Source organism: Camelus bactrianus, chromosome 6, assembly GCF_048773025.1.
Source record: "Camelus bactrianus isolate YW-2024 breed Bactrian camel chromosome 6, ASM4877302v1, whole genome shotgun sequence".
Lineage (NCBI taxonomy): Eukaryota > Metazoa > Chordata > Mammalia > Artiodactyla > Camelidae > Camelus > Camelus bactrianus.
Window position 1 is genome coordinate 1,265,652 of NC_133544.1, and position 68,544 is coordinate 1,334,195.

General features: G+C 60.0%; 1 protein-coding gene and 1 long non-coding RNA gene across 9 annotated transcripts; one reads left to right on the forward strand and one right to left on the reverse strand.

The window, feature by feature from the left end:
• Positions 1-1,863: 1,863 nt before the first annotated feature.
• INF2 (inverted formin 2) lies at positions 1,864-29,846 on the reverse strand. Of its 8 annotated transcripts, XM_074364888.1 has the most exons (24): positions 29,508-29,846; positions 28,944-29,328; positions 17,572-17,971; positions 16,137-16,252; positions 15,903-16,062; positions 15,398-15,431; positions 14,285-14,426; positions 13,517-13,658; positions 12,666-13,319; positions 12,000-12,145; positions 11,859-11,920; positions 11,106-11,208; positions 10,901-10,986; positions 10,366-10,466; positions 9,723-9,793; positions 9,540-9,647; positions 9,128-9,198; positions 8,281-8,401; positions 7,761-7,925; positions 7,529-7,634; positions 7,173-7,334; positions 6,042-6,689; positions 5,553-5,612; positions 1,864-2,888 (listed from the first exon to the last, which is right to left on the reverse strand). In XM_074364888.1, the coding sequence occupies exons 3-23, from the start codon at positions 17,960-17,962 to the stop codon at positions 5,554-5,556; spliced, it is 3,648 nt and encodes a 1,215-aa protein (XP_074220989.1). In that variant the 5' UTR covers positions 17,963-17,971; positions 28,944-29,328; positions 29,508-29,846; the 3' UTR covers positions 1,864-2,888; position 5,553. The 8 variants fall into 8 exon arrangements, 7 of the variants coding, with proteins under 7 accessions (XP_074220989.1, XP_074220990.1, XP_074220986.1 ...); XM_074364889.1 differs by lacking the exon at positions 28,944-29,328; XM_074364885.1 differs by lacking the exons at positions 28,944-29,328; positions 29,508-29,846 and adding an exon at positions 22,315-22,462 and having other exon boundaries at positions 5,553-5,609.
• Positions 29,847-47,454: 17,608 nt separating this feature from the next.
• Positions 47,455-56,635, forward strand: LOC141577861 (uncharacterized). Its single transcript, XR_012507306.1, has 2 exons — positions 47,455-51,007; positions 52,216-56,635. It is a non-coding gene; the product is annotated as an uncharacterized LOC141577861 (long non-coding RNA).
• Positions 56,636-68,544: the final 11,909 nt, after the last annotated feature.

Consider the following 68,544-nt stretch of genomic DNA (forward strand, 5'->3'; position numbering starts at 1 on the left):
ACAGGAGTGCTCTGCGCAGCTGCCCCTCCTCCCACTCTCTTCTCCCTCCCCTGTCCTCCATCCCCCTGGCCTCCTGGCCGGAGCCCTGGCTCCGACCCTGGCTCCAGGTGGGTGGCTTGGCCCTTCTGTGCCCCAGTCCCTCTTCTGTCACACGAGGACACCGTGGGTTACAAGCAGGGGGACCTTTCCTCAATGACGTGATGGACTCAGGGTACAGTGGGCGGCGCCCCCCGCACTTCCCACTCCCCTGGCCACCAGCCTGGAATCGGCCGCAGAGGGGGCAGGAGGGCTGGGTGTGAGGCTCTGAAGCTTCCAGAGGCTGAGGAGGCTGAGGACGGCAGGGGGAGGTGGGGAACGGGGGGCGAACCGTGGGCCTGCAACCAGGGTGGTCTGTCAGACCGCAGGGTGGAGGGTTTCCGGGAGTCAGAGGGTGGGAGGGAATTTGGGGCAAGGGAGGCTGGCCGTGTAGCCGAGGAAGAGGCGGGACTGTAGCAGGAGGGACTGAGAGAGATGGAGATTTCTTGGTTTGCTTGTTTCCAGATGCAAGAGTCAAATCTTTGAATGTTATCAGGAGCCACATAGAGAGATTTGCTGGCGTCACATGCGATTGGGGGCGGGGTGCTTCCACCACTGGGCTGAAGTCCCCGGGCCGGGGCTGCCGGCTCTGAGCCTTTCCTGGGGGAGGCCCAGGGCTCTGGGCCAGCAGGTGTGAAGTGGAGGCTCGGGGGGGGGGGGGGGGGGCCAGGGAGACACCACGGGGGTTCAGTCTCCGCAGGGCCACATGCTGGCCGGGGCACCAGCTCCCGAAGCCCGGGTCTATAAATAGCCAGCAGGCCTGGGGTGGGGTGGGGCTTTTCTATAAACAGACCAGTCGCAGCCCAGCAGCTGCCCCCCCCCCCCCCCCCCCGCTGCTCACACGGCCCAGCCGGAATTAGAACAGCCCCCTGCCTGGCCCTGTTCACAGTGGGCCTGTCACCAAGGTGGGGGCAGTATAAGTTTCAGGGGGCTCACTGTGTGACCTGGGGTGGCCCACAGAGAGCACGCAGGCCTGGCCACCTGGGGTTATTACCCCTCTTTGGGGGCCACACCTCCCCACGGGGACCATGTCATACATGGCGCCCAGGACATGACACTGCCGATGCTCATGCCCTTGAAGCTGAAATGGTGCCCCACACGAATGAAAAGGGGTGCAGCTGCTTTGGAAAACAGTTTGGCAATTTCTTAAAAAGTTGAAAATAAACTTAGGACAGGCAACCGGATAAAGTGTGCTCTGTCCACAGAACGGCATATTACTCAGCAGTAAACAAGAGTGGAGTCCTGCCACACACTACGGTGGGGGGGGGTGAACCTCGAAAACAGGCTAAATGCAACAAGCCAGTCCCCAAAGGCCACGTGTTGTCTGATTCTGTTTATATGAAATGTCCACGAAAAGCAAGTCCAGGGACAGAAGGCAGATTAGTGGCTGCCGGGGGTTGGGGGAGTGGCGGGGGGGGGGCGACTGAGGGACTTCAGGAGAGGATGGAAACATCCTAACACTGGGTCACAATGCCAAGCGCACAACCTTGTAAGTCTGCTGGAAGCGGTCGCTGGACTGTGCATACCCTTCCAGTGGGTTGGTTTTACGGGTGTGAATTGTACCCCCAGAGAGCCGTGCTGACCTCACCGCTGCCCCGGGGTCTGCCCATATTCCAGGTGTTCTGTGACACCCACCCCTCCCCCCACCCCTGCAGCCACCTACCTGCTCACGCAGCCACCCACCCATCCAACTGTCCATCATCCATCAGTCCACCCACCCACATCGTCACAGCTGTTGCATTCACACCACAGTCACCCACAGCTTCTGAACACAACGTGGTCACGTGCTGGGCCAGCTCTGCTCTTTATTGGCCGAAGTCCCTCCAGCCTCCAGGCTCAGCAGCTCACACCTGGAGGGGGGTGTGTGCAGGGGGCACGGACAGGCTGCCCACAGGGTCACTGGGGAGAGGTGGCAGCCTCGCTGGCTGGGTCCTTCCTGTCCCCAGGCCTGGATCCTCGCCCCCCTCAGCCCAGCAGGGCCCCCTCTGGAGGCAGGAGGGGCAGCTGCTGTGCGGGCTGTGCTGTTGAAAGGTGGCCAGGTCCTGGCTGTGGCGGGGGCAGGCTTGGTTGTGGCTGCCAGGGCAGACACCTTCCCACCCTCAGGGCTTCCAGGGACAGGTGCCAACTCTGTGGAGTCCCCTGCCCAGCTGAGTAGAGAGACCCTTGCCTTCCCATTCACGGCCAGACAGCCTGCCTCAATTCAGAGGCCCTGGGGTCCCCTCATCCACCTGTTTAACCCCAGCTTGGCCACCACAGAACAGTAGAAACAATCACATTTCAGTAAAAACAACTCTGCTGCAGCCCAGCTGAGTGGGTGGGGGGCAGAGCTGTGGAGCAAGGGCTCCCCGCCTGCCTGGCTCCCGGGGCTTCACGGGGAGAGGTCCACGAGGGCCTGCCCCCAGAAGAATCTGGGAACCAGGTCACTGGAGAGCGGGGTCCAAGTTCAGGGCTGCCCAGGGACGCAGCCACCTGTCCCTGTTCCCCTGCAAGAGGGTGGGTGGGCACCGTGGTGCATGCGGTGTGGGGTCGGGGTCTGACACCGGCGTTTGGAAAGCAGGCCTTGAGTGGCCAGGGGCGTGCAGGGAGTGTAGCAGGGCGCCGGGTGGATGAGGCCCCGGTGCCCGTGGGGGTCCCAGCCACAACACCTCAAAGGCCTCAGGAGGCGGTAGCACTGGCTGGGTAAGGCACGGAGTTTTTGGTTTCCCAGGGCCTGGTCCTAGCCTGGCCCTGGAGGGGCCTCGCTCAGCAGCAGCACGTCCAGTGGCCCCTGCTGTGTGGGTCCACTCACTTGGCTTTGGGCCTGGGCCTGAGGCCTGCAGGGAGGGAGAGGAAAGGGTGTGGTTAGGTGTGGCCTGGCCAGGCTCCTGCTGTCCCCTCATCACCATTGTCCGAGGTCCACTCTGACCTCAGGCCCCTTCTTTGGAGCAGCAAGGCTCACCCAGGAGGAAGGTGCTGGAAGACCCCCAGCAAGCTAGCTCTGGTCCAGCAGTCCAGACAAGGGCTGTTTCATCACCTCTGATGGGCGGGCGGGGCCCGTCACTCCCTCTCCCGCGGCTCACTACGCTGTCGCCCCCCCCCCCGCCAGTGCCCTCGGTCACCTCCCCTCACGTGGAGCCTCCTGCCTTGCCTTTCTCCAGTTCTGTCCTCAGGGCGCCAGGGCCCCACACCCAAGGATCCTGCCGCCCGCCTGCCCCCTGCACCCTCTGTGCTCTCTGGTCCCGGGGCCCTTGCTGGCTGTCCCCCCAAATGCCCTGTCCCCACAGCCACCCCAGAGTCAGGGATGTCCGGTTTGAGAGGACGACCGCTCGAAAGAGACAGGTCACGAAAACGAGTCAGGAGTCAGGCAGATGTGGACAGTCAGTCAGTCGCAGCAGGGCTCCCGCCCCAGTCCCACTGCGGAGCCGGGAGGAGTGCTCAGGCAGGGCCAAGGGTGCCGGGGCAGGATGGAGGGGGAACAGGGTTGAGCTCAAGGAAGGACCCGAGGGGATGGAGGGGGCAGCTTGAGGCCACTCGTCCCATGGCCACAGGACGTCACAGCGGAGGACGGGGGCAGATCACCTGCACTGGAGACGTCCGTGATTGAAAAAGAGAGCAGGAGGGAAGTTTGTGGAAGGAAATCACCATTTTGCAGCCGCTGTGCAAACTGGCAGCAGTCACCCCGGGGCATCACCCCCAGGCTGCCTACTCAGCACAGAGGGAAAAACGGTTCCTGTGCAGCGGGGGGCGGGGGTCCGGCAAAACCACCACTGGAACCACTCAGTCAGTGTCAGTGCCGCTGACCACAGGACAAGCAGGCCCCCACGTCCCTCTCACAACGCTCTGGGGAGGACTCCAGTCGAGGGTGTAGGATTCCTGCCCCAAGACAGCCTGGACGTTGTGCCTTCCACGATGTCAGTGTCACGCAAGACAAAAGGGGCTGGATGTGCGGCCCTGGGCACGATCTCGTTTCCAGAACACTGAAGCAACCGCTATGGGACACGTGGCCACCCTTGCCCGGCCGGGGCTGCGGGTGAAGACAGTATGGTGTCCCGGGTGGGGCAGAACAGCCCTGACCTTGGGAGACCCCGGGGACAAACCCAGGGAAGAAGTGTCCGGACGGCTGTAACTCAAATCAGGCCACGAAGGTGGGCGAGGGCAATACAGCAGGTGTTAGCAATTTTCCTAGTTTTTGCAAGTTTTTGCCATTCTGGGGTGAACAGCAGGTGCTGTTCATTATGACCTTGAAAATTTCCTATTGAATTACAGTTTTTTCAAGTAAGAAGCTGGGGAGACAGGAAGGGTGGGATCCCTCCTCCTGCCCTCACCACTGGGGGGATGGGCCCGGCTGGGGGTGAGTGTCGGGGCACAGATCTGGCACTGGGCACTCTGACCTTTCACCAGACGGTGGCCACACGTGGTTGCTGTCCCCAAACCCATGGACCACATGTCCCAAATGCTCCCCACACGCAGGGCGAGCAGCTGAGGCTGCAAGGACAAATCCTGGCTCCTGAGGGGTGTGCTGGTGAGGTTCTAAAGGCGAATGTTGGTGTTTCACACCAGAGCCACGCTCAGGAAACAGCCCAGACCCGGGGGTGAAGGCTGCACCCAGTGTGAGGGTACACCACGGCGAGACATGCCCTGGACCCTCTCCTGCCGTGGCCTCTTCCGGCACCAGCCAGACCTCACCTTGGTGCCCTGTGCCCTAGGCCCCAGGCCCCAGGCCCATGGGCTGGAGGTGCGTGGAAGGCAGAGGGCCCCCACTCATGGGTCTGGTGACCGGGCAGGGGTTCCAGGTCCCTGCACTAGTCTGCCTCCACCAGCACAGGCTGGGATGCGGCAAGGATCTAGGCCGTCGATCTGACTGCATCTCTGAGCCTCATCATAGACCCTGACCATCCTGCCTGCTCTCAAGGGACTAGAAGCGCTGCGCATCCAGCGGAAGCGCCTATAGACCCACTCGCTGTCTCCAGGACCTGGCCTCCAGGGAGAGGAGGCCTGCGCACCCCCTGCAGGGGCTGGCAGCCGACTTGTCCCTGGCAGCGGCCCCTGGGATCTTCCTCACTGCCTCCCTGGGGACATGTGTGGCTGGCACCAGCGCCAGAGGAGGGCTGGGGTGCCCTGTGGACAGATGCAAGGGAAGGGGGGCGCCTTGGGGGCTGGGGTGAGCCAGACAGCTTGGGCACGTGGCTTCCGCCCTCAGAGGCCCTGGAACCCTGCTCCCCGAGGGCTCCCGGGTCAGCCCTGTCCACCCCAGCCGCTCGAGGCCGTCTGCCTGGCGGAAGCTCTGAGGCTGCCCGTTGCCACAGCAGAAGAGACAGCTGCTAAGCGAGGCGTAGCCCCCGCGCTTCCCGGGAGAGGAAGGAAGACAAGGGCCAGGAGCGTCCCACCACCAGCAGCTCAGGAGTGGGAGGGAAGCCAGGTTAGCGCCCAGGAGGGGCCGGGCACGGGGCCCGGCCTCGACGTCACGGTTAGTGCGGAGCGCCGGGCTGCGGACCTACCTTACTGGATCACACACAGCCTTTTTGTTTTACTATCATCAGAGTCAGGGGCAACCTCTGCTTTCAAATAAAAGAGACGCACTCAACAGCTTGTCACTCAGCGAACAACCCTGAACTCGGAGCTGGAGCTGGGGCCACAGGGACCCGGAGCCAAAACGCAGCCCCGCCCCAGGGGCTGTCTTGGCCTCCTGCTGGGGGCCGCGGGGGAGGGGGCAGGAGTTAGTGGGTTAGAGGTGCAGCCACCTCGGCGGTGCCCCCCTCAAGCTGCCCCTCCTGTGGGCCAAGCGCCACTGCCTCCCTCCTGCAGGACGGAGATGCCCTGGGAACCACCCACTCTCGGGGCGGGGCGGCGGGGAGGAGCGGGGGCGGGGCAGCCACTGTGGAGAAAAGCCCAGGCTGCGGGATGGAGGCGCTGCTGCTCCCAGCCCTGCTGACTCGCCCGCCCAGGAGCCCACCTGGGAGGAGGAGGGGACAGGAGGCCCCAGTTACCTTCCTGGCTCCTGCAGGGCCGCTTCTTCCTTCGCCTGCCTGTCCCCTTCGAGGTCCGGCCCTGGGCCCGGGGGAGGGTGCCAGACCCTGACGAGTCAGTTACTGCGTCCTCAGAGAAGGACCTGTCCAGGGACGTGTCCAGCGCAGAGTCGGGGGCTGCGTTCTCATCCTCGTCCCCATCCCTGTCCCCGCCGGCGCCTGCGGCAGCGAGGCCAGCACTGTGACTGCGGGGGGCTGCGTCCTCCAGGCCCTGGCCTGCGCTGTCGGCCTCTGCCTGGCGGGCACCCTGAGGGGCTGCGGGCTCCTCGCTGTCTTGGCTGGAACCCATAGCTCCGGCAGGCCTGTTGCTGGAGAAGCTGAGGGGCTTCAGGGCCTGGGCGTCTTCCAGCACCACTGGCCAGGCCCCTGCAGTGGGTGGGGGGCCCGGGGGGTCCTCCGTGGCCAGGAAGTCGCTGGCATCCATGTACCAGGAAGAACGCCTCTCCAGGGGCCCAGGACCACCCTTCTCTGACGGGTCTCCGGTGGGCTGGGGGCTGCTGGGGGCTGCATCTGCGAGGTCCCAGCCCTGGGGCTCCCTAGCTGCTACCGCATCAAGACCAGGCTCAGAGGTGGGGAGACCGGGGCCCCTCACGGGATCACTGGTGGCTGCTGTGAATGGAACGCATGTCAGTGGAGAGCCTTGGTGTCCACAGTCTGCTCAGAGTTGGGCAGCAGGGGACACTGGGCCCCAAGGTGATGACACATGACCCCAGCCCCCAGAGTTCCCAGGAGCAGCCTCCCCGGGAGTGGATGCCCCCCCCAGAGCCTCATGCCGGCCTCTTCCACCTCTTCAGAGCCCCTCTGAGCCCCAGGGCTGTGTGTCAACCAGCCAACTGGCCCAGCTCTCCTGCCTGCCGGGGGGCTGGATGGAAGGCTGTCACAACCGCCGGGGAGACCTTGATTGTAGCACAGACAAGGGAAGTACCGTGTGAGTGAGCTGCCCCAAACCTCAGGGCAGCAGGGGAGATGAGCCAGATCTCCCATGAGGTCAGGGAGGGCTTCCTGGAGGAAGGGAGGTGCCGGGCTGCAGGGCCAGCACAGGGCGGGGATGGCGGTAAGGGAACGTGATGGGGAGGCGGGTGAGGGCCTCACCAGGTGCCTTGCTCCTCAGGGGGCCTGCGGCAGCCGCCTTGCTGGGCCCCTCGGCGTCCCCTCGGCCGCGGGCCGTCTTCCGCAGCTGGAAGCCCTTCCGGATGTCAGCCAGCAGGGCGTCGATGACACACACCTCCTCCTGCTTCACGCCTCCCTTCCTGACTGAGGAGCCGAGAGACCCTCAGAGACATGCTCACGGGATCCCCAGAGCCCACCCGGGGGCCCTTGGGAGGGCGCCGCCTTGGAGGAAGGGGTGGGTGGAGTTGCGAGACTTTCAGAGGGAGGAGGGGCCAAAACCCAGACTCGGCGGCCCCACCGTGGCCTGTCCCTGCCCCCAGCCCCAGCCCTGGCCTCACCAGGCTTCCCGTCCTCGCCCCGCAGCCTCCGGGCCTCCTCCTCAGCCGCCAACTGCTGCTTCCTCCTCTCAGCCTTGGCTGCCTGCTCCTTCCGGTCCTTGTTCTCCTGCCAGGCAGACAGGGCCATGACCCCGGCCCCCCATCTCGCAGGAGCCTGGCAGGAGGGGGCAAGGCCGCCCACCCTGCCCAGGCCAGTGGGGCTGCGGGACCAGCATGTGTCCCTCCAGCCCACCTTCAGAGCCCGGATGAAGAGGTCGCGGAAGGTCTTCATAGTGCTGCACGTGTCCTCCAGGGACAGCTGCTGGGCGTCCTCACACAGGTAGCCGGCCAGCTCCAGCCGCTTCTGCTCGATGGCCTGGAACACCTCCTCCAACTCCCGGGAGGCCGCGACGCTGGCCTGGGGGCATGGGGCAGGCACACGGCGGTGAAGGCCCACGGAGAGCACCGCCCACAGCCATCAGAGACGTCGGGCTGGAGCCCCAGGGAGGGGCCGGGGTGCTCAGAGCCGCGGGAGGACAGCCCCCGACACAGGCCCTGCAGGCGTGGGCTCTGAGCAGGACCCTGGTCCGAGCACTTCAGCCCTGGGATCCAGGGAGACCCTGCACCTGTGGGAACTGCTGTGGGGCCAATAAGAGGGGGCCGCCCTCCTGTGGGGGCCCCTTGCCATGGCTGTCTCGTCCCCCAGCCCACCTGCCCCAGCCCAGCTCACTCTGCTCCCAACACTGGAGGGGGCCCTGCCCCCCAGCGCTTGCCTGCAGCCGCTGCGTGTACTGCTCCTGCACTTCCGGGACAGACGAGGACACCTTCCGTTCCATCTCCAGAAGCTTCTTCAGGTTAGTGCTGGACTCTGAGCGGATGATCTCAAGGTTGATCCTGAAAGGCCCCAGACGGGCCGGTGGGGTCAGGTGACAGCAGACATTCAGCCTTGCTGGGACAGTGGGGCCCCGGACCGCACACCCAAAGGCTCACAGAAGGACATTAGAGCTTTGGGACGGGCTGAGCGGCATGAGGGGGGCGTGCCCACCATAGAAGGTGCAGGGGCTGTCGTGTTAGGACAGTGACCCCAATGGCTCAGTCTGTCCTCCTCGCCCGAGCCCTGCAAGGTTCAGTAGCCCCAGGACCTTCTATGGCGGCATGGAGCCAGGCAGGGCTGTGCTGCGAGTGTGGACCCTGGAGTCGGATGGCTGGGGCTGCCCGCCCAGAGCCGCCCGCTGGGCTATGTGATCCCATGGACGTGGCCCTGGCTTCCCTGGGCCTCAGTCTTCCTGCCTGCACAATGGGGGTGGCATGGCTCTGCTCATGAAGGTTAATCTTGTAAAGAGGCTGTGTGAGACCAACTCCTGGTGGGACTGTGGCTGGGTCTCACCCTGTCCCTTGAGGCCGCAGTTTCCCTCTGTCCCTCATGGGGACAGGGCACGGTGGACACGAGGTCCTGTCCCAAAGCGAAAGTGACTGTCTATCAGGCAGCAGTTCCTGGGGGCCCACGGTTGGGCTGCAGCCATAGGACCCAGCCTAGCCCAGCCACCGCACTGGCTGGGACCAGGGCTCAGGGCAAGCCGTGGGCCGGGCAGGTGGGTGGGTGGGGCAGGAGGCGCCTACCCTGCTGCCTGGGCGGGCGGCTCCAGGTCCTGGGGCAGCTGCAGGAGGTCGGGGTGGCTTTCCTCCACTTCCTGCAACACAGTGTGTCCCTGAGACCCACTAAGGCCACATGCTGCTCCGGGGAATGCCCATGCCCACCCTGCAACCCCCAACCCTCAGCAGCCGAGGTCCACACCCCCTGGAAATCCATCTGGACCTCCACTCTCTTCCCTTGGGCCTGGCTGTGGTTCTGTGACAGTTTCGCCTTTCTTGGGGTCAGAGGGACAGAGACCACTCAGAGCAGGAGGAGGCTGTAGGGAGGGCAGTGATTCGCAGGGGAGCTGGAATAGGGCTCCCAGGAGGGACTGTGGGCAGGGCAGCGGGGGAGTGGGCACCCTCCCGCAGGCCCTGGGGTCCCTGGCCCGCGGGGTACCTCCAGCACGTGGTGCAGCAGCGTCACACGGCTCTGCTGGGACTTGGTCTCTGTGAGCTTCAGCAGCGTGCTGATCTTGAAGCCATCTGCGTCACCGGTGTGGCTGCCCTGTGGGGGTGGGGAGTGAGTCTCTGGCGGGCTGGGTGGCCGGAGAGCACGGGTGGGCAGGTGCGGCCCACTTACGTAGTTGAGGAAGTTCCCGATTTTCAGGATCAGCTGGCAGAAGACGGGCAGCCGGTGGCTGGTGAGCAGGCCTGCGGGAGGGGGTCCTGTCACTGCCTCCCGCAGGCCTCCCTACCTCCACCCCGGGCTCGTCCCAGGGCAGGACAGGGCCGCGGGGCAGGAGGCAGGGGGCAGGGCAGAAGAGCCCTGGACACAAGCACGCTTGGGGGCTCTAGAAGCAGGCTGCCCCGACATCAGTGCCCTCTGAACCTCACAACCCGGGGACAGATGACCCCGACCCCGTTCTATGGGTGAGAAGGCTGACGGGAACCTTCTGGAACCTAAGGCCGCCCTGGCTCTTGGCTCTGGTGCGAGGATGACAGGGGACACCCCTGCGTGTGTCCTCAGCAGGAATGAGCTGCATCCCGGTGGTCAGGCTGATCCGTGTCCCTGCCCCGTGTGTGCGGCAACTCCCTCCCTCGGGCGGAGAAAGCGGTGTGTGCACGTGTGTGCACGTCTGCGCGCTCAGGCATGAGTGCACATGCTCGGTGTGGGCCTCAGAACTGGGTGATGCTGCACAGTGAGGCGGGGGAAGCGGGCACACAGAGGCGCTCCCAGTGGCTGTCGGGAGCCCTCGAGCTCCCCAGCTTTGGGCCCCACTCACTCTTGCAGGCGGCCAGCAGCAGCTGGGCCTTGGGCCGCACCAAGTCCAGCACGACGGCCGTGCCCTCACACAGCAGCATGCACTCGACCCGAAGCTGGTAGCTGGGGCGGCAAGGCAGGAGCTCAGGAGCCAGCCTCCCCGCAGAGCCCTGGGCCGGCAGGGTCCGCTCCGCGCAGAGCTGGGGGGCCCGCAGCCCGGCCCTGTGCAGCATGCACGTTCCCGGGCCCGGCGCTGGACAGGGCCCGGCAGGATGGTGCCGGGGCCCAGGAAGGACGTTTCCAGCGAGCGCTCAGGGGTCAAGGACGAGGACAGGCGCCCCTCCCTCCTAGGACAGGCGGAGCCTTCTGGGGTCACACAGGAAGGTCCACGCAGGCCTGCAGGAGGCCATGAGCCCCTTCCTCTGGAAGAGCCCGCCGCTGGGGGGCTCGCACCAGTGACATCTGGACCGTTCCTCATGGACCCCTGAGGAGGGGCCTGGGCCCAGCTTCCACCCTTGCTTCTCCCTGCCCTTCCCCCTGGGGGGCGGCGAGCTCACCAGGGGATGCCCAGCAGGAGGAGGTAGAACTGGTCGGCATTGGCTAACTGGGCCTGATCCTCCGTGAAGGAGCGCAGGTTTTCAATCTGCGGGGAGGAGGCCCACACGTGGGGTTCCAGCTTCTGGCCCCCACCCAGTGCCTGCTCACTTCCGGGGCCCTCCCATGCCCCCTAGCAGGGCTGGGCTGTCTCTCGTCCCCACTCACCTCATTCTTCTCGGGAAGGAGTTTGAGAAGCTGCCTGAGGACCTCCACGTCAAACTTGGTGGTGTCTCCAGCCCGGATCATAGCGGTGACCTCCTCATTGGAGCTGGAGGAGTGAAAGGATGGGGGGTGGTGGAGGCAGGATCCTGCCAGCCTGGGATGGCCCTTGGCCCATGACACCTCTACTGGCCGCACCAGGGTTTCCTCCCACACCTGAGGCTGCAGGAGCCAGGGCTGCTGGGGCACAGAGAAGGCATGCTACCTGCCTGGGGTCACACAGTAATAAGGCTAGGGGCTGAATAATGCACTCCTCGTCTCTCAGAGCACCTCGGCCTCCCCTTTCCAGGGTGCTGGCTGCTTGGGACACAGGAGGAATGGCTGAGTAGCATGCAGTGAGCTCCCAGGCAGGGCCCAAGGCCCTGCATCCACAGCAGGGAAGGACTTGGGGCTGGGCGGCAGGGCCAGGTCCTCATCCTCGCCCTGGCTTGGCCATCACCTGTCTGTGGCTTTGGGGAATCCCAGCCACTCTCTGGGTCTCATTTTCCCTAGGAAGTCTGGGCTGGTGGTCTCCAGGGCCCCTAGTGGGGGTTGTCTGTGACTGTTACCCCACTGTCTCCAGCCCCGGGGATCGTATATGCACTTCCTAGGGGCGTCCTGAAGATGGCACTGCCGAGCCCAAGACAAAGCCTGGGGCAGAGACTGGGAGTCCGATGGGGCTTGGTGGGAGGGGCTGGCCCAGGGACACCGGCTGCTCACCATTTAAACTGCTTCAGGAAGATGTTGAGGTTCAGGCTTTTCTTGGAGTCCAGAAAAGTGATCTGGAAAACACCACGGGCACCTGAGTACCTGGAGGGTGGGCATGAAGTGCCTGGTCTGAGCCCGGGGCCCCATCCCTACCTCCCGGGGCTCCTTCCTGGCCGGGGCCGCTGCCTGCTCCTTGGGCTTGGCCGTGGGGAAGGAGAAGAGCCGCTCGATGCTGGAGAAGTCGGGCTCTACCACCTCGGCGTCCGAGCTGCTCAGCGACGCCCACATGGAGCTGCACTCTGCGGGGGACGGCCGCCAGTCAGCTCACGCCTGCCCCAGGGGTCTGGGAGTCACAGGGCCCCAGCCTCGGAGGCCTGGCAGGGATGCCCTGCCTGGGGCCCAGCCCAGGACAAGCATATAGCCGGCACTTAATAAGTGCCTGACAAAAAAAAAAAGCCCTCTAGCTGCTGTCATGCCGTGCACGTATAGGGCACAGGTGCCCGCGTCCAGGTCGGCCTCGGCCTTCTCTGAGTGTCGGCACCCCCCACCAGGGCACCCAGCACCCAGGGGCCTAGGCAGTGCAGGGTCTGCGGCATCAGAGACTCACACAGGGCTGCAGGGGAGTGGGTGGGAGGAGAGGGTCCTTAGAGATGACTCTGACTCATTCCTGCCCTCCTGCCCCCAGACCACCCAGCAGCCGAGCCTAGAGCAGGAGCCCAGGCAGGAGCACACACGCGCTGCAGGCACCACTGCCACTCTCCTGAGCAGGGCCCAGCCCCCTGCCGCAGAGGGAAGCCACCTGGGGCCCCGGGGCCTCACCTCGGGCCACACTGGAAGGCAGCTTCTGCCAGTTCAGCTTCTTCATGCGCACAGTGGGCGGGTTCACCCGCCTGTGGCTGGGGACCCTGGCAGAGCCCAGGCTGTGGTCCACCTGGGCCACAATAATCTCCTCCATGCCAGGGGCCCCAGAGGTGCTGGGCAGGGGTGGGGGCGGGGGTGGGCACCCCATGCCTGGGAGTGGAGGTGGGGGGGGTATGGCCTCACTAGAGACAAGCAATGGGGGGGGTGGGGGTCGGGTGAATGCAGCCCCCAGGCCCGGCAGGGGTGGGGGAGGTGGCGGTGGGGGAGGTGGGGGTGGAGGGGGAGGAGGAGGGGAGCCGGAAGTGGAACCAGGGAGGTGGGGCACAGGTGGGAGTGGGGTGGGCTCCTGCTGCTCTGGGGCTGTCGGCTGCGGGGCCATCACGTTGCTTTCGCTCTGGACGTCGGCAGCGGGCAGGCTGACGGGGGCCGCCACCGGCTGCGGGCCCTCCACACCCGCCTTCGGTGCACCAGTGTTTTGGGGGGAGCTGTCCTTGTGACTCTGGCCCAGGTCAACCTGGATGCTCTTGTGGGCCTTGTCCAGGGAACGTGGGCGGGGCCGCGCCTTGAGGGACAGGAGCCGCTCGACCATCTCCTCCAGGGTGCACTCCTGGGCTGGGGTGGGGACATCTGAGGTCAGGGTAGGGGACAGCAAGAGAGGTGTGGTCCCCTCCCTCCCGCAGGAGGCGGTTAGGGGCCAAGGATGGCAGCCTTCCCCAACAGAGAACCCAGTGTCTGCCCACCGGGCTGGGGTCAGGGAGGGGGATGTGGGCCGGGGCTGTGGGCAGGGCACCTCTCCCTTGTCCACTCACTGTCACTGGCCAGAAGCACTGCCCGGTTCACCAGGTTCTCCAGGGCCTCCCAGAGCAGCTGGCTGGAGCGGAGGGTGGGCTCTAGGTGCAGGAGGCCCTGCAGCACGGACAGCAGGTGTGCGGATGCTGGGGAGCAGCTCACCTGCGCGGGGCAGGCGAGGAGGGCGTGTCACGGCAGTCCTCTCCCCAGGTGGGCCTGTAACCCCCGGCCTCCCTGGGAGCGTCCCCCGTCACCACTCGATGCCCCGTGGGGGCCCTGGTGATGAGCCTTGGTCAGGGGTCCCCAGTGGCTGCACTGGCGACACCTGGGGCCAGGTCACCGTGTGGGGGCTGCCTGTGCATTGAAGCCAGGAGCACCCCTACCAAACTATGACGACCCCAAAGGTCTCCAGATGTTTCCAGATGTCCCTGGGGACACTGGTCCCCAGCTGGGAGCTGCTGGGTTCAGTGATGGACAGGCCTGAGCTGGACCAGAACTCATCCTCCTGGCTTCTCACCAGTCCTGAAGTTCCCTGGGGCCCAGGACAGTGCAGCCACCTCTGGGCAGGCCTGGCCTCTGGAGCCCTGTCCTCCTGGGGCCTGTGGCCCCAGCTCTGCCCCTGGGTAGGCCCAGACTGTACCTCTTTCCAGCCCCCATCGCTTGCTCTCTGCCCCAGGATGTAGCTCTGGACATGACCCAGGCCCCAGGCCCCAGGCCCCAGGCCCCAGGGCAGGGCGGGTGGCCGTTGCTGGGCCTGAGACCCCTGGAGGGGCCCCAGCCTGGCCCACCTTGTGGAAGAGGGCGGCAAAGACCTCCTGGTGGCTGTTGATGTCTGTGCCTCCGAAGACTCGCAGCAGCTCCTCTTCGTCCTCGGCCTTGGCCTCCCTGAAGGTCTCGAGCTGGATCAGTAGGTCCCCGTCCTCCAGGTCTCTGAGCGGAAGGGGCCCGGCGGGTTGAGCTGACTGTTCCCACCAGCCTCCCCTCCCTGGACGCACACGCAGACCACCCTGAGAGCCCAGGGCTGCCACAGCCAGGAGGCAGTGGTCTGTTCAGGCTGGCCTCTCTGGCCAGGGGTGGCGACCTTCCATATTCAAGCCGGGGGTCCTGCCCGTCTGCCCACAGGTCAGCTGGCAGCTCCACGCCCCTCAGGGAGGGACGAAGAGGACATGCTGAAGGTGGCACTGCATGGATGGCAGGCCCTCAGTGCTGGGAGGGCAGCACTGAGACCACACCTGAGGGGGTCCACCGGGCCCCTGTGTGGAGGGCCAGGCTTCTGGCCCGACCGTGGGAGCCTGAGCATTCACTGAGCCCAGGACCTGCCCATCGTCTCAGCCTGGCCAGGGCGCTGTGCCGTCAGTGGCAGGGCGGGCCCCTCAGCACCCAGCAGACCTTTGCCTGAGGCCAGCTCAGCACTAGTCACACCAGCTTGGGTTGTCCTCCTGGGGCCCCCTCCCGGACCTGCCCCAAGACGACCTCCTCGGGGTGGGGGCCTCACCCTGGAGAGTGGTCCTGATGGGTTCCTGGGTACCCGTGTACATTTGGATTTCAGGCAAACAAGGAAACATACTTAGCATAAGTATGCCTCAGCCAACATCTAGAATACACTTCCGCTAACAAAGTGACCTGCTGCCTGTCAACGGTCCAGCGCAACCGAGGGTCCTGTCCTGTATCTGGTGACCCTAGCTTCTAAGGGCGGCCGCCAAGCCCTGGGACAGGGAAACTGCAGAATGGCCCGTCCAGCAGTGCCGGGGATGGCAGGCTGGGTCCTCATCGGGACCAAGCCCCAGGAGGGGTAGGCCTGCTGGGGCTACTCGCCGAAGCTCCACCCTGCCCATCTGGAGGCGGTGCTTGGGCCCGGGAAAGGTGGGCCTGGCTTTGGGGAGCGGCGAGCGGGGACTCACCGCAGCCGTGTCAGGACGTCCAGCAGCTGCAGCCCTGCAAAGGAACAGGCAGCACTGGCGGGCCTGGGAGGCTGCCCGCCCCCCGGGGTCGCTGGCACCTTGCGATGCCTTTGCCTCCGCCCTTGCCCTGGGCTCACTCCCACCACCCAAAGCACCCAGCCCGTGAGGCGGGAGGGGAACCTATTCCCACAGGACATGGGGGGGACACAAGGCTCTGGGCGAAGACTGCACTGGATACACAGCAGTGTCCCTTCAGTGGCCACTGCCACAACCAGCAGGGCTGGAACTGGGTATCAGACAACCTGCCTCCCTCTGCTGCTGGGCAGACTTGTACCCAGAGCCCTCGAGGGCTGACGTCCAGGGGTCCCAAGGCCCCGGGTCCACTGAAGGGAGCAGGTGGGGGCAGGAGGCTTGCCAAGCCCAGGACAGAGCCTTCCTCCGGGGCCCTGGAGTGGGGGACGCGGGGCATCTCCCCGGGAAGGGGCAGAGGTCCGGGCAGGGTTACCAATGAACTCGCTGCGCAGCTGGGTGCGGGCACGGATGTCCTCGGGGCCCAGGATGACGGCGTTGATGACGCTGAGCAGGGTGACCACGTAGGGTACGTTGTCACTGTCTGAGAGCTCGCTCATGATGACGCTGAAGCGGTATTGCTGGCTGCACACCGTCTGCGGGGCAGGCAGGGGTCAGTGTGCCCCCAGGCCCCCCCAGGCCCCCCCGGGCCCCAGCCCCCACTGCTCACCTTGTAATGGTCCAGGGCGTCCAGGGTCAAGGCGTGGCCCTCAGGCGAGTAGATGCACAGGGCGGCCAGCAGCTCAAACACCTGCTTCTTGACCATTACGTTGGACGTGTCCAGAGCTATCAAGGACCGGAGGAGTCTCAGCGGCGCCCACCGGCCCCAGGCTGGGGCTCCCCCTCCTCCCAGGCCTGCCCGTCCCTGGCCTGTGCCCGCCTCCCGGCCTGGACGCCTACATTTGAGTTGGGAAGCGCCCAGCTGGCAGAGGCTGGAGGCCTCCCATCCACATCAGGTGCCGACCTCTCCTGATGTGCTGACCTGCCTCTGGGACCACAGGGAGGGGTTGGAGGCACCTGTAGCCCCAGTTACCCGGGATCTACTCTGGCTGGCCCTCAGTTCTGAGAGGGGTCCCTGCTGGCTCTGGGCCCCAGGCCCACGCTGGCACACCTCCCAGGGCCGAGCCTGTGTTCTCTCCAAACTTAGCACTGACTGGTGCCTCTGCGTCCCCATGTACCCCTGCCCCCCACCTCATTCCTGGAGCTGAGAAAGTTTTGGGGGTGTCTCTTGGCTGGCCCTGCTGAGACTAAGTCACAAAGGACTCCACAGACAGAAACAGCTGGGCCTGGGCGGGGTGGAACAGGAATGAGGTGGGAGGCTCACCCACAGGTGCTGCCCCCCCCCGTCACCTCCCCCCAACCCCGGAGCCCCAGGCATCAGTGGGAGCAGCACAGCCTGGTGGGCAAGGGGCACACTGTGTGACCACTGTCCCCCAAGGGCAACCTAGGGCCTCTCCCAAGGGCTGAGGACTGAGTCTGGGTGCAAGGTGGGGAGACTTCTTAGAAGAGGTGTCAGCCAACTGGAACTTCAAGGCTGAGCAAGCCTTTGCAGGTACATGAAGGCACAGCAGTCTGAGCAGGAGGGGAGGCCAGAGGGCTGCAGCTCGGGATGAAGTCCCCAGGTGGCCAGAGCAGGGACGGGGGGGTGGGGTGGGGGGGTGGAGGTGGATCATGACCCCATCAGCAGGGGCCGGCCAGACTAGAAAGGCTGAGGCCCAGCTAACCCCGAGGAGCTTGGAGCCAGGTGAGTAAAAGCGAGGCCACCTGGGTTTTTGACCTAGTGCCTCCAGTTGCCACAGTGTGGACGGGGGCCTGGAGGCCAGAGACCGGGGAGGGGGCAGGGCCTGAACTAGCACAGGGCTGGATGGAAAAGCAGGGCAAAATCACAGAACAGAGGAGTCAACTAGAGGCAGCTAGCAGGAATATCATGGAGTCTCCAACTTGGGGAGACGGGAAACCGGTGCCTCCTGCAGGAAGCCCTCCCTGCTTGCTGGGCCAAGCTCTCTCCTGTGCCTCAGCCCTCACACTGCCTTGCATGGCCTGGAGCCTCACACTGGGTGGCTCAGGCCCATCCGTGCAGCCGGCCTCCACGGGCCACGGCTCACCCTGGGAGAGCTGGCGCACGTAGGCCTGGTTGCTGAGGATGTACCGGATGCCCTCCTGCGAGTTCATGACGGCACGCACGCAGCTGATGCAGGTGAGCTGCAGCAGGGCGTCGGCGATGCGGGCCACACCGCGGCCCGACAGGCGCGCCAGGGCCTCAAGCAGCAGGTCCAGGCCGCTCTGCTCCAGGAACTGCACCATCCAGCCGCCGTCACTGCTCTCTAGGCGCTTGCGCAGGCCCGAGTAGTTGACCACAGAGGGCATCTGCAGGAGCCGGATGCACAGCTCGGGGTCGGCGTTCTCCAGGTTGGCCTCCGTGGGGTCCGAGTCCTGCGGCCCCAGCCTCTCCTTCAGTGCCGCCCACTTGCGCTGGGCGCCCTCCTTCACCGACATCTTGCCGAACTGCAGGGCCAGAGGGAGACGGGGTATCAGCCTGGAGCCCGGCCCCGGGCCTGGACAGGTTCCATGGGCTCAGCCTGGGCAGGTGAGTGGAGGAAGCGTCCTCTGTGCCAAAACTCCACCTGCCAATCAGGGACTCCCCGTGCTTCCTGCTGAGACCCAACCTGCAGGTGACACACTGTGCTGCTTACCCCTCGCCCCACCAGGGCAGCCACGACCCACAAGCACCTCCTGTGCCAGGTGCTTCTGACACCCATCCCTGTCTCAATCGTCATAGCAACCGAGGAGGCAGCAGCACCATCCTCGCTGGGGGCACTAGGACCCCGAGGAGGCTGCACCAGCAGGAACACCACTAACCCAGCGGTGACGCGCAGCAAAAACAGTGCCTCTGGGGCTCCCTTACCTGGCCCCAGGGTGCTTCCCTTGCCCAGTGGACAGGATTAGATTGGGTCAGTAGGGTGGGCGGGGACAATGCCAGACCCTGGGCACTTCCAGGCCGCCCACAGCATAAGGAATGTGCCTGGGGAGGGCGGCTGACTCTACGGTCATGTTCAACACCCACTGGATTCTGGGCAAGATCAGGGCGCTGTGGAGAGCGGGCCTGTCAGGGCCCAGGTTTTATGGCTTCAGTTTGTCCATCTGTATGCAATGGAGGGCCAGCGTCCCCCCTAGGCCCACTGGCTCTTGGAGATTTACCTGGATTCAGCTGCAACCAGTGTGATCGCAGCCCAGAGGACACCCCGCAGAGGGTAGGGGGTGGCCTGGCCCGGACGTCCCCCCACACGCGTCTCTCCGACAACAGAATAGCACGACAGGCCTCCGTGTCATCACCACACCCACCAAGCCCCCTCCCTGGGGCCCCGAGCCATGACGCTGTCCTTAACCACAGCCCCTGGGACTGGCCCCAAGGGTCAGGGGCAGCCCAGGCTCTTCTACGACCATGTATGGCTCGGGTCTTATATTTAGCGTGTGAGAACGGCAGCAGGAGGCCGGGGGGCAAGGCACAGCGATACTACTGCGCCTCATGCCCAGGGGCTGGTGCCGGCACTGCCTACCCTGGCCCGTGGCCTCCCACCCCCACGCAGGCAGGCACGTACACCCGACTTAACAGGAGGGGAAATGGAGGAGGCACCCAGGAAGGCCAGGTCACACGCCCAGGGCCCCACAGATGGAAACGGCAGAGCAGAGGCTGGACTTCGGAAGGTGGCCAGGAGCCCGTGAGAGGCTGGATGTCCAGCACAGCGTTACTCTAAGGGCTGCTGAGTTACAAGGGAGACCCCAGGGGCTACCTGAGGTCACATGGGAGACAGGCTGAGTGGAGCCAAAGGATCCCCAGCACTCGCTGTTGTCGCCTCTGGAGGTCCCACTCCCTGTCTGCCCGGGGGACAGTCTTGAGTGTCTGCCCTCGAGGTTCTGGAGCCCACCCCAAGCCTGCCAGGGGCAGAGAGCAGCCCCTCTTGTGAGCAGTGGGTCTCAGCCAGGAGTTCAGCATCACCGCCCTTCCCCGGCAGGCCCTCACCCTCCCAACTGTCCAGCTGCCCCGAGGGACCCATGGGGTCCTCCCGGGACGCAGCCTGGCTGCGGCGGGAGACGGCTGAGCTGGGCACACTGGCCCTCGCCCACAGACCTGGCCGAGATGCTTGTTCTGTCCGACCCTGTTTCCTCACCTGCACCAGCCTCAGGCTGCTGGAAGCACCCTGCGAGGCAGGTGACGGGATGTCGGGGTGGGGCATCAGCCATCCCCTATGGGTCCCTGAGGCCTGGGTCCTGGGCTGGGCCTGGTTGGGTGGGAAACTTGGAGCCCTCCCCATGACTCTGAGGCTTAACCCACCCTCCCAGGCCCACCGCCTTGGACCCCCATGCACTCACCCAGATGCGCAGGACCTTTCTGCCGCCTCTGCCCACCCATTCTGGGCCCTGCCTCGGGCTGCCCCTCACGCTCTCCTGGCTGCTCATCACTGCTGACGACTGAACTGCCCAGCTGCCAGCCGTGGCCCTGGTCCCTCCCAGGCAGCCTCTCGGTGGCGGGGGACGGGGTCACTCCCACCAGCACCATGAACAGCACAGCAGACGGACCTCCACACACACTGCCACCCGCCTGAGGTGCTGCTGCTGAAGGAGGACCCAGAACGGACCCTCCCTTCCCCGCCTCCACTGGCCTGAGTCCCTGCCTCCTTGGCATAGGCTGAGTGGACAGAGCACAAAGCCTCCCAGGCCAGGCCTCTGGCCTCCCAAGTGTCCTCTCCAGCCAAGAGCCCCAGGGATCCCTGGTTGCAGAAAAACAACTCAGAGAGACAGCCAGTGTCGCCAGAGCCACCCCTCCTGGAACTTCCCAGTCCCCCTGTACATCTCCCGTTCCTGGGGCCATGGGCTCACTCCCCTGAAAGACCCCACATATGGGGGCCCCCTGGTCTGTGGGGTGGGAGCACAGCAGGTGACCGGCCACCTGTCCAGTGTGCCTCCTGTGCACCGTCCCTGTGTCCTACAGCTCAGCCGCACGAGCTGGCCCTGCCTCACAGTCACTGTGTGCGCAGGGCCTCCGGTGAGGAGAGGGGGCCTGGCTAGGGGCCTGGCAGCTGAGGTGGGGGCAGGTCTTCTCCCTCTGTGATGCCCCCCAGGCTGCCCACCCTCATCCAGAGCCCAAATGGCCAGGCCTTCGGCTGAGGATGTCTTCCTAGAAACGTTCCAACGCTCTTCAGGATGAAGGCTGGATATGTAAACGGATAATGGCCAGACCATATATAAACACAGAACCCTGACCCTCAGCCGCAGCCGCCAGCCCGGGAGCCCAACCCATCATCCACAGGAACCAGCCCAGGAAGCCGCCTGCTCCCCACACGGCAGACCTGCAGGAAGTGAGACCTCTATCTCCAGCGACAGCCCAGGAAGCCAAACAACCTGTAACGGCCCCCCCGTGGCCAGCAGGGGTGTGACCAATAACCGACAGCGTCCATCATTTTGTCCCTGCGTCCGACTTAGGACCAAGCTGAGAAAGCCAGACACGCCCCCAGCCATCACTGCGGCGCCTGAGTCTCGTGGGGGTCTGGCTTCCCCAGCCCACCGCCCGCATCAGGCACCCCTAAGTTCCCCTTTCTATGAAGCTTTCCATACACAGAAAATACTTGACACACCAACTATGTATCACATACCACGCACGCAGACGTGGATGTGTGTGTAACGTTCTAAGGCCTCAGTAACAACGTGCATGCACGCAATAGAAGCACAGGGCAATCCCACTTGGTGCCAGCCTGCCAGCCTGGAGTCCCTGCCGGGCCAGGTGGTGGTGCCAACCCCCTGGCTGCAGCAGCTCAGAACAAACCAGCAGCCTTTGCCTGTTCCCGCCTGGGTGGCAGTTGAGCACTTCTGCAAGGAGCACAGGACGGACTCGTTTACTGCTCTCAGGCGCCCGTGTGGAGACAGCACCCGGAACCCTGCATGGGAGGCAGTGTGCTGGAAGGCGGCAGCCTCCTTCCTGGGCCTCCTGGGCTGTGTGACCAGGCAAGTTACTCTGCCCCCTCTGTTCTCCATCTGCTAGTGACAGCATGTGTCTCAAGAGGGGTGCAGCAGGGTTCCCTGTGCAGGAACTGGACCCCGAGGGCACTGCACGAGCACGTAAGACTCGCGTGGCTATTGTAATACTCATCCAAGGAAGCCTGGCTCTCTGCCCTCCGGCCCTGCTCAACCTGGCCCGGCCCAAGGCCCGCAGCCCGGCCTGGAGAGCTAGATGGGGCGAGGCCACAGGGAACCTTCCCTGGCCTAGGTCTCACCAGGTCTCCCCGTGTCCATCCTGTCCTGGGCGGGGCCTCCCGTGGGGCGTAGCCTCCTGCAGGCGGGGCCACAAGCTCAGGAATGTGTTCCCTGTTCCCAGAGCTCCCCCAGATGAAGGGCGTGGCCAGCCTGCCCTGGACGGGGGCCCCCATGGGGCGGAGCCTATGCAGGGATTTGGAATTGCTGAGCTTGCGTGCAGCCAGCAGCAGACTTCACAAAAGGAGACCCTTCTGGGGCCCCCAGGGCCCAAGAACCTGCTGCTCAGGCCAGACCTGTCCATCGGGCTACTGAAGGGTCAGATGCTTCAGCGCCCTCCAAACAGACCGCCCCTGCCCCCCTCTTTCCCCTGCACCAGAAGAACCATAGAGGCAGGAGCCTCCTGCAGAGGGAGACCCGGGACCCTGACATTGGTGGGACGTTGCCCACTGATCTCTGGGTTCACCTGTTTTCGGCCATTAACATGCAGTTTCCATGGGGCCGGGGTCATGCCTTACCCTTCGTTCTGGGAGGTAGGGTCTCCCTCAGAGCCTTCCTTGGGTCAGCCCACTGACCTGGGTATCCTGCTTGTGGGCACTCACCCAGCTCACACGGAGGCCGCCTCCTTGGACATCTGTCTGGCTTTCCTCCTGCTCCTGGGGCCAGCCTGGCACGGTGATGCCCGCATCTCCACCTGGGCGCCCAAATGCCTGGGCAGCTGTGTGACTCATGGGAAGCCACTGCCCCTGCCTGGCAGTAGACAAACTGTGTGTGTGTGTCAGGGACAGGGTCAAAGGGGTCCCCCAGACCTCAGAGACCAGCTGTGCATATGGAGAAACTGAGCCAGAAGGGGGAAGCCTGTCCAGGCAGGCACCGAACACCAAGCTGTGTCCTGGGCACAGGCTGCTGGGAGGCCCTGCACGGGTCCATCCATCGGGCTTCGAGCTGCATGGGAGGGTGGGGAAGCCCAGATTCGGGACCAGAGCTTAGCGCCTTGTGGAGGTGGGTAATGGCTTCCGTTCCTGGATCCCTGCAAGGGCAGGCGGAGGGGCTCTGGGGATGGGGCGGGGACCAGGCCTAAGGAAGGCACTTGAGATGGGGGGCCGGCTGTCCGAGGCTGGGGAGGCAGCTTCAGGGCGGCTCTGCCAGCATCGGTACACGGGCTGGGGTGCTTCTGGGCCCAGAGCCAGCGAGGGCGGGGGCGGGGTGCACAGAGTGAGCTTGTCTTCCCCCAGGGTGGGCGGCAGAATGGCAGGAGCGGGGTTCCGGAACTCGGAGGCAGGGGCTGCCACACTGTATTTTTAGCTCCTACAAGAACCCAAATTTTTCCACTGCTTGGCAACCCTTGGATTACATTCCTGGCAGCTCCCTGGAGCTCAGGGGCAGCCCAGGCCCTGCCACGTGGGAGGGGGAGCTGAGGCTGTCCTGCTGGGAGCCCCCTATTGCTTTACCCGAATCTCCTTTTGAGCCTCCAGCGTGTGTGTCATCTTCCCTACGAGGCCATGAGCCCTCAGGGGACCTCGACTGACCTGTGTGGGTCACCTGCTGTGGGCTCATCCCAGGCAGGGGTCCTGCGCACAGTGGGCCTCAGGGAAGGAACAACTGAGTGTCCACCCATTGCCTGCCTGTTCCCCTGACGCCAGAAGCAGAATGCACAGGACCTTGGGTGGGCAGTGTCCTCACTGCTCCCTGGCCCGTCTCGTATCCAAGGAGCTCCACCTGCAGTCTCCAGGATGGGGTGCAAGGTCCCTGACTCCCAAGCCCTGCATGTGAGGAGGTGGGCTGGCTGCCGTGGCGTCCAGCAGGAGGACAGAAAGGGCCCGCTGGGATGCTAGGCGCGCCGTGTGGGATTTCAACCACATGAAGTGTGACATGTCACGCGGGACACTCACTGGACCTTAAAAGAAGCTGCATCCAGCGCAAACGTGGTCCTTCTCACAGTTAGAGCGAGCGAAATGGCAGAAGGGGACCAGAAGCATCTCACAGAGGGAGCTGGCCTCAGAGCAGGCCCGCCCTCAGCTCCGGTCATGGGGGGGGGGGGTCTCCTCCAGGCCGGGGTCCCGGGCTGGTCAGCACTGAGAGCTGGGGGACACCAGTGGTCAGGGGAGCCAGGCCAGGGCTCAGTCCACTCTGCCCCAGAATCTGGGGACAGGTCAGAGTGATGACAGACATGGCATTACCTGGCCCGCTGGCACCCTCCCTGGACCCAACCCTCCCGGGTTAGGAGTAGAAGCCGGTGGAAGCCACAGAGAGGTCGGCCCTGGTGCAGGGGTCGGGGGGGTGGGAGGACTGATTCGGAGAAGGCTGGCGGTGCTGCCCCTGCCCCGGGCTCACTGGGAAGAGGATCTGCGCAGTGCAGCCCTGAGCCGGGCACTGTGTGTGTCTGGGTTTTGGGAATGGGCTGGGGGAGACCTGGGACTGGCTGACTCCAGTGCGGGGAGAGGGCGGGAAGGGCAGAGGCACCCCCAGAAGGAAGCTGGACTTCCACTTCCACCTGCGCTCTCAGGGACCGATCCGTCTTCGCCTCCCACTGTCACCCTATCCCTGGGGCTCGGCCTCCCGGCTGCATGAAGAGCAAGGCTAATGGTGAGCTCCCGGAGGGACTGGCCACCTCTGACACTGTCAGGGTTCTGGTCCGGATCCTGGGGGGCCGAGGCCGGGGGGGACCGCCTGCCTCTCCCAGCAGAGGGAGCGGCACATGGGCTGAAGACAACAGTGACCACCGCCACCTTCCGTGGCTGAGTCGGTTCTGACAACGAACACTGGAGGGGAGTGATGTGTACAGACCTGGGGGGGGGGAAGGCACGGTAAGGAACCTGTGGCCCCGCAGGTGACAAGATGGTGTTAGGCCACCGTTTCTACCCGGAGGACTCCACTGGGCTGCGTGCAGGCCCCCAGCCCGCCACCAGAGTCCCCTCTGCCTGGGTTCTCTCCACGGAGACCAGATGAAGCTCTGAGATGCCTCCTCTCAGAGGCCCCAAGTCCCTCCCCTGCCCCAGTGCTGCCCTCAGGAAAAGGCCTCTCCCAGAGGGGAGGACCCCTGGTGTCCAGGGAAGGGAAGGCGTAGGCCGGGCTTCAGGCCCTGATCGCCCTGGCTTGTTCAGGGTATTGGGGTGGGACGTGAAGGCTGCCCACTACCGGCCCCCCTCCCCCTTGTCCCAGCTCCAGGCTGCCTGCCCAGAGTAGGGAGGACAAAGCTGCAGATTGAAGCTGGGGGAGGGGCCCCAGCCACACAACCCGGCACTGCCAGGGGCTGCGGCCAGGTCCCAGGGCAGGGTTCCAGTGGGGACCAGGCTCTGCCGCTGACCGGCCATGTCCCTTGGACAACCCACGGGATGTCCTGGGCCCTGGTTCCTGTCCTCACGCTGGGATGAGCAGTCAGCACCACCCCCAGCCCGCCCCTTGGTCTGCCAACAGACTGACAAGATGCTGCCTGTAAAGCAGGCCCCTGATTGTTGGAAAGTGCAGCGTCCAACCATCCAGCAGTCCACTCCCCCCGACATCTCCTTGGCCATGCGGCCGGGCTGCTGGGCCCGACACCAAGCTGGGAGGGAGCATGATCCTCCCCAGTCCCTGCTCAGCATCCCTGGGCCACCTGCTGGCGCCAGGAGCCCAGCCCTACCAGGTGAGTGAGGCCTAGAGCATCGGGCACAAGATGCTGGGTGCCATTCTGGCCAGGTACGGAGGGGCCAGGTCCACGCTGGGCTGGGCTTTCTCATCTGCACGACGGCCAGAAGTTCTCCCAGAACCTAGGGCTGGCTGAGCCAGTACCACCTGCACAGGTGCCCGGCCAGCCTGGCCAGCAAGGCCCCTCCCAGGCCGCCCCCTCCTGCCGTCAAAGGTGACCCCCCAGGTACCGCCTCTGGGTCTTTGTCTTGGCTGCTCCTCCCATCACCGGCCACCTCCCACAGGCAGCCCCTCCCTGCACTGCCTCCCACTTGAGGGCCTGGCTCAACCCTAGGGGGACAGCCTGGAAGGACCAGGCGGGGGCCATGGGTGTCCCCAAGGAGGGCAGCATCCAACCTGGGCACTCAGGGCTGCTGTTCTGCCGGTCACGTCTGTGCAGGTGGGGCGGCCGAGCCAGGCGGCGGGGGCGGGGGAATGGGGAGCACCCCCTCCCCACCCTGGGGCCGGGTGAAGAGATGTCTGCTTCCTGGCTGCTGTGCGCAGGCGGCAGTGCCAAGCTGTACTTGGAGCAGAAACAGGGACACGGGCATGGGGACATGGGTGGTGGGCGAGGCAGGCTGCACGCTGAGGCCACATCCCAGGGCCCCAGAGCACCCAGGACCAGGCAGGACAGAGAGATCGAGGCCCTCTCACATGGCAGGGCAGGATCCAGGCTGGCATCTACCAGCAGCTGGCAAGGATCCCAGGTCGAGCTGAGGCATGCAGAAACCCCTGCCCCACCAGCTGGGCCAGCTGGACTCTGTGTGTGCGGAGGGGAAGGGACCAGCACTGCTGGGGCATGGAGAGGGGCTGGGGCTGGCTCTGCCCACAGCGGTAGAGCGGGTGCTCGAAGGCCAGGAGGGGAAACCACCACCCCACGCTGTGTGCAGGTGGAGTGGGACGTCTGGCCTTCTCCTCCTCCCTGACCCACGTGCCTCGATTAACCACAGGGTTAGCCTCTGAGGTCAGGCCTCAGTGGCACCATCTGCAAAGTGGGAAAAGCAGAGCGGGCCTCCACCTCCCCAAGCCTGTTTCTGGCCGGACTCCCACCCACGGAGGGCTTCGCTCCATGGCCCGGGTCAGCCCGGCCTCCCAGCTGCGCGGGCAGTGCACACCTTCCCTGTGGGGCTGGCCCGGGCACAGCCTCGCGGGAGTGGATGGTCCTGCGGTCTGCCCTCCCACCCTACCTGTCCCTCCTTTTCCACTGGGGCCCAGCTTACAGGAGGCAGGTGCTGGAGGCACTCAGGTGCAGCTGGGAAATTTGTAGGGGCGGGAGGGGCAGGCAGAACAGGAGGGCAGCCTTGGCCCTTGCCCTGGGCCATTCTGTCCTCGACAGCTCTGGGAGAGGGGCCTTTCCATCAGTTACCCACCCGCAACGGCCCCCTCTGCCAGGAAGACCCACTGCCTCAATGGACCAGCAGCTCCGGGGCGCAGCTGCCTGTCTGCACAGCCTGCTCTGCTCTGGGCTCACACCGGTGGGCGCCCGAGGTGGGCCGGCACCGTCCCCACCGCTGCTGGCTGTGTGGGGGTGCTGCTGGGCGGGACCTGGTTCTCTGAACGCCCAGAGTGACGGTGCCCACGGGCGTCTGCTCCTGTGGGAACTACGTGGTGACTGGGAGCCGTGGTGACTACACTGCTCACCTGGAGCCGGCCAGTTCTCCCCCGACCCTGGGGAAGCGCTGTCTGCCCAGCGCGGTGTACACCACACCGGCCCACCGCAGCAGTGGGGGGCACGAAAGCCAGCCCACACAGTAGGAGCTTTATAAATGCAGGCACCAATTCTGTCAGCCAATCACCCTGTGTCTATTTCCTCTTCCACGGAACAGAGATTATGGGGCACCACCCTCACAGGGGGCAGGAGGCTCAGAGACGATGGCAGGCTAGTCCATTCACTCCTCTCCGTTTATTCAGCCCACAGGCTTTCAGACTGCAGGGGAGCTTTGCCTCTGAGCACCCCCAAAAGCCAGGGGCCAGGGCCAGGGCCAGAACCAGGCCAGCTGTGCCCAGGGCGGTGCCCCTGTCTTTGCCCAGTTATTATCCATCCGCGCCGCGCCTTCACAAAGCAGCTAACTTTCCCAACCTGGAAAACAACTGCACTTTAATGAAAGGCGAACGGAGTCTATTTAAGGTAGGACTCCCAGGTCCCGCAGGCGAGGTGTGTGCGCAGGCGAGGTGTGTGCGCGCAGCTCCGACATCCTGTCGACACCTCCACAAAGCGGGGGACCCACACTTGATGGTTAACTCTTTGCTGGGAAGGAGCGAACCCTCGACAGACAGGCAGCCCCACCTGGTCACCTCGCTCCGCCCCCCCTGCAGCACCCCCCTGCCTGCCTGCTCACCCTGCTGACCCGTCACTCCCGGAGCTGGGGGCCCCTGGGGAAGGGCTGGCAGGGGGGCGGCCCACCGCTGCGCCAGCCTGGCCCTTTCAGCAGAAAGCTGGTGCTGACCTGTGAGAGGCGGGAGCAGCGTGAGGCCTCAGACACCAGACCTGAGCCCAGATGTCGACAGGTGCTACACTAGGGCTGCTCCGTGCACAGCCCGAAGGCCTGCTGCCCTGAATAGCACCGTGACGGGGTTGGGGGCCTTCCCTCTGGGTCCCTGATGGAGCCACTGTCCCTACCCTGCAGAGAGCAGATGGGGAAACTGAGGCCCAGAGAAGGCAAGTGTCCTGGCCAGATCCCACTGCCCAGAGGGAGAAGAGGGCGGGGCTGGTGGGGAGAGGACTTCCCAACTCCAGCTCCTGCGTGGGTGTGCCTGACCTCTGGCCTTGTTCCTGGTTCCTGGCTGGGGCAGGGTCATGGCTATCTTAGACACTCACTCCTGGTGAATTTGGCTGGGATAGGGCACTATTGCTGTGGTCGCAACTCAGACTGGCCACCATGCAGCCTGGGGCCCTGGGTCCCACAGCCTCAGGAGGCCAGGCAGAGGGTCTACCCAGCTGGGGCGACTTCCCTCCTGGGGTTATGGTTACTCCCCGAGTTCCTCCCCAGGAAAGGAGCCCAGGGGTGAGACCACAGGGCCAGCCTACCAGCCCCACCCGGGGAAAGCGAGAGCAGTGATGGGGGCTCGCTCCCCCAAGGCCTGCCTGTGGGTGTGCCAGGACCCTGCGTGCGCCCACCTGCATTCACGCAGCTACAGACCCAGCAGCCCCGTCGCAGTGCCTTGGGTGCCACCAGGGCGGCGGACCCAAAGTTGAAGTTTATTTTCCCAACTGTGGCTGATTCATGGTCAGGATGTGGCAGCCACGAGGCGGGGAAATTCTGCCGGCACCGGGCAGAGCGGAGGCCCGGCCGACCTTCGGCCCACCGCCTGCGGGCAGTGCGCGCTCGGGCAGTCTCCGCGCCGGGGCGGCAGTCCGGGGTGGGGCGCGAGCCGGCGGGGCCGGGGCGCCATGGGGGTCCCCGCCCAGGAGCCGGGATCCCGCAGCCCTGCGTCGCGAGGCTGCTCGCCGCCACCCGGGGCGCACACGCCGCTGCCCCAACCCCACTCCCCAGCCCCACGCATCGCCATCACCCGGACTCAGTTTCCCTGAGGATCCTGCTAGGCCCAGAGGGCGCGGACTTACCGGGAGGAGAAGGCGGCTGAGGGCGGGGGTGCAGCCAGCTCTCTATCCGGGTTGGGTAAGGGCTGCCGACAGCCGGCCCACCGCAGGGGTCCGCAGGGCTCGGGCTCGGGCTCGGGCTCTCCCCGGCGCGCGGGAGGAAGAAGAGGCGCCGCCCGGCGCCGCCCGGCCCCGCCCGCCGGCGGCCACGTGGGGAGCGGGCGCGGGCCGGGGGCGGAGTCGGCGGGGGAGGGGAGGGGTCCCTCTGGGAGGCCCCGCCCCCTCCTGGCAAGCCCGCGGAGGGACTAAGGGAAAATCACCGCGGGCCTATAAATACCCGGGCCTCCTCTCCTGGGGGTCGATCCTTTCCCGGCCCTGCAGGTTTCGCCCTTGGTGGGCGGGGGTGGCACTGGGGGTGGGACGCACGGAGTTGAGGGGAGGGAACCGGGGAAACATCTGGAAGTGGTCTCCCCACCTCAGACCTCGCTGTACGCCCCCTCCCTGGTCTCCACTGCTCCGCCTTCCCCCTCGAAACCTCCTCCAGGTCCACCCCCCCCTGGCAGCGCGCCATCTAACCGGCTCACTCACAGAGGCTGCCTGTCAAAAGTCCGGCTTCCCAGGCCTCCTTCGTCGGCCGTCTGCGCCCTGCGTGGGAACCCCCCTTGGGCTAGCTGATGCCACGTGCCCAGAACTGAGGTTCCCTCCTGGGAGATTGCTCTTCCTGGGCTTCCGGGATGGACAGCGTCCCCATCAACCCGGCCAGTTCGTGGGGCCTCCTTCCAGCAGCACTCCCTGAAGGGGTCTGGGCGGTCTCTGGGCAGCCTGACTCCGCTGGGCGGTGCAGACAGCAGGCCTGAGGAAGCTGCCCCTGACAGCAGCAGCCGCCGCCAGTGCCACCCCCTCTTCCCGTCCTGCCTCACCAGTCCTGCCAGACTCTGCCCCCCCCCGCCCTTGACCCCCCACGTTGCCCAGCGTGAGACCTGCCCATAGGAGGCTCAGGAAACCTGGCTGGCTGGCTGCAGAGAGCCAGCCCCCGCAGCCCCACCCCTTGCTCTGGACTTTAACCCTCAGTCGGAGCTCAGACTGAGCAGACTGCACCAAGCCAGGGGGCCGGGGGGGCGGGGCTGGTTTGAGGTGGGCAGGCCTCCCCCCAGCCCCAGTCTGGTGGAGGAGATGCCATCCTGCCCTAAGGGTCCTGCTCCAGCACCGTCCATGCCTGGTCTCAGGCTTGGTCATGGCGTGAACTGCCAAGCCTCAGTTTCCCTATCTGTAAAGGAGAATGTCACCCCAAAAGGTTACCAAACCAGCACATGTGGGTGAAGTGTCTCTGATGTTGGTTTTGTCTTGACAATTCTCTCCCGAGACCTGCCAGGTGCAGACTGTAGGGGCAGGGTGGGTGGGGAGGGCTCACCATGGGGGGCTCAGGGTGGAGGGAAGGGCACTGGACAAAGATGCTTCAGACCAGGGCCTGGGTGGCTTCACAGCCTTACTCCGGCTTCTGCCCTAGGACCAAGCACATACCCCCTCGGTGCTCAGTGTGTCCCCAGTGGGTGCAGATAAGGCCAGGAGCTCCTGGCCAGTAATGCCTACTGCGCAGCCCCTGCCCAGCCCAGTGGCCCCAGCCCTCGGAAGACTCCTTGGCTTGGCCCTGGGGCGGGAGCAGCTTCTGGCAACAGGCCAACGCTGAATGAGGGCCCCTGAGTGCTGGGCGTGCCCATGTGAGCTGCCAAGGAGGGTGAGCTGACTCCTGGACACTGTCCAGCTGGGGGACGTGTGAATGTGGTGGCCACTCCTGGACAGGGACACTGCCATTCTTGGAATGCTCCACAGGCGTGTCTCTGCCTGGAAGGCAGGCCAGCCCCCAGCCAGCTCCCTGACCCTCTCCCCACCCCTTGGAGCACCCCTCCTGTCCTCCCCAGAGCTGAGTTTCAGGCCTCTCCACGCTCTCTTGGATCCCAGCAGTGGATGTCCAGCAGGCCTTGGCACCTCTTTGGGGTGGGGGTGGGGGGCACCAGCCACTGACTCACCGCTTTCCCAACCTGGTGCCTGGCTGCAGCCGGCTGTGGTCAGTGGGTGTGTTTGTTGATCCAGTGATGGAGGAGCAGCAGGGGAGGAAGGTGGGGAGTGACCTTCCGGCCTCCAGCCTGGGCTGCGGGAGGATGACCCAGCTGGGAGAGCTGTGTAGAGCGGGGGCCGCCAGGCCCCGGACTCCCAGCTCTTATGCACCTGGGATGGGGAGCAGATGGAATCCTGAGCCTCTCCCAGAGCCTGGAGCTGGAGGCCTGGCGTTGGCGAGGGGTCTACATGTAGCTCAGCCACCGGATCAGCCCTTCTGTGACACCCTCATGTGTGAGGACCCCTCCTGTGATGGAGAGGGAGGAGGCCAGGGCCCCCAGGGCTGGCTCCTGCCCAGGGCTTTCTCCCTTGTGCTCCAGCCTGGGACAGGTGGCCCCAGGCCAGGCTCCTGTAGTCTGGCTGGTGTCCTGGAGAGCACCACAGAGGAGGCTTTCCCTGATGGGTGGGTCAGTTCACTGCACCCAGCCGCCTCCCATACACACCCACAGAGGCACCTGTGCAGGCCGAGACTGACCTGCATGCACCCACAGCGATGTGCTTGCGCCCTAGCGAGCCAGCCCGTGGAGACCTGGTCATTGCCTCCTGCTGGGATGCAGGAAAACAGGCTGGGGTGAGGGGAGAGAGCAGGCTTTGGCACTGCCCACGTGAGACCTGGGAGCAGCCAGGCAGGCACGAGCATCTCCCAGAGAGTCTTCCAGCGACTTCGATGCGGCAGTGAGAGACAGGGCAGCCCCGAGTGCGGGGGTGGGCACTCCTGGGCCAAGAGGCGGGCCTGAGGCCCACCCAGGGACCCCAGGCTTGGTCTTGCGTTTCATCTCCTTTGTCAGTTCAGCGCCCAGAATGCTTTTCACTTTTTGTCTTTTGAAGTGTTTTTCCTTTTTTATCCCCCTGGGGTGCCCTTATACGACCTCTGATGCTGCTACAGAGTGAAGTCAGTGAAAGTGTGCCCCCTACCCATCCATCCACGCACCCACCTAACCATCCACCATCCACCCACCCACCCACCCACCTACCTAACCACCCACCATCCACTCACCGACATAACCATCCATTCACTCACCCACCCAGCCACCTTCCTAACCATCCAGCCACCATCCATCCACCCATCCATCTAGCACCCACCGACTCAACTACCTACCCACCTTTCCATCCATCCATCCATTCACTCCCCCACTCACTCATCCACCCACCTGATCACCACCCATTCACCTATCCGTCTGTTCACTCCAGGGCTAGCTGTACCTGGTGAGTAAGAACGAGGGCACCCAGCTCTGCTACAGAGCAGCTATGGGACTGCAGGCAGCCGTTCTGCCTCTGTGCTTGTTGACAGGGACCTGACCACTCTGGTCACCTCCAGAAAGGTGGGCTGTATTGGGGGCAGCAGTTGCAGCCTCTGGCCCTGGGCCCTGTCCCCCCAGCATCCCTGCCTCTCCCTCACACCTTTCCTCTGCAGCCTGGCAGCTTTGGCCATTGGAACCTCAATACCTGCTCATGGCGGGCTCAGCGTTCCCCACATTTCTCCTGTGGTTCTCAGTCCAAACTCCAGGTGACAGCTGAGTGCCAGCCCATCTGTGCCTAGCGCAGAAGGTGGATGTCAGTCAGGGCCCATCCCTGGGCTGGGGGGCAGGTGGGACCCGGGACCAGACAGCTACTCTCAGAAGGGATGGTGGGCAGGCTGTCCGTCAGACTTGGGCAGGTCAGTGACCTCTAGCTTCACTTGCACTTCGCTCACACACTCAGGAGATTCTTGCAGATCCTGTATTTGGGAACTTGCATACCTGCTAAGATACATTTGGAACCCTAAAATCAATGCTCATTTCACAGTCACTTGCCGACATCTGTAGAGTTGGACAAATGAGGCCACACCCTCTGCCTTCTTGCTTAATCTTTCGCTGCAAACATGGCCTGTCTGCTGCTGAGTTTCCCACATTTTTGTGATTTTTGTTGGCAATTTCGCTGTTTAAAGTGGCCCTGGATAACCCTGAGGTACCATCCAGGGTCCCTGAGCGCACGAAAACACATGGGTCAGAGGGGCTTCCTGCCGCCGAGTTAAACGCTCAGGAACCAATGCCAGGTACCAGGTACAGGGTCTTTGAACAGAACTGCATGTACAACAAGGTTCTGTACTGATCAGTGGGTGAAAAATGACTTATAACGAAAAAGAATATGAAAAAGGATATATACGTATAACTGAATGCAGTATACCAGAACCTAGCCCCACACTGTAAATCAGATGCACTACAATTAAAAAATGAATAAATCAAAATGGGGCCCGAGGCTGGCAGGACCCTGACACCGGGCCCCCCAGGGGTGAGGGCTCAGTTCTCGACACTTCATTCTCTGGGATGGCGAGCCTCCGGGCCTTGGCCCCTGCCCCTTGTCCGCGGCCTGCCTTCCTTTGGTGTCTTCCTGAGCGGTTGGGCCAGTGGGCCTGCAGGCCCCTAGGCGGTGAGTGCCCAGCCCCGGGGAGTGCTGGGGCCACGCCCAAAGATGCAGCCTGTGGAACAAAGAGGGGCTGGGCTGGGGCCCAGTGGCCAGGGGCCTCCGCTGACCCGCAGAGACCTGGACTGTCCCTCACCTCCCCCGCCTCTGCGGGTTGTCTCAGCTACGCAGTCAGGTCTGGACCAGAGGAGCGGCTTTCTCCTTCACGCTGCACAGATAACTCGGCGGCAGCCCTGGGCCCACAGCAGCTCAGCTCTGACTGTTTTACACGTGGGTGAGGCCAGGTCAGGGGAGGGGCGGGTCATCTTTCGCTCAAGTTAAAGTTTCTATAAGGAAAGAGGCAAGAAACCACGGGGCCTGCAGTGCTGGTTCTGGGAGTGCGCAGAGGTGTGTGGGGGGGTGTTGGGGGTTCGCCAGATGGCCCCCCCAGGGGCGGCCCTTAGGGCACTGTAGGGTGGGGAGTTACTCGAGACCCGCGCTGTCCACAGCTAGTGTCCACCGAGGGTAGCAGTTTTCTACTCACCCTGCCCTTGGCCTTGCAGCTGCAGACTGTCTCCCCTCTCCCCTCGAGAGAGGCAGGGCTTGGGGCAGGGGAGAAGGGGGGGGCTGAGTTGGGGGGAGGAGGAGGGCAAGGACAACTAGGCTGGAGAACTGGATGCTCCCCTGCGTTCGCAGAGAGATGGAAGCCAAGCCCGTGGTTGTGGCCACTGGACTCTGTTTCCTAGCGGCTTGGTGCTGGGCCTGGCTCCGCGGTCTTGGTGCTTTTATTCAGGTGGCTGCCTCTCTGTCCCACTCCTCCCGGCTCTAGCCTCAGCCACCCCACCCTAACCCGCCCAGCATAATTGGGTCCTTTCCCCCTGACCCTCCACCCAGCCAGCCATCCTGGAATTAGTCTGTAAGCCTCTTCTCCTTACAGGGAAAAGAATCCCCTGGAACCTTAGCTTTCCAGCGAATGAAGAGTTTACAGATTTCATGTGCTGGGTCAGGGGAAGTGCCCCTCGGCACTCCTGAAGCCCCCAGAACAGGTCCCCTTCACAGCTCCTCCTGCCCATCCCCCCTTGCTGTCGGCATCTTCTGACCCACATCACAACTCTCCTTTCTCCTCTAGAGCAGTGGGGGAGGTGTAAGGGTTAAAAATAACCCCCAAACCCGAAACCAGGCACGGTTCTGCTGTGTACAATGGCCACGTCAGTCCTAGCCTAAGGCCTCCCTGTCTCTGCCAGCCCTCTGCACAGGCTCTGCTGGGGGCACCCCCCACTGCCCTCGTCTCCCCCACCTCCCAGAGAACTCCCCCCACCCCTTCAAGGCGCCCCCTCCACGGAGGCTCTCCATGCGTCTGCGCCCTTCCGGTCCCCGGCAGGATCACTGTTCTCTTTCCCCCAGAAAACTCTGACCTCCCGCTCCTTACGCAGGCCAGCGTGAGCGTCCTCGCTCTCCCTGACTGGACTGTGAGCTCCCCGTGGGGTGCGTCTGAGGGTCCGGGATGAGGGCGGGGCGTGTGGGTGCGAGTCGGGGGTGGCAGGTATGAGTGCCTCCGAAAGAACCCCGACTGTCCCCACTCCTTGTGCCACCCCACACCCCTCGGCCCCGCCCCGCGAGCCTCTCCAGGCCCTGCGCGTCCTCCTTCAGGTCAGCGCAAGTCCTCTCCCCCTGGAGGCCCTCGGTGGCCGTCCCGGGTGACGTCACCATTTCCTTTCATCCATCAATTCCTTATTACCTTGGCCATATTTTTGAAGTTAATAGAAATCAAGCTCGAATTTGCCGAGCGGAGCGGTGACGGGACACCGCCAAGAGGGGGTGGCGGCCCCACCGCGAGTGGGGACGGCGGGTGGTTCCGAGCGCCCTGCGGCGGGAGGCGCCGTGGGCGGGCGCGTCGGGCGCCAAGTGCTACCCGGACACGTCCCCAGGCTGCGCGAGCGCAGCGGGGCGCAGCCAGCGCCACATCCAGCGCCTCGAAGGCCAGGGTCGGGCACGGCGCGGAGCCTTCTCTAGATGGCTCTCACGGACGTTCGTTTTGTCTTTTCCGCATTTTAAATTGGATCACTTGTCTATTGAACACTGAATACCTTCTTAAGATCAGACCCTCAGCTGCACGGTGGGGAGGGGGTCAGCGAGATGCCCCTTCCCTGCTTTAGCTGCTTGGGACCCCTTCGCCTCTCCTCCCCGTTTCTTCTCGCCATCTAGTCTGAGGATCCCCCATCACTTTGCCCCCCATGCCTGCACCCCCCAAGGCACCGCTCTATTTTCTCATCTGCGCCCAGCTCCGGCCCTGGCTCGGAGGGTGCTGGGCAATGTTTGCTGGGGGTGTGAGTGGGCAGGTATCCAGTGGGGAGCGCGTGGGGGGCTGCAGTTTGAGTGAGCCCAGAAGGCTCCTCCTGGGGAGACCCCCCGCCACTGTATCCGGTTCCTCTTCCACCGGCTGGGCTGTCCTTGGCCTCTCCCCGCCTCCCCCCGCCTACCGCCAGGGTGGGCTTTGTGTGTGAATCAATTTTTCCCAGGAGAGGGCTCCAGGGCTGCGGGGCGGGACTGCGCCGGGTGTGACTGGTTCATTCCTATCCGGGGGTCCTTGCTGATCCCAGCTCACAGGGCCTTTCTGGATCCCCCGCCACTTGTGTTGGCAAAGATGTGGCCATGTCCTCTCCTGAAGCTGCTGACTCAGGCGTGAGTCACCATCCACCGGCAGCTGAGGGGGAGCAGAGAGTGGGGCAATGGGCGGGCTGTGTGTGTGCTGTGCTGGGGGTGTGCAGAGGCCCTGAGAGATGGGTGTGGCCTGACCACCGCCCAGAAGGGCCCTGTGCAGACAGGGAGTACCTCCCATGGTACTGAATTCCAGAGCTCTGGGCTTGTCCTGGCCTGCCTAGGGAGGGCCCTGCTGGAGGCCACTTACGTCCCTGTGGACAGTGGGCACTGTGGTCCAGTGGCCCAACCCGGATCCTGGCTCTGCTGCTTATAAGCTGCTTGGCTTTGGCTGCTCAGAGCTGGGGCTCCCCACTACCTCCCCGCCATGTCCCCGCCCCCCCAAAGTGAGGACACCAGTGACCTTCCTGCCTAGGGCTGGGGGAGGATTGGATGAAGTCTTCTGAGCAACTCCCCTGCCGCCTGCAAAAATGAGCTCCATGTCCAAGGCCCAGCAGGAGGTGAGGCCCAGCTGCCAGCAGCTTACCAATGACCTGGCTGAAGTCCAGGTTTGGTGGTGACTGGGCCACTTTGTTGGGGGCAGGGAAAGTTCCTTTGGACACACCAAGGGGAGGGAGGGGCAAGAATCATTGGAGAAGGTCACCCAGGACAAGGAGAGTATGATTCTGACTTTATTGATTTGTTTGATTGATGTACAGTGTTGTGTTAGTAGCAGGTGTACAGCGAAGCGATACAGTTACATATACGTATTCTTCTCCAGATTCTTTTTCATTATGGGTCATTATAAGATGTTGAATACAGGTCCCTGTGCTATAGAGTAGGTCCTTGCTGTTTGTCTATTTTATATGCAATAGTGTGTATGTACGGTAGTCCCGAACTCCCAGTCTATCCCTCCCCCCTTTCCCCTTTGGTAGCTGGAACTTTGTTTTCTGTCTGTGAGTCTGTTTCTATTTTGCAAATAACTCCATTTGTCTCATTTTTTTCAGATTCCATAGATAAGTGGTATCATATGATATTTGTCTTTCTAACTTACTTCACTTAATATGATCATCTCTGGGTCCATCCATGTTGCTGCAATTGGCATTATTTTATTCTTTTTATGGCTGACTAGTATTCCATTGTATAAATGTACCACATCTTCTTTATCCAGTCATCTGTGGATGGACACTTAGGTTGCTTCCGTGTCTTGGCTGTTGTAAATAGTGCTGCTGTGAACACTGGAGTGCATGTATCTTTTCGAATTACAATTCTCTCAGGATATATGCCCAGGAGTGGGATTGCTGGATCATATGGTAGCTCTATTTTTAGTTTGTTAAGGAATTTCCATACTGTTTAAGGAAAGTAGGTTTTACTCTGAGAGCAGGGGGAAGGAATTGCGGTTTAAGCAAGAATGAGGGTGGGGACCCTGACTTGTGATGTCACAGATCCCTCTGGAGCGGGGAGAGAAGGGGCGGCAGGGCCAGGGGAGGCTGTGACATAGGGGCTGGGCTGGCAGGGTCTGGTGGGAGTTAGACAGTAGTGTGCACATGTGGGAGTGTGTTGGGGAGCCAGCTTTTGGTTCCTGCAAGGCGAGGAGGCCACCGCCCGGCTGTTGGGAAGATGGTGGGAGTCGCGGGTGCCGGATGGTGAAGGCGGCCAGGACGCCCAGTATGGGCCGAGAATGAGTAAGCTTAGGTCTCTGGGGACAGCTGGCAATTTACAAAGGTTGGGGACCCCGTCTCCGCCACTGTGCTGCCTTCCTCTGAGACCACAGTCCCCATGCAGCTTATGACTGTCCAGAGAAAGCCCAGAACCCCCTTCCCCACAGCCCTGCGCTAAAACCACCAGAGCGGCAGACCCAGCGGCCGGGACCTGGGAGCTTGGGTTTTGCTGCGGTCCTCCCTGGGTGGCTCAGTGCGGCCCAGCTTTGCTGTTTGCCTCATTGATGGATGTGGGCAGTGCCCACGGCCCTAGAACATGCAGCAGGCAGCCAGGGGGACAAAGAGACAAGGAGGCCCAGCCCTGCCCTAGAAGGGCTCCGAGGGCGGTGCACGCACACAGCAGGCACTCAGCCTGGGACGCAGGGCACCTGCTGAGACCCAGCTCCTTCGACCCTCATACAGCTCTGCCCTGCAGGTGTCACCCGTAGGCAGATGGGCAAACCCGGGGTCCATGATGCTATGGGCTTGCTCTCGGCCACACGGAAGGCAGGTGCTTGGAGCCCACGTCCCATGTCTCCCTCTGGAACTAGCTCCAGTTTGAAGTCAGCATCTCCCACCTTAGAGAAGACAAACCCCCAGCACCACCCCCCCAGCTCCTTCACCTCCACACCCACCCCTTTCCTCCTGGAGGGCAGGTTGGGACCTGAGTGGGGGATCTTGGCATCCCCAACCTACAGATGAAGAAACTGAAGCTCACGTGGGGAGCAGCCCAGTCAAGGAGGCCTGAGAGGAACCCCAGGATGGTGCTGGATTCTGCAGGTATCTGGGTGAAGCTGTCAGGGGCCCCTGGGGGTGTGGGAGGGCCCAGGGACCTCCCAGGACCTGTCAGCATTGGTGTCCCTCATGCAGGCCCATCCTAGCTCCTAGGGAACTGCCCAGGCCGAGATGAGGGGATGTCCCCACGGAGGGAACTGCAGGCTAGGGTCTGGGGTCTAGGGTCCTAGACCGGCCCTGGAAAGGGTGTTAACCTCCTTGGGCCTCAGTTTCTGCAGCTGACAGCTGGGCCTGGGGGTGGGGGAGGGTGGTGGGATGAGAGGGTGGGATGGGGGCCATGGTGGCTCTCTGGGAAGAGAATTCTGTTTTCAGCGTCCTGCCAGGTTAGACGGGTGTGTGCCTGTGTGTGCATGTGTGTATCTGAGTCCTGGGAAACAGCTCGAGACAGGAGAGACAGAGAGACGGGGTGGGCTGGCAGGGAGAAGCTGGCCGCAATTCCAGCAGTGCCCCACCCAGCGGAGGTTCCCCAGGTCCCACCCTAGAGTATCCTTGGGGACTTCCAGGGGGAATCCTTGTGGGGGGAGGGGGAGTGGCCTCCTGAGCTCAGAGCAGTTAGTGTCCCTGGGGGGGGGGGGGATTCCTGGGTGACCTCTGCCCTGCTCAGCCTCTGGCTCACATTCTCCTGGGAGGAGGCCGGTCTGCCTACTTCCTGCAACATTCCACACTGACCGCTGCTGGCGGGACCTCCTGCATCTGGAAACTTCTCTAGTCCTCCTCTCTCAGGATGCCCTGCTAGCCCTCGCCCCACCCCCCAGCCCTCCCCTGGGCCACGGCCGTGTCCCTGAGAAGCGGAGCTCAGCCAGGCACCGGTGCAGGTGCCTCCACCGGCCCAGTCCCCACTCCTCCCCCCAGCCCTGACCCCTGGGGGCCACTTCCCCTGGCAGCTCAGACCCCTGAGGGGCCCGGGACACGCTTCCCCCTGCCACTTGGGGGTAGGGTGCTCGTGCCAGCAGCGGGCAGGGAGGCGTGAGTGGCCTGGGTAGGGGGTTCTGGCAGGGAGTGTCCAGCCCCTCCACCCTGCATTTTCCAGGTGGAGTCTTCTCGGGGAGGGCTCTGGGAGCCCCTGGCCCCCTGCCGGCTGCAGGCTGCTGCTGGGGCTGAGAGGGCAGCTGCATCTGAGTCACGTTCCGGAAAATGAAGGAAGCGCTTCCACCACCATTTGTCTCCTTGGGAAGGTTACGGGGAGAGGAGAGGCAGGGGGCAGGGCTGCGGGGGGGCCCACACCTCAGGCCTGTCCTCTCTGAGGGTCCCTGGGCTGCCTGGGGTGGGGGTGGAGGCTCTTTCCACCCAGCCCCCAGTGGGACCCCAGAAGTCCACAGGGAGGGGTGTCCGGTGCTCACAATAGCAAACCCAGGCCACCCCGGGGGCTCCAGCGAGGGGGCTTCAGAGGGACCCCCTCACCCCCGTTCAGGGGCCCCAGAGCCCGCACACTGCAGGGCACCAGGTGACCCGCTCCGGCCCCTGGTGTGTCCAGGACCTGAAACCTGCTGTCCCTGGTTGTGGGAATCTTGGCTCCGAGCACTTTGAGCAGCCCTGAGCCTTCCGTTCAACACATCCCTGAGACGACCACCCTGCAGGAGATGGGGGCTGGGCATGAGAGGGTGACTCTGCATGGGCTCTGGTGGGGTTCCGGCCCCTCCTCTGCTCTGTCGGCCCCTCCCCCCGAGGGGCGGGGTGGTGGTGGAGGCAACACCCTTTCTGGCTGGGGCACCTCCTGGGCTGCACTGCCTTCCTACCCTGGAGTTATGACAGATCCCCTGTGTCATGTTATGTGCAGAAGGGACCGATGCAGGAAAAACGGATGTGGGGCGTGAGGAGGGCCGTGTCGCAGGATTCAGTTGAGCCCCTGGGACGTGCCCCGCCAAGCGTGGGTCCTTGGCTTCGCGCAGGGAAGAATTCAAGAGTGAGCCACAGTTGAGTGAAGGTGGATTTATGCAGAGAGATACACTGAGAGGCAAGAGAAAGGCCACGAGGTGTGAGGGTGGGTGCTCAGATTAACAGTAGGTACACCCTCCATGGACAGATTGCGGGCCGTCTCCGTAGAGGGAGAGAGAGGGGCGGCTGCGAGGCGCCGTGTTGCTGGTTTTCATGGGCTTGGTGGCTTCACATGCTAATAAGTGGAAGGACCAGTCTAAGTGGCCTGGGGAAGGGGCTGGGATTCCCAGGAAGTTGGCCATTTCCCACTCTTTGACGTTTTGTGGCCAGCCTTGGGGCTGCCGTGGAGCCTGTGGGTGTGTTATTCACCATGTTAACATATTACAATGGGCGTATAATGAAGCTCAAAGTCTCCTAGAAGTTAAATCTCCCACCATCTTGGGCCTCAAGGCCTACCGGGGGCTAAATCTTTCACTTCTTGATGTTAATTGCTATGGCCTTCCTTGAACGGCTGTGCCCTGCCCCCCTCCATCCTGTCTCATTCCCCCCTCACAGATTTTACTCCCATAATCTTATGGGGTTGCAGAGGGGCGAAGGTCCGTCTTCTGAAACTGCTTCCAGGCTGAGTAGGGGTGTTGACCTTGCCTATCAGGGAGTAAAAATCTCTGAATGTCTAATCTAGGGGCCCAAGGGGCAGGACAGCCTTTTGTTTTAGCGTCCGAGGGCTGAGGGTGTGGGCTGGAATCCTCGCACAGCCATCGTCTGATGTGGGGCTGCTGTGACCACGGTTTCCATGGACTTCTGATGAATTTTCTTAAAGATGAAGCACCTTTGTAACAGCAGTTTGACAGTCTGTAATGAAAAAAAGACTTAAAAGGCATGGTTAAACACTTGCAATCACCACTACACGATATTATTTGTTATTCTGAAACAGGTACCTGAGGTCGTGTATTGCCTCGCAAGTGCAGGTGTCTCCTGGCTCCTGCTGGGGCTTGTAAGTTGCAGGCTTTATTCTGGACCGATGGACCCAACTGGCAGTCCCTCGTAGCTCAACAGCAGCTGGGGTGCTCAGTGTTACCTGACATGGTCCCTTCTGTTCTGGCTGCAGCTGGTCTTCAGGGGACCCTCCTTCCAAGTTTTTAGTAAAACAGAGGCTGCTGATTGGACAGGGACGTCAGCCTTTTCCTCTGCGGGAGAGGGCAACATTTTGTTTCCATGTTCTTGGAGAGCCTTTGACCTTGACTGAAGCTAACAATGTGGGAAGCTAATCTATGAGCTTCCCCACCAAGCAGGAAATCTGCAGTTAAAAGGGCCTCCACACATCGTTTCAAATGGGCTAAGTTTTAACATTCCCTTAGGGGCCGTCCTTATTCTTAGGAGGGCTACAGGCAGGAGGGGGACCCAGGTTTCTGAAGTCTCCTGACACAGCTCAGCAAGTGTTCTCCTTAGAACGTGATTGGCTTTTTCCACCTTGCCTGAGGACTGGGGCCTCCAGGAAGAGAGGAGGCGATGGTTCATACCCAGAGCGGAGGAGACCTGTTGAGCCACCGTGGCAGTGAAGGAGGGTCCATTATCAATCACCCTGTAAGCTCTTTGGTAGCCCAAATCTCGGGATTATTTCTTTGAGCAGAAATTTTGACACTTCTATTGCTTTTTCTGTTCTGGTGGGGAAAGCTTCTACCCACCCTGTAAAGGTGTCTATGAATCCCAACAGGTACTTCCATCCCTTACAAGGGGGCATCTGAGTAAAGCCCACTTGCCAATCTTCCCCTGGATAAGCTCCCCGATGTTGTGTGGGCCGGAGTAGGGGTGGGGGTAGAGGGTGGCTCCCTGGGTCACAGCGGGCACATATTTCACTGGACCTAGGGACTTCCTTAACCGTTTGGGACAGTCCCTGGCCTGGGAACACTTGAGAAATTAGTCTGAGTGTGGAGTCCCGCCTAGGTAGGTGGACTCGTGGAGATGCTTGATTATTTTCCACTGCTTGTCCCCAGGAATGAGGAGCTTATTACCTTTTCTCAGCCACCCTGAGAGGTTCTTCTCTAGCCGCCTGTGTTTTGCCCACCTGCCCGCTTCAGGTGTAGAGGACGGCGCAGTTGGGAGAGGCTGGCCCTCAGGTGGGAGACCTGCAGCTGTGAGCCCGGCTGTGCTCTGGCCGCAGCCTCGGCGCCTTGTCTGCGCCGGGGTTTCCCGTTATCAGGGCAGAATCGCCCTTCGGGCGTCCCCTGCGGTGTGTGACCGCAGCCTCTTGCTTCTAGGGGTTTTAGAGTTTCTGCCTGGTGTTTGATCGGGGACCCCTGGCTGTCAGCAGTCCCCTCTCTTTCCATACGGCAGCGGCAGCGTGGGCTTGTCACACCAGGAAGCCATATTTAGCATCAGTATAGATGTTAGTCCTTAAAGCTTTTCCTAACTGGAGTGCTCTGACTAAAGCCCTTAGTTCAGGCTTTTGGGCCGAAGTCTGGGCTGAAGAGACTCAATGACTGTTTGTAGCTTTACTGTAGCGTAACCAGCCCTCCTTGTTCCATTGTGTATAAAGCTGCTTCCACCGGTAAACCATCCTGCATCCGGACCGGACAGGGGCTCGCCCCTGAGAGCTGGCCGGCTGGAGTAAGCTGTTCAGGAGTCCCCACACAGGAGTGAGTGAGGGGGAGTCTGGATGCGGAGGAATGCAAAAGGAAGCATCCTTTAAGTCTAGCACTGGGAGCTAGGCCGCATTTTCTGGGACCTGGTCAACAAAGTGTATGGATTAGGGACTGTAGGATGAACTGGGGCCACTGCCTCGTTAACTGCCCTCAGGTCCTGAGCAAACCAGTATTCTCCATTTTGCTCCTTTATGGGCAGCACAGGAGTACTACACGGAGACTGGCAGGATCGTAACCGCCTGTACTTTAAGAACTTGGTTATCAAAAGCTGGACACCTCGCTGGGTCTCAGGCCTCAAGGGATACTGTCTCCTCCATGGGTAATCAGCATTTGGCTTTAACGAGATCTGAACTGGGGGCACGTTAGTGGCCTTGCCAGGGACCTCAGTTTCCCAGACAGCAGGGTTTACTTGCGAAACAATACGGGGTGGAAGGGAGATCTCCCCTGATTTAGTGCTGAGGTGGGTTCCCCAGGACATGGGATCTGACAGCTGCCGTATAAGACTGCCAGCCTCCCTGGGCGCCAAATGGAGTCTTTTTTCTTGGTGGGCGCCTTCTTCATGAGGGTCTCCAAGTTGTATTACTGCCTGGAATGTGGTGAGTAAATCCCTTCCCGACAAGGGGAGGGGGCACTCGATATGAGCAGAAACTGATGTGCAAAGGTAAAATCTGCTAGCAGGCCGCCAAGGGGGGCTGAAAATTGCTTGGTTTGGGGCTTTCTGTCAACCCCTGTTACTTCGCAGGATGGGGAGGACAAGGGTCCAGGGGAATCAGTCAGCACAGAGTAGGTGGCTCCCGTATCTGGTAAGAAGACAGCTCTTCTGCCTGCCACGTCAAGGTTCCCCGAGGCTCCTCCGGAGGAATGACCCCGTGTCCTGTGGGAGCCAGGGAGGGCCTTGGGCCCCGTCAGTCTTCAGTCATCTCAGCCATCATTGGTTTGGGAGCCCCAAGCCCCCTTCGGGACTAGGGGCAGTCCCGCTTCCAGTGGCCTTTTTGTTTGCATATAGGGCAGGGTCCCAATGGACTGTCCCATACATGGGGCATTCATTTTTCCAGCGGCCCTCCTGGCCGCACCTTAAACAGGTCCCTTTTTGGCAAGGCAGTGGCTCTGATCCAGGCAACCTGGAACCTGTCCTCGCCATGGGTCTTTGTGGAGGGTGACACTGAGGTGGTGCAGGGGTTAAGGCTGCCGCTAGGAATGTGTCTTTCGCTGTTGTCCTTGGATCCTTTTTGCCTCTTCAGCCCTGTCTCCATTGTTGAATACTTTAAACGCCAGCTCCACGAGCTGATTCATGGGGATCTGCGGTCCCCAGCTGCCCAGAAGGGGCTCAGGGGTAGATGATTGGGAAGACTACCCCCCTCAGAGTCGAGGGAGGTCAAAGCTCCTGGCTGTGGACCTCGGGGAGGTGGCCCCATAAGGAGTCGCCTAAAACATCGAGCTCCTGTGGGGGAGACGCTCTGAAGGGCACGGGAGCCAGGCACACCCGGCAGGGGGTCCCTACAGCTGGGTCTTGGGGCGGGGTCAGGGACTTTCGGACACGTGGGACTTCCCCATTTACCTCCTCTTACAAAGCAGGTCCAGCTGTGAGACAGCATTGTAATTTAATGACCCATTGTTTGGCCAGACCTCTTGGTCCCCTGGTTTGCACAGGGGCCATGCAGTCCTGCAAAGGAAAATTAACTCCTTTTTCTTTCAACTACCCTATTTAAGCTTTTCCCGGTTTACTAATACGCACCCTAACGGGGCCCCTTTGGGCACTTGTAGTTGTCCCCATCTCGGTTAGGCTGTCCTGGTTAAGGGAAGGAGCAAGGGCCAGCGGGAGAAGGTGGCTAGAGTCCCAGGGTCTAAGCCCTTTAGAGGGAAGGAGACCTAGGTCCTGAGGCAACTAAGCTGATTACCTTTTGCGAAAGGGGAAACAAAATAGCTCCAAAAGGTAAAAATCCAGGACAAAACGGGAAAGCTGCAGCCACAGCGCTTCCTACACTAGAGATCCTTAGGCCCACCGAGGGAGTGCCCTCCCGCCACTCCCTCTCAGAGGCACTGAAACCTGTGACCCGCCGAGGGGTTCGAGAAACCACGATCCGATAGATCCGCAGATAGATCCGCAAGGGGAGTGCCTGCCCATGGCTCCCGCCCACGGGTGCAATGACGCCGTGAGCCCCGAGGGCACTCGGGCAGGGCTGGGCTGCAAATTTTTAAAGGGGAACTCCCAGAGTTCCCACAGTTTGGGCCCCTTTCGCAGTTCCAGCATCCCTCCCACAACTGGACCAAGACTGTGTAGGGAAAGGGAATTGGGCTCAAGGAAACATGGAGAGGAATCTCGCCAGTTACTTGCCACGTGGTCTTGGTTTGGGTGTCCGAGGGGTCTCCTTGGTGGATCTTCTCGAGTCCAGAGATAGAGCGGTAGAGGGGAGAGTGAGAAAAGACCGAGGAGAACAGCCTTGGGCCCTTGGGCTCGGGGCTCCTTCGCAGCTGGAGAGCTGCTCTCTGCCAGACCCTGCGGGCAGCGCCAGCCGCCACCCAAGGGCTACGTGAATCTGCACAGCGTGGGAGAAGCCCCCCGCCACCCTCCAAAGAGAGGGGAGCCGTAGCCCAATAGGTGGGTCGAGATTACGCCCTTTGAGCCCCGTTTCTTTACGTAAATGCCCCATGTTGGGTGCCAGAGATGTGATGCAGGGAAACGGGTGTGGGGCGTGAGGAGGGCCAGGTCCCAGGCCTCAGCTGAGCCCCTGGGACGTGCCCCGCCAGACGTGGGTCCTTGGCTCCGCACAGGAAAGAATTCAGGAGCGAGCCACAGTTGAGTGAAGGTAGATTTACTCAGAGATACGTTGAAAGGCAAGAGAAAGGCCACGAGGTGTGGGGGCTGGGTGTTCATATTAAAAGTAGGTGCACTCTCCACAGACAGAGTGTGGGAGAGAGGGGGCGGCCGCGAGGCGCCGTGTTGCTGGTTTTTATGGGCTCTGTGGCTCCATATGCTAGTAAGTGCAAGGGCCAGTCTGAGTGGCCTGGGGAAGGGGCCGGGACTCCCAGGAGGTTGGCCATTTCCCACTCTGACCTTTTGTGGCCAGCCTTGGGACTGCTGTGGCGCCTGTGGGTGTGTTATTCACCATGTTAACATATTACAATGAGCGTATAATGGAGCTCAAGGTCTACTAGAAGTCAAACCCAATACCATCCCAATCCTCAAGGCCTACTGGGAGTTCAATCTTCCACCATTTTGGTGTTAATTGCTGTCATTCCTTGAATGGCTGTGCCCTGTCGCCTTCCCTCCTGTCTCAAAGTGGTTGCCAGGGTCAGACACCCAACCTGACGGAGGAGAGGAGAGAAAGAGGAATTCACTGACCGATGTCTCAAGGAGAGGGGTGCGGGTCAGGATGGCTGTCTGGTCTCAGCTCAGCTTTGCCCTGTCAGCGATGTCCCTCCCCCAGGCTGGTGCCCTGTCTGGTGCCTCCCGCTCGCTGTCCCTTGCCTGGGGCCCTCAGAGGAAGGGCTGCATTGATGATGAGAGGCCCCACCCCCAGGAAGAGTCTTCTGGATGGTCTGGGTCCCACGCCCACCCTGGGCAGCCCGTGGGAGGGAGGGGGGAGGGGAGAGTGAGGTGCTGGGAACGGAACACCTTTTCTTCAGTGCCTTGGTTCAACGGCGGGTGCGGGCAGCTCTCTAAAAGAGGGGAGGCTGGAGCTGGTCAGCAAGATGTACCTGGCACGAGGCCCTTCCCTGCAGGTGGAGGTGGGTCTCTCTGCAAAAGCGCAGTTCTCGTGGCCCCCGATCCCCGGGTGGGAGAGGTGTATCTGACTGGACACCAGGTCTGAGGAGGCCTCTTCAGGGCTGCCAGGAGACACTGACTGCCAGTTTGGGCATGGCCACGGGGCGGTCAGCTGTCTGGGATCAGCTCCTTGGTCCTGGGAGTTGCGAGATGACCGCTTGTGTGAAGGTGGAAGCTGGGAAGCCAGGGACACCAGCAGGGATGTGAAGCCTGCAGGAAAGTCATGCTACATGGGGACGTGTAGTCTGTGCCCCAGCGCACTGGCTTCCTCTTGTTTGGGGCACAACAGACTATTCCCTTTTACACATAAGGAATCTGAGCAGGGCAGTCCCCGAGACAGTGAGATGTGTTAGAGCTGTGGGTCTTCCCGTCAGTAGGCACTTCCTGGCTCTGTCATGAGACCCTTAAGGCTACTTAGTGTTAAAACCCTTACAGAATCCAACATCCATCCATCCATCCATCCCTCCACCCACCCATCCGTCATCTGTCCATCCATCCCTTCATCCATCTACCCACCCAACCACCCACCCATCTAACATTTACTGAAAGCCTGCCATGTGCTGGGCACAGGGTTAGCACTGCTTATAGCAGGCAAGCAAAGGCGCAGCATGACCCTTGAGTAGGGTTGCCCGCTGAGGTGAAGAGCAATACAAGGCATCCTGTTAAATTTGGATTTCAGATAAACAGAGAATACTGTTTCAGTGTCAGTGTGCCCTATGCAGCAATTCAGGCAAGTGTGCTCCAAGTGCGGCATGGGGCGTCGCTACACTGAAGCTCATTTGCTGCTTATCTGAAATTAAGGTTTAACCGGACATTCTGTATTTTATCTGGCAGCCCCACCCCGAGGTGCTCACTGCAGCTGGTAAAATGATGCAGGTGGCAGGTGCGTCGGCATGCCAAGTGAGCGGGCTCTGGGGGCACCCAGGGCCGGGCAGCTCTTCCTGCCTCTAGGAGTCGGGACAGGCCTCGCTGAGGGGCCCCGCCGGTGTACCGAACGCCTTCTGTCTTCTCGAAAGCCTCAGTCCATCAGTCCTGGCGTGCCTCGGCTGCAGCTTCAGTATCTTCCTCCCAGAAGACTCTCTTCCCATAGCACAGAGTGAGTCTGTGGCCCCGGAGCAAGGCACAGGTCAAAGGCGCCCATTTCCGAAGTGTGAGCCCTGGGGACGTCAGTGCCTTCCAGCCCTTCACCCTCCTGCAGGCAGGCCTGTGACGGGTTCCCCCTGGTCGAGCTGCCTGGTCCCTCTACCTCTTTTTCAGGATGGGAGACTCGGGGACCAGGAGTTCCTGACTTTCTGGTCTTGGGGCCCAGCAATGAGGGCTCCATGCCCCCCGGACCGGACACTGACCCAGATCCCATCGAGTGTGTGGTCCTGCGGTGCCCCGGCCCCGGCCACCTCTCTGTCCCCTCCCGGCGCTGCTCCCTGCCTTTCACCCCTGGCGGCCACTCCCAGAGCAGCAAGCAGGCTGTGGCCGGCTCTGGTGTCGCCGCATCTCCTTCTGCTGGGCCCCACCGTCCTTGCTGGAAGGGTGAGCCTTTCTGTTTTATCTCCTGTTCACGCCCGCCCGACAACAACAGCTCCTGTGCACTAAGGGCCTCCTCCTCCAGAGGAGCTTTGAAAGCTGATCTAATATAATCCCTACAAAAATCTATGAAAAGGTTTTTCGTAGAAAATGGAAGGGGGTGGGAAGGGATAAAATGGGAGTTTGACATTTGCCGATAGTACTGCTCTATGTAAAACAGACAAGCAGTAAGTACGTACTGGAGAGCACAGGGAACTATACCGAACGTCTTGTAACCTCTAACGAAAAAGAATATGAAAACGAACCTGTGTATGTACACGTGTGACTGAAACACGGTGCTGTGCACCAGAAACCGACACAGCATTGTAAACTGACTAGGTTTCAGTTAAAAAAAAAGAAAAAGAAGAATAAAATCCATGAACTTGGCAAGTTTTATCTACATTTTAAAGTTGTAAATACTGAGGCTCAGAGAGGTTAAGAAACCTCCTCAAGTTTACCCAGCTATTGATGACTAAGCAAGGGGCACAAAAGAACAGTTTAGCATCCTGAAAAGTGCTTGTTATGAAAATATCAATGAATGCAAAAAATGACAGAAAGAGTCTGTGAAAGTCACTCGAAATCCCATCACTAAGAGGCAAGCATCGTTAAGGCGCTCAGCCTGCTCCAAACAGCTTGCTTTGCAAACGTGCAGAGGGAAGAGGGCTGGAAACAATAGAAAAACAGTGGGCTGATGCTTTACTCAAATAAAATATCAAACTTGGCTTCATTTGGATTTCCATGGGAGGAGCTGCTGAATTTCAGATAAATATTTTATTACAACCAGAGAGACTGGTTCTTCAAAGAGCTGTGTGTTTTCCATAGTCATTTTTTATTTTTAAAATTTTTTTTTGATGTAAATAGTAGCAATACTCTTTTAGGTCTGTCTCCTAAGGTAAGAGAAATGAAAGCAAAGATAAACAGATGGAATCTAATGAAACTTGGAAGTTTATGCGCAGCAACGCAAAGACGACCTGCAGAGCGGGAAAGACATTTGCGAAGGATGTGGCTGGCGAAGCATTAAGGTGCAAAATCTATAAACAGCCTACACAGTCAGTATGAAAAAGACAAACAGCCCAATCAATAAATGGGCAGAAGACGCGAATAGATATTTCTTCAAAGAGGACTGCTTTTTCCTTTCAGCACTTCAACAGTTTGTTCTTTTGTCTTCTGGCCTCCATCCATGCTTTTTCTTGAGTCTCAGTCACACCTTCCTGCTTCTCTGCGTGTGTGCTGGTTTTGTGTGTTTTCCTCACGTATTGTGAATGACGTGCTGTCGGGACTCAGGATTCTGTTAGGTTCTCTTTAAAATTAGTAATGTTTGCCTGTTTGTTTCATTCAGTGGTTAACTCGACTGGACGCAAACTGTGCACCGGCCCCCGTGGTGGGTGGCCGATGCAATCTCTGTGCTGCTGGCCCAGCGGCTGAGACCCCGTCCTGTGCAAGCAGGGCTCACAGACCCGCCAGAGGTTTGAGACAGGTTTATCACGGGGTATCTGCGGCTGCCTCTATGTGGCTCTCTCTGTTCTGGGATTTCCCTCGTGGTCACCCCGAACTCCATCCTCTGGTTCTTCACACATGTAAGACCGTGTTTCATCGTGGCTTAGGCGCCCGGCAGGGCACAGACCGCAGGAGCCCGCCCAGCTGTCCCCTTCTTCCCAGCACCCGTCCCCTCCAGTCTCTGTTTCTGGATGCTCTCCAGTGCTGTGGGACGGTTGTCTGTGTCCAGCCACTGTAGTTGCTACCTGTGCAAGATTTGGTCCAGTAGGAGCCACTTGGTCATGACTGGAGAAGCCTGTGGGCAGCTGGGGCTGGAGGGGCGCAGACCCCACAGCCCGGCCGGGATTGAGCCGGGGCAGGACGGGCACGGTTTGTCTGGCTCTGGCCCATCTGGTTTGGGGGCCGGTGTCTTCCGAGATTTAACCGAGAGCCTGTAGGTCTTAGCCTCCTGCCCAATACAGCACCAGGATTTTACAAATGTTTTGGACTGAGAGAGTGAAGTCTCTAGTTTTACCGCCTCTGCTCCCGCGCCTGCAAAAAGCTTTGCTGAGTCCTCGTCCCCTGGGCCTAGCCGAGGGCCTAGACAGACAAGTGTCTCCAGGGGTCAAGATGGCTGTGAGTCGTCGGCCCTTCCTGACGGTTCCCCCGTCTCCGGAACTTTGGCCCATTAAGTCCTGTGGCGCCCACAGCTCCGACCCTCTGCGGTAGGGCTTTGTAGCGTGCTTGGCCTCTTTCAATTGCTGCCTTCGGGGCTGACGGCCTTCCGTGTGGGGCCCGCCCTTTCCTCCTCAGAAGCAGACGTCCGGTAGCAACTCACACGTTTGTATCCCTTCCCTCTGGTCTGGGCCTGACCGCTCCGCCTCGGTCCTGCAGTGGAGTGGTTCAGGTTGGAAAGAGCAAGCGAGGGGCCAGGCAAAAAGGACCTGCTGAAATCTCCTCTGTCCAGCTGGTACGTAAGCAGACAAACCAGCCTTTCAGATGTGAGCACCTCTGCCCAGCAGTGCCAGTCCTGGGACTTCATCTCAAGACGAGGATTTAGAATGTGCTCAGAGGGCAAGCTTCCAGGATGCTTCTGGCAGTACTATTTTCAATGTTCAAAGATAACCCTTGGAACAATAGGTAATTCGTTGAGAAAAATGTGGTGTATGCATGCAGTATGAAGTCGTGCAGCCATTAAAAATGGTGGCAGACTCAGTGGAAGCACGATCACGGGATCCAGGGCAGCTGTGTGGTCTGAAGACCTTTGTGTGCACGTCGCCGGTGGGGAGGGGTGTCTGGAGGGACCAGGGCACCTGTGGTCACAGCCACTGACTGCGGGTCCAACGGCAATTATTCAGTGTCTTCTGGTGGTCTGTATTTCTGATTTTTAAGACAATGACTGTTTTTTTGACTGTGGTTTTGAGGTATGATTTACAAACTGCAAAATGCATAGGCCTGAAGTGTGCAGCTTGGTGGGTTTTGACAGATAAATAGAGCCATGTGACCTCCACCCAGGACAAGGCATGTTCCCGCCACTCAGAGTGCCCGTGTCGTGCTCTGGTCTGCCGCGAACTGAGGACCGCGAGGAAATCAGAGAGGCTCTCTGAGGCTGAAGGGAGAGGCGGTGTTTGCAGCCGGGCTCTCAGGGGGCTGTGCCCACATCACGCTCCTCTCTGAGGCCCTGCAGCGGGGGTCGGGGGGGGGTTAGACGCAGTCCTCTCCCCACTCAGGTGCCCCACAGGCGGGCCTGGGCGGGGAGGGGCTCTGCAGCAGGTGGGGGCCGCCTTGGCCCCGCCCACCCTGGCTACCTTTCCTCCAGCTCCCAGGTCGGCTCTGGGTCACCTGGCCAGAGGGACAGAAGGCCATTCATTGTACCAGGAGTGTCATCTGTCCTGCATTAGGAGTGGGAGGCAGGAAGGGCTGCATTCCTACCAGTGAGGGAGCACTGGGCTCAAGGCCTTTCTTTCTGAGCTGCTGGTGGAGTGTCACCCAGCTCCCGGGACCCAGCTGGGGCCGCAGTGGCCTCCGGGTGGCACCTCTAACCAGCCTCGAGGGCAGTGGCGGATGAGGGTGGGGCCTACTCAGGCTGCAGCGCCAGAGAGAAGAGCTCAGTCTGGGGGTGATCGCTGTGCTGGCCCCCGCTGCCGACCCCCGGGGCGCGTCGCTGTCACTCCCAAAACACTGCAGACCATTTGACTCTCAGCACAGCCTGAGGCTGGAAGCCTGAGACCCAGGTGTGGGTGTGGTCCTGTGTGGGAAGACTACTTGGGTGGCAGGCGGCCGCCTTCTCACTGTGTACACAGCAGAGAGAATCTGAGCCTGGTTTCTGCTTCTTCTCTTCTCATAAGGACACCAGCCCTGTGGAACCTTACAACCTCACAGGCCCTGTAAGTGAAAAACATTGCGGCCTTATCAGTACACAGAGGACGCTGCGGCCATCAAGTCATCGGGTGCTCCCGCCACCCCCGGCAGTGAGCCGAGGGGGCTCTGGATGCGGACAAGCAGGCAGCCCGGCCTCTGCAGCCCCCAGCCATGCCCCCCTCTCCCCCAGGGAGCTCAGGATGTGGAGGAACAGGACACGGGCCCTGGACTGCTAGGTGCACATCAGAGGAACGGTTTCAGTGAGCCCAGACCTTTGCACCTTCTCATACACAGAAAAGCGCTAAATTTCCTAACTTGAAATACCCGGTTTTCTTTAATTAACGGTAATCCTTTGATGTTCTGACTACCTGGTCTTTGTTACAAAAACCCCTAAACATCCTGGCCCCTCCCGTCCCCCCAGCAGAGCAGTCTCTCGGGGGAGGGGGGTCTGAGCTGCTGCCTCCCGGCGCCGGCCCTCAGCCCGCCCGCTGAGTGAAAGTTCCTCTCGGCTTACAGGCCGTGCCCCATTTCAGCTGACAGCCCCACCTCCACGTACAGCCACACGGGTGTCTTTCCCACACCAAGCAATTCTCCCACACCAGCTGTTGTCCCACAGCTCAGCTCAGTTCTGTCACTACCTGGAAGCAGCATCAGACCCTACAGGTTAAGGGCTCAGTCCCACGGGACTGCCTCCTTCCCACTCCCCCAACCCCAGTCGCAAGTCCAGGTTGCCACTTGTGCCTCTGACCTAGTGGCTAGGGCAGAGGTTCCAATGGCCCCCTCTTTGGGTCCCATGGACTTGCTAGAGTGGCTCACGGAGCTCACAGAGACAGCTGACTTGCTAGATTACCTATGTGTTATAACAGGACACAGACTCAGGAACAGCCGAATGGAAGGGACACATGGGACAAGGTGTGGGGAAGGCGCGGGGGGGCTTCCAAGCGCCCCGTGCATGGACCTCCCTCCCCAAATCTCCACGGGCTCACCAGCCCGGAAGCTCTCTGAACCTCGTCCTTTCCGGCTCTGACGGGAGTTTCATTACGCAGGTGCCATTAGTTAAATCATTGGCCATTGATGCCTGACTCAACCCCCAGCCCCTCTCCCCTCCCCAGGGTCTGGGGGGTGGGGGGCGGAAGTTCCAGCCACGTAAGCACGGGGCTGGTTCTCCTGGCCACCAGCCCCCACCCTTAGGTGCTCCCAAAAGTCGCGTCAGTCACAGAACAGAAGACCCCGTGCCCGCTCTCTCCACCTGGGAAACGCCAGGGCTCTGTAGGAGCCCTGTGCCAGAAATGGGGTGAAGGCTGAACACAGACGTCTTCCTTTCACACGCCTCAGTCTCCCGGGGAGGCTCTGAGGAGAACCGCCAGCAGGTGCGCCCCTTCAAGCCCGGAACCAGAACACGGGTCTCACCCAGGGGCGCGGCCCCAGTGTAGCAGCAAGAATGAGCCTGGCTCCACGTTAGATCTGCTCCTTTGGCTCAAACCCCCTGCTCTGCTTCCTGTGCTCAGTCAGACTGGTTCTGCACCTCTTGTGAAAGAATATTGCCTGGAGCCTGAAGTAGACGGGACAGGCCATTCTCAAGGCTCTGACTTCTAAGAGTATAACCCTTTCCATCCATATAAAGACAGCAAGTTGCAGAAGAGAAAATAACATTTGTTTTGTTGGAAGTTTGCAGGGACACCGTGACCTGACCCATGTGGACGGCTGCAAGAACAAAGGGTTCCAAGAACAGAGGATTCAGACACCAAGAAGTTTGCAATAAACAAGCAAATTTCCTCCCCCTTTTAGTATAAAAGGAGCCTGATTTCTAACTCAGGACAGATGGTTCTCTGGGACATGAGTCTCCCATCTTCTCGCTCTGCCAGCTTTCCACATAAAGTCGCCATTCCTTGCCTTGACACCTCGCCTCCCGATTTACTGGCCTGTTGTGCAGGGAGCAGAACGAGTCTGGACTCGGTAACTCCAGGAAGGGAAGCAGCCGCCCAGCTCTAGCCAGGGTGTCAGGCACTGCTGTTGGAGCAGACGGACCAGGCAGGTAAAACAAGCATGAGGCAAAATGAAGTCAAAGGGGTACATCTATTTCAGTAGCTAAAGGAGGAGTGTCCTAACAAGAAGCAAACACAAAATGATGAAAGAAAGGACCAGGTGGAAACGTTAGGTTTGATGACCATGACTGTGGCAATAAACCACACGACAGACGAGCTGAGCAGGGGACGGGGCGGTGCGCGCCTGGGCAGGGGCACAGGTGAGAGAGCGTCCGAGAGGCAGCCGGAAACCACGGCGAGACGAGATGGGAAATGTCCCCAGCAGCTGAGGGGCACGGGGGACAAAAGCAGAGGTGTGACCCTGGGCCACAGGGGTCCCAGAGAGGAGAGGAGGGGAAGCGTTGGAAAAGTAAGGGAGGGACGTTCTTAGAGTCCGTGTGGGGAGAATTCACAGGCTCAGGTGCCAGCGGGAGAGGTGAGGGCAGGCAGGCACGTTTTTGTTTCCAAATGTTGGAGACAAAAAGAAAATTCTGAAAGTTTCCAGAGAAAGAAGAGGATTCCCCACCAAAGGGCAAAAGTCAGGGTCGCACCTAGTGTCTCAACAGTAATACCGGATGTGGGAAGGAGAAATGCTCATCCTTACAAGTGTTTATGGAGTCAAGGGAAAGTGCGCGAACCTCAGAGTGCATGTTCGGTCAAACCAGGGGGTACAGGGGGAAGGGAAACGCCCCCCGAGGACGAGGACGAGGCGTCCCGGTGGGCGTCTGCCCCACAAGGCCCCCAGGGCGAAACTGGGGGAGTACCCGGGGGCGGAGGACCAAGGAATCTGGGAGGGAGGGTGTGGCCCCACAAGGCAGTGTGAAGGAGGGGGGCCAGCGCCCTGGCTCAGATCCCAGTCGTCTGAGAACATTTAGGACCAAAGGAAAAGGAGACCTGTATTCTGATGAAGGAAACGCCCACCCTGTGCTGACTCCCTGTGTTCCTGCTGGTCTGTTTGTTTGTTTTGGAAACCTTGAAGGAATGTACCCTTGACTTGTTAATCTTCCTTTGCTCTGACAGGACAAAAAACTGTGCTGGAAACCACATTTCTCTAGAGCAGGTTCTCAGCGTCATCTGGGAACTGGGCTTCTGGGCTAATAGTCCTCAGTTCAGTTCAAATAAAACTCTTTTCTATTATTCTTCTTGATTGTTTTTGCTTGTTTGTTTTTGGGAGAGTTAGCTAGGCTTATTTATTTATTTTTAGAGGAGGTACTGGGGATTGAACCCAGGACCCTGTGTGTGCTAATGTGCGCTCTGCCACTTCAGCCACACCCAGTTTCTTGATTGCTCATTGATGATTTTCTCTGACAGTTCACACTGGGTGTAAACTACAGCGGGCTCCTGAATTGGAATGCACCGAGGACAGAGCTCAGGGCGTCCGTGAACTCAGGCGGGAAAGGTTCTGTCTTTGTTTTCACTGACCCCTCACCTCAACCGAGCGCTCACCTGTGAAGGCAGGAGGACCCGAGAGCCGGCAGCAGGAAGCCCTGCGAACTGCCCCATCCCGTCCAGCCGCTGCAGGGTCTCAGCAGGACTTTTGTTGATGCTTTAGTTCTCGTGGTCGTTACACCGGCTGCTAGAGCTAGGCTCATCTATTATGGTGTAAGAAAGTATTCTTCAAAAAAAATTATTCTAGTAACTGTATTTCAATGTAAGTGGTTTCCTTTGCAGCTTGATGTGTTTTATTTTATGCACTTACAAATTGTGTTTGGGGATGGGGATCCACACATGAGGACCCCACCTGTCATCAGTGACCATCTGACGTATGTAATAGTGTTTGTAACTGCTTAACTGTGTAATGGTTTAAGGGGTTGTTCTCATGCTCTTGCTGGCTGGGGTTAGGGTGGAGAGAAGGGGGCTTGGGTGGCCTGTCTAGCCCCCCTGTGGCCCAGGGATCATGCTGAGTACCCTGCTTTTGCCCCCAGTGCCCTTCTCTTGACTCCTTGTGGTTTCCTTGTATCCTGTTGTTCGAGCTGCAGAGCCCAGCCTGCAGCAGGAGATCCCAGGCCTCAACCCAAAAGGCTAAAAGCATTTATCAACTTGACTTTAATCTGCACAAATTTTTCTCTAGAGCACTTTTCCACAGAGCCTCTTCCCACCCGCCGTTTGTTCTAGGTACAAGAATATTGAGTCTCAAAGCCAGAGGAGGACTTCGTGCCCAGCAGAGGGAAAGGGACGCCTGCATCTGCAAAACCAGGAACAGCTTTACAACAATTTGTTACCCTGTATGTGATCTCTATGGAAATTAGCTCTGCCCCTGGAACTCTTGATTTTGACTATAAAGCCCTCGCCTTCTCTCCCCGGCAGGCTCACAGTCTTAGAGGCATTAGCCCCCTGTGACCTCCTTTGCCTGCAAAGAAATAAAGCTGCCTTTTCTACTTCATCCAAAAGTCTGTCCTCAAGCCTCAATATCGTAAGCTGGGTTTGGAGGTCGAGTTTCAGCAACATACAGGCTTCCCCAGAGGTGCCGAGGAGAAGGTTGAGCACCCTCCCCTCAGGGGGCAAGTGCCTCCGTATCCCCGTCTGTAGAACAGGGAAAACAGAGGTCCCGCTGGACAGACTCGCCGGGGGCTGGGGCTGGGCGCGCACATCCGCCTCCTGGTCAGGGCTCCACACGTGGAGCACTTACCGCTGCTTCCGGGCCACTGGGCTGAGCAGGAAACCAGTCATTCTTAGGATTAAATAATGGGCACAGCACGTGCCAAGATTCGCAAGGCCAGCTGTGCAGTCCTCAGAAGGGATCTTATATACACAATAGGTTCCACATTAGCGGAGGGCCGTGCACGGTGCTGCCATTTCAGACGGTAAGCCCGAACAGCCAGACGGGGCGGGAGAGCGCCGGGACGAACGCCCAGCACCGGGGCGGCACAGGGGAGGGAGACCCGGAGAACTGACGAGTCGGGAGGAGCCGGAAACAGCAGTCAGACCCTCCCTCCCCCGACGCCCCCAGGCCCAGCTGGTCTTACTGGGGATTCTACCACATTTTAAAGGAACAGTTACTTCCTTTCTTAGGCAAAGTGTTTCAGAAAAGAGAAGACAAGAGAACGGCAAAAAAACATTGCCCAGGAAGCTCTCTGGCCAGCCCCCCCACCAACCTGGCTTTTCCCATTGCAGCCATTAAAAGCAGAAGTCCGGTGTTGTCCCAGAGGAAGCCAGCGGTTTGGGACACACTGACCCCTGGCTCAGGGCAGAGGGGCCTGCTGGTCTCCCTTGTGGTCTTGGGATGTCCTCAGTGTCTGCGTGGGGCCCTGACAAGGTCAGGTGTGGGCCCCAGGTGACCCCAAAGAGATGCAGCAAGGCAGGCTGTGGGAGCCCGGGTCCCACTGGGCTCTGCTGGGAAACAGAGGCCGGGTGGGGGAGGGGTGTGGCAAGCTGGGTGGACGGTAAAGCCCTGGTCAAGGGAGGCTGGAGTCCGAGGTGGGAATCTGGGTGCCCTGGTGCCCCAGGACGTGTGCCCCAGTTTACCTACTTCTACCGTGCAGGGACCAGCCTTCCTGCTCCCAGGTCGGAGGAGGATTCGGTGTGATGCTGGCTGTGGCCTGGGCAGACGGAGGTGGAGGGGTGTTGAGGGAGGGTCCATGGCTGCCGGGAGAGAAGAGGTGGCGGTGCTGGGGCAAGGAGGTGAGAGACAGGGGAAAGGTGGACTGGTGGGGGAAGCAGCTGGTGGCTGTGGAGGTCCCCGGGATGCTGCAGGTGGGCATGGGCCCGCAGCCTTGGTGGGTTGCCTTGAGGGGGGATCTGTGACCTCAGGGCAGCTCACGAGCTCCCAGGTTTCAGATTTGGTGAGTGGGGAGGAACCCTGCCCCTCAAGGAGAAGGGCTGATGGCCTGGGTACCCTGCAGGTGTGGTCACCTGGATGCTCTGTCTGACCCCATGGTTTGGAGGACCCCAGCCAGGATCTGTTGGGGGGCAGGGCTGGGCTTGGGGAATAAGGGAGGACCCGTTGCCAGTTGCCTGCCAGGACAGGCCCAGGCCTGGGAGAGTGATCTGGACAGCGCGTCTCACCCTGCAGCCAGTGATCTGGCTGAGACATGGGTACTGGGGGTGCTGGACAACCCAGGGGCCCTGCCCGAATCCAGGACCCACCTGTGCGGGGTGCTGGAGGTGTGGGCTGCCTTGCCACCCCACCCCACTGCAGACCCTCCCGGGGGAGTCCCAACATTGACCGCAGAGGCAGGAAGGGTGGAGCCCCAACCCCGCCCTCCATGAGGTGCCCCCTCTTCTGGAGTACACTGACCCCTCCCTGAAGGGCCTCTGATTAAGCATAAACCAGAAAATAAGGTTCCAGGAACCAAACTGATAAAAAGGTACATTTTCAAGTTCAGTTTCTTCATTTCCCCTTTCAGGGGCAGGAGGTGAACTCGCCCAGTCCGGCTGATGGCGGGGTCCTCAGCCCCTCCCGGGAAGGCCTCCCTCCCTCTGCTTTGGGAGCTGCCTCGGCGGGCCCCCTGGTCTGGCACAGGCAGTGTGACCACACAACTGACCCTCCAAACCAGGACACTTTTGAGAGAGAAACTTGGCATCCAGTGACGGTGCCAAGGACCACAGGGAGGACGGGCATCTCTGGCCGCCCTCCGCGGAGCAACCCAGGCTCTGCTGTGGGCAAAGGGCGCCTGTGCGTGTAGCAGCCTATGGCTGCCTTCGCAGACTTCAACGCGGCTCACAGGCTGTCCGTCCACATGGCGCTGGCCTGGGCGGCAGGGTCCACGAGTGGGCGGGCAGGGAGAACGCGGGAGGTGCGTGGGATCGTTAGAACCTGGGTTTCCAGGTCACCCAGCACCCCTTCTGCCGTCGCCCCGCCGGCCCAGGGCCGGGGGGGGGGGGGCGTGGGCTCTCCCTCCGGACAAGGTGCTGGGAGGACGTGCGGGATGAGAGACACTGCGCGGCCGCTCTTGGCAAGCGCCTCTTCCCCTGAGGGATGCAGGCCGGCTCTGCGTCTCCCCGACAGAGCCCCGCGGGGCAGCTGGGTCTCAGCAGTGCCTGCCTGCGAGTGTCGAGATGGTTCCCCCTGAACGTGGATTTGTGGCTGCACCTCCCTGAATCCAGCCGTTTCTGGAGCGGTGTGTGCGTGCCTTTTTTTATTTTTAAACTAATAGACTTTATTTTTTTAGAGCAGTTTCAGATTCACAGCAGAATTGAGCAGAAAACACAGAGAGTTCGCACACACACTCCCCCCGCCCTCAGCCTCGCTCCTCAGTGCTGCGCGCCGCCTCGTTTGAGGGCTTTGCTGTAGGCCGGGTCCCTCTCCGTCCTCGGTGGGCCGCCCCGACGTGGTCTCGACTTCCCTCTGACTTGTTAGCCTGCTTGGCAGCCACAGAGCAGCAGAGACCGGCGGGAGCCTGAGGTCAGGGGTTTCTGCTGGGGCCTCGCTCCCTCCCGCCGTGCCCTCACGCAGCCCCTCGTGTCTTCCTCTCCTTGTGAGGCCGCTGTCCTGTTGGCTTAGGGCCCAGCCTCTAGGCCCTCGTTTGACCTCTACTACCTCCTAAAGATGCTGTCTCTGAGTGGAGTCCCAGTGGGGGCTGGGGCTCCAACATGTGGACTTGGGGGACACGAGTCAACCCAGGACACCCCTTACTGCCTGGCTGCGCCATCTCCTCTCCTGACTCTGAACGTCCCAGTGCCCAGGGCGGGGTCCTGGGCCGCTTCTCCTTTCTGTCCCTCAGCACACCCTCCCTGGTGTCACGTCCTGCCCGTCTGTGAATGCTGCCTGCATGCTGCTGGCCCCAGGGGCCCCGTCCACCCTGGGTCCCTCTCCTGAGCTCTCAACACAGCCATCCGCTCGCCCGTGCGGGTCTGGGAGGAAGCACAGCCAGACGAGCCAGAATCAATCCCGTGCCCGTCCCTCCTGCGATCCCAGCCCCAGCCCCCGCCCCCGTCTGTGGCCTCTCCTGTTGTCTCCAGGTGTGCCTTTTGGAGCAGCAGCCGGGGGGCTGCACCTCTGTGCTCTTGCCTTCTCAGCCTCCTTGGACTCCACCGCCTTGTCTCCCTGCTGCGTCCCGGGGCCCGCCTCCCGCTCGTCTCCGGGCTCACCGTTCCCTCTTCCTCGGCACCAGACCTGCTGTTAACCAGTCAACCAACTTTTACGTTCCAATGGCAATGTGGATTTTAAACATCTATGAAAGTCTTGAAAAACATCTGAGAATATGAGAATGAATATATGTATGTACATATGCATGGCTGGGAGGTTGTGCGCGCATCAGAAATGGGCACATTGTTCCTGACTACACTTCAGTTTAAAAAGTCTGATGCTTTTTGCTAGTCTCATGTACCTGGCTCATGTTTTCAATTTCCTTTATCTTCTTATGCTTAAAATTTTAAAATAAATTTTAAAAAATTTTTATTTAAAAAATTTTAAAAATTGGAGTATAGTTGATTTACAATGTTGGGTTAAATTCTAGTGCGCAGCATAGTGATTCACATTATTTTTTATTATAGGCCATTGTAAGATATTGAATACAGTTCCCTGAGATGTACAGTAGACACTTGTTTATCTATTTTATATCTAGTAGTTAGTATCTGCAAATCCTGAACTCCCAATTTTTCCCTCCCTACCCCTATTCTCCCTTGGTAACCATATGTTTGTTTTCTATGTCTGTAAGCCTGTCTCTGTTTTGTAAATAAGTTCATTTGTATCTTTTTTTTTTTTAAGATTCTACATAGAAGTGACATCATATGATATTTTTCTTTCTCTTTCTGGCTTACTTCACTCAGAATGACCATCTCAGGTCCATCCCTGTTGCTGCAAATGGAATTATTTTATTCTTTTTTATGGCTGAGTAGTATTCCATTGTATAAATATACCACAGCTTCTTTATCCAGTCATCTGTCGATGGACATAATTATTTAAGTTTTGATTTTATCAAATTTATACACCTACATAGATTAAAGAGTCAGTGGGGTTCTACACAGCTGTTTTTTTTTTTAAGTTTTAACTTCTACCAACTTTATACATATATATAGTGTAAGAAGTCAACATCATTTTTAAGTATTTTATTTCCTTATTATTATTATTATTATTTGCCAAAACAGTCTGTTACCACTGTAGCCTTTGTTCCTGGCTCACAGGTCCTGAGCACAATGAGGCACTGAAACGTTCGAACACCCTGGACTGGAAGGAGGGTGAGGGAGACGTGGATAGAACCTGGGCCTCCCCACACCCCAGTCCACCAGGACAGCAGAACCAAACGTGCACTGACGCCATCTGCAAAAAGCCAGATGCAGCGTGTCCCTCTGTGGGTGGCAGGAAGACCCCGCCACAGCTTGGAGACTTGTGACCTCTGAGCAGAAGGAAGCCGAGGGAGGCAGCCGGGCATCCGGTGTGGGCCTGAGGACACCAAAACCCTGGCAAGAACATCCTCAAGTGCTCAGGAGCCCAGGAGGGGCTGGCCCAGCAGTGGGGCGCGTTTGAGGCCCGGGCAAGTTTGAGGCCCAGCCGAGTCAGGCCGTCCCAGGGGCTCTCAGAGGGGAGAGGGCTGGGAGTAGATCTAACCTGGGAAGCGCAGGGCCGTGGGTATCCAGACAGAGGAGGGGCAGGAAGGGACTGGGAGGAGCACTTCCCAACAGCAACACCAGAGGGAGCTCTGGGTCACCAGCCGGCAATGCCCTCTGGACCACATCTCTGTTCCAAAGCCCAGGGAATCCGGTTTTATATAAAAGTGAGCAACAGGAATGGCTTGTAGTCTGACCTGACCCTGCACAGAGATACTCCGGGAAAATGGGACCAGAGGTACCACAACACCCCGGCAGACAGGGGCAGACACAGAAGGGATGCCCTCACTGTTGGCTGCATTGGTTACCTTTGCTACGTAACAAGTGACCCCAACAGACTGTGGTTACGCCAATAGCTACTGCCACCACTTGTCCTGCCCTCTGTGGGCTGGCACCGAGGACAGGCTTGGGCTCCTGGTGTGGTCGAGGTTTTCTTGGTCATCGAAAGGCTTGCCTGGGGCTCCAGAGCTCCCTCCAGGGTGACCTGAGGGAAGTCGGGTCCACTGTGTGGGCGTCTCCACAGCCGGCGCTGCCCTCTGCCAGGGTGAGCGTGCCAAGAAACGAAGGCGGAGGCTGTGTTCCCTCTGTGACATAGCTCCAGGAGTCAGCCCTGCAATGTCCCCCCGTGTGACTGATCACACCTGTCAGCCCGGTTTTAACGTGGGGGGATCTGCACATGGGCAGGATACCAGGATCTGAGGGTTAACCAGCCGTCTTGGAGGCTGGTACCACACAGACAAAAACACAACCTAATACTTCAAGGCAAGCTTAAAAAAAAAATGCAACACATGAGAAAAAAATCAGTGTTAGGAAAACTCAGAAAAGAGGTGACAGATCCTAGAGAAGAATCAGCCATAAAAAGAAAGTTATTTTGCAAATTAAGATTAAACCAGAAAATTATTTTGCAAATAAAGAATAAATAAGAAAGTTATTTTGGAAGTTAAGATCAAACCAAAAAATTATTTTGGAAATTAAGATTAAACCAAGTGGCTGGAGACAAAAGAAAACATTTTGAGAAAGATGAGAAGAAATAAAGACATATAAAAGGATTTGAGAGAAAACAGCAAATACAGAACACTGGCAAAGAAGGTCCAAAGGAGACTTCTCCAAAAAAGGCTGCGTCAGTGACCAGGAAGCACATGAGACATGCTCAGCAACAGAGAAGTGCAAACCGAAACCGCAGTGAGATACAGCTCCACACGCACAGGGACGGTTATGATAAAGCGGCAGGTGCGGGCGGGTACAGCTCAGGGGTAGGGCCCACGCGTAGCGTGCACGTGGCCCTGGGTTCAATCCCCACGACTTCCATTAAAAAAAAAGTAAACTTAATTACCACCTCCCTAAAAAGACTGGCAAAACAGATGTTGGCAAAGATGTGAAATCGGGCAGCCCCCGTGGCACCCTGGCAGGTCCTCAGAATGTTAGAATTTCCACGTGATCAGCCAAAGAGAATTGGAATCTATGTCAGTACAAAAACTCGTACTCGAATATTCATGCAGCATTATTCATAACAGCCAAGAGGTGGAAACACCCCAAACGTCCATCGACTGATAAAGTATGGTCGCCGATAACATGGAACATTACTGAGCTATAAAAAGGAATGAAGTACTGACTGATGATGACACAATATGATGAACCTTGAAAATTATTCCAAGTGGAAGAGGCCAGTCACAGAGGCCACGCCCCGCGTGATTCCATTTGCCCAAGGTGTCAGAACAGGGGCGTCTGCAGGGACAGAACGTAGATGAGCGGCTGCCTCAGGCTGGGGCTGCTCGTGGGCGCGAGGGTTCCATGCAGGTGATGAAGCTGCTCTGAGATTAGACGATGGTCGTGGTTCGGTTGTGCAGCTTTGCAGACACAAGGAAGCACCACTGAGCAGTGCATATCAAACGGGTGACTTTTCTGATACGCAAATTTTATCTCGATCAAGGTGTTTACAAAATGAAGAAGAAGAGCCGACTACGTATTCGAGCAGTTCCTGGAAAAACAAGCAAAAACAAAATTTTTCAGTTGGAAGACGGCAGATACTAAAAATTAAAATCCAGCACAACTCACTTGGCAATAAAAAGGCCTGAAACTCACATATGGAAGGGACACATCCCCTATTTGGGAAGCCTGACCCAGAGCGATCAACCCTGAGACATGTTTTCATAAAATTATTGGATAGCAAAGAAAAAAATCCTGTGGACAGCCAGGCAACACACCTGTCGTCTCTCAGGGGAAGACAGTCCAATCGCCTGCGACTTTTCAAAAGCAATGGTGTGTGTAAAAAGGAAGCGCAGCGACGTGCTTAGGACCTTGAAGGGGGAACAGGCAAGCTGGGGGCTTCTGTGCCCAACGGAATGCCCTTCACACACAGTGGCTGTGGACGGACGGCCTTACCCATGCGCGAATTTCAGGACACCGCCCCCATGGCTGCTCCGAAGGTTTCCACTGAGGGACACAGCAGACGACGGGACGGCTGGAAGATGTGGACACAAGTGGACGTTTAGCGCGGGGCTGAGCCTGGAGGAGGGAGGGCACGGCGCGGGGTGGCTCTGGGCTCTGGCAACTCAGACACACCAGACAGTCATAGAGACATGCGGGGAGGAGGGACCCTCCTGTAAAATCAAGCAGCTCACGCACCCCCAGCAGCGGTGGGGCTCCCGCATTGCTTCTGAGGATGCTTTGCGTGCGGTGTTAAAGCCAGTGAGTAGTTACAAGAAAGGTGTTACATGATGACCTCCCGAGAGGGGGAAGTGTAGGGCCCTCACACAGAGGTAGAAGGGTGTAAAAATGAGCTCTTGCTCCAAACTCATCAAACTGTTTCCATTAAACACAAGCAGGGTTTTTGTATTGGCGACGAAAATAATCAAAAAACGGTCAATAAGCAGAGTAGAAAAGAGTTTTATTTGAGCCAAACTGAGGGCGAGCCCGGAGCTCACTTCCCGGTGACTCTGAGGAACTGCTCCAGAGCAGCAGCGTTTCCAGCTCGGCTGTAAGTCTTGTCACAGCAAAGAACATCAAGGTCAGGGCCGCCGTCCTCCAAGGTCCCAGGAAAACCAGACCAGCAGGAACACGGGGAGCGAGCACGCGCCCCCCTGGGAAGGGAGTCTCAGCATTGAGGGGCGACCAGCGCGGGCGCCCCAGGGCGGGAGGCCTTCCATCTGCATTTTTAACGCGGACATTCTCGGCTTCTGGTCAATGTTCTCTGCTTCTGGTCAGTGCGCCTTTTTCTTTATTTTATAAATTATTTTTTAAAAATTTATAATTTGAGTGACCTTTAATTTTTCTTGGATCATCCATCAATGAGCACAAACTTAGAACTGATTTCAACCCCAAACCCCAAATCTACACCAGTCACTTAATTATTACACAATTTAATTTGGATGTATTGTATCAGACCAAGTTCCATTAACATTATAATCATAAAAAATAACCAACATGTGCCTTTTTTATAAAGATCATTTTATAGTTTTCTAATAAAGGCATTTTATCTGCCATGTGCCAGGCCCTGTGGATAAAGTGTCAGGTAAGGTTGGCTCTGGCTTCCACAAGCTTGCAGCTGAGCACGGCAAGCACAGGGTCTGTGTGAGGACATACCGGAGCGTCCAAATCACCCTGACGCGGTGAGAAGGGGGGAGGGCAGGGGAGCTCGTCTAGGAGAACGCAGTTTGAAGCTTGCGTGTGAACCTCATTAAACAGATGAAGAAGATGCCAGTAGAATGAACTCACAAGTTGTGGTTGCTTGTCAAGGAGATTCTCATGACTTACCAAAAATTCAATCAGATAGTATTTTTTTTCCCTTTTTCAGTTTTATTATGTGGAGTTATTACAGTCCGACCGCACACACACACCATGTTGCAGGTAGATACACGTACACAGTGCACTACTTTTTTTAGCTTTCATATATGTGCTAATTATTATTTCTAAGAATAGATCAGGTCTCTAGCCTCTTAAACTTACATAGTTATCAAAGGAATAAAGCCGACTACAAGATAAGAATCAACAGGAGCCCAGTCATTAAGGACAGTCAGATGTGCTCACACATATTCAAGAACTCAGAATGAGATTAGTCCATCTGTGGCCTTATTATTATTGTTATTAATTTTTAGATTCCCCGTATAAGTGATGCCATACGGCGTTTTTCTTTCTCTTTCTGGCCCACTTCACTTAGAATGACGTCTCCAGGCCCAGCCACGTTGCTGCAAGCGGCGTGACTTTGCTCTTGTCTTACGGCCGAGCCGCGTCCCGCTGTCTACACGCACCGCCTCTGCTTCCTCCAGCCCTCTGGGTGGGCATCTGGGCCGCTCCCACGCCTTGGCTGTGGTAAACAGTGCTGCTGTGAACATGGGGGAGCACATGTCTTTTTGAATTTTATTTTTCTCCAGATTTATGCCCAGGAGTGGGATCGCTGGATCATGTGGTAAATCTACTTTCGGTTTTTTAAGGAACCCCCATACTGTCCTCCACAGTGGCTGCACCAGTCTGCACTCCCACCAGCAAGCGGTGTGGGAGGGCTCCCTTTTCTCCACACCATCCCTGGCATCTATCGTTCATGGACTTTTCAGTGACGGCCATTCTGGCCGGTGTGAAGTGATATCTTACTGTGGTTTTGGTCTGCATTTCTCTGACAATGAGCGATGCTGAGCGGTTTTCCATGTGCTTGTGGGCCATTTGTGTGTCTTCCGTGGAGGATTGCTTGTTTAGGTCTTCTGCCCAGTTTTGGATGGGGTTGCTTGTTTCTTTGACATCGAGCTGCATGAGCTGTTTGTGTGTTTTGGGAATTCGTGCCTTGTTGGTCACATCATTTGCAAATATTTTCTCCCATTCTGTAGGCTGTCTTTTCATTTTGTTGATGGTGTCCTTAGCTGTGCAAAAGCTCTTAAGTTTAATTAGATCGCATCTGTTTATTTTTGCTTTTATTTCCATGACTTCAGGAGCTGGTTCAAAAAAAAATATCGCTGTGATTGGTGTCATAGTGTTCTGCTTATGTTTTCCTCTAGGGGTTTTACAGTATCTGGTCTTACGTTTAGGTCTTTAATCCATTTGAGTTTATGTTTGTACACGGTGTTAGGGAATGTTCTAATTTCAGTCTTTACAGGCAGCCATCCAGTTACCCAGCGCTGCTTATTGAAGAGACTGTCCTTCCTCCACTGTGTGTTCCTGCCTCCTTTGTGATGGGTTGATTGACCACACGTGTGTGGGTTTACTTCTGGACTTTCTTTCCTGTGCCATTGATCTGTGTGTCTGTTTTTGTGCCCATCCCATACTGTTTTGGTTATTGCAGCTCTGTAGCAGAGTCTGAAGTCAGGGAGCGTGACTCCCCCAGCTCCATTCTTCTTTTTCAAGATTGCTTTGGCTTTTGAGGTCTCTTGTGTTTGCACCTTTTTTCTTTAATAATTAAAGCAGATGAACAATGCGTGTTTGGGCCACACATAGGCTGTTCTAGCATCAAATTTAAGTTAACTCCTGTGTAAGCCAGAGCGATGCCCCAGACCTCCCTGGGTGGCATTTCTATTCTCAGCATATATGTCAAATATAGCTCAGTAAACTTTAACAACAAACAGCCCTGCACCCGAGGAAGGGCTTGCTCAGGTAGAAATGAAGGAGTGGGCAGACGCCTGGGTGGAGGGAGTGCCTGGAACAGACATGTTTACACTAAGACCAGGACTGTGGAGGTGGCGGACACCGAGGGCGCTGGGCTGCGCAGCCCTCCAGGGACGGAGATCTTTTAGGCGTGTGAGGAAGAGTCATTTCTCTTGCTGTCAGTGTCTGCAGGCCAAGACACGCTGACCAGCTGGGGGGCTGCGAGCATCCCTGGTGCCCAGACTGTGGTCCTGGAATTTCCCACCGGAGCAGCCAGGCCTCTTGCAGGAGGGAAGGAAGGACCAACCGGACCCAACCAGCAGCGCCCTGGAGCGGCAGGAAGGGGACCAGGCCGCGCTGCTGTGTGGGGAGCGCCTTGGGGCGGGGTCCTGGTCCCGGGAGCCCCCTGCCTGGCTCGGCCCCGCCTTGCAGTCAAGGAGGTGGGCAGGGTGCTCTAAACCCTCCCAGCTCTCGGCTCGGCCGTTAGGGCGGGGTTCATACCAACCCTGCCACGAGCTAGAGGGAGCCTGGCTCACAAGCTCCTCGTTTTCTGAGCCCCTCAGCTGGGAAAATACAAGAAAACAATGCTCCTGGGAAGGGGCCCTGGCTCTGCCCAGAGGGAGGGGCTGGCCCACCCGCTTCCTGCGCTTCGGCCGCACGTGGTGGCCGCCCTTCAGCTTGGGGCTGTGGCCTTTGTTTATTTTCAGGATAACTGGGCTCAGTCAGCAGGACCAGGGGTGGGGGGACCAGGACAAGAAGGCCATGACCCTCTGGGCGTCTGTCCTTGGTCCCCTGTCCCTCCCGACCCCCGCCCTCCGGTCCTGGAGCTGCTGTCCCTGACGGCTCTGTGGCCTGCCTGTCCGCTTGACCCCACTGTGAAAGGCTGGAGTGACCTGCAGGGGGCGCCCCAGTCTGAGGCCCCGGAGCCCCACCCCTGGGCTGGGACTCTGGACTGTCAGGGTCTCCGGTCTGTCAGACGCATGCGCCTGCTAATCGCCCACATGGTGTTTTCCGCTTGGAGGATCTGGGGCCCTAAGGCCTTAAAATAGCTAAGGAAATCCTGGAAAACGCCCATTCCGAATGGAGCTGCGGTCTGTGCGGGCAGATGGCGCCCGCCCCACGCCGCGGGGACGCTGCAGGGCCGGGGCCGCTGAGGACAGGGGAGAGACGCGTGCGCGCTCCCGCACACACGGCGCAACGCAGCGCAACGCAGCGCAGCACAGCACGGCGCAGCAA

What these genes read in the sequence shown, in the direction of transcription:
- INF2 (XM_074364884.1), bottom strand. Translation starts at nt 22,443, where the DNA reads ATGAGTCACACAGCTGCCCAGGCATTTGGGCGCCCAGGTGGAGATGCG. An exon ending in GCGGCCTCCGTGTGAGCTGG is followed by an intron (nt 17,972 to 22,314) that starts GTGAGTGCCCAC and finishes CTGGCCCTGCAG; the next exon opens with TTCGGCAAGATGTCGGTGAA. An exon ending in CCGCCCGCCCAGGCAGCAGG is followed by an intron (nt 8,402 to 9,127) that starts GTAGGCGCCTCC and finishes GGGGCCTTTCAG; the next exon opens with GATCAACCTTGAGATCATCC.